Source organism: Ictidomys tridecemlineatus, unplaced genomic scaffold (genome assembly GCF_052094955.1).
Source record: "Ictidomys tridecemlineatus isolate mIctTri1 unplaced genomic scaffold, mIctTri1.hap1 Scaffold_338, whole genome shotgun sequence".
Classification (NCBI taxonomy): domain Eukaryota; kingdom Metazoa; phylum Chordata; class Mammalia; order Rodentia; family Sciuridae; genus Ictidomys; species Ictidomys tridecemlineatus.
The window spans coordinates 116,683-188,771 of record NW_027522400.1 but is presented as its reverse complement, the minus strand read 5'-3'; the positions used below and the strand labels follow the sequence as shown (position 1 = coordinate 188,771).

The 72,089-nt window shown below is 38.5% G+C and overlaps 1 protein-coding gene across 1 annotated transcript; it reads left to right on the top strand.

Moving 5' to 3' along the window:
• The first annotated feature begins 28,465 nt into the window (after window positions 1–28,465).
• LOC144373271 (dual specificity mitogen-activated protein kinase kinase 6-like) lies at window positions 28,466–60,596 on the top strand. Its single transcript, XM_078036374.1, has 9 exons — window positions 28,466–28,874; window positions 31,664–31,730; window positions 38,987–39,035; window positions 39,907–41,916; window positions 42,153–42,269; window positions 42,932–42,983; window positions 45,265–45,392; window positions 48,173–48,312; window positions 60,256–60,596. Exons 4-9 carry the CDS (start codon window positions 41,842–41,844, stop codon window positions 60,311–60,313), a joined length of 570 nt encoding a protein of 189 aa, XP_077892500.1. The 5' UTR covers window positions 28,466–28,874; window positions 31,664–31,730; window positions 38,987–39,035; window positions 39,907–41,841; the 3' UTR covers window positions 60,314–60,596.
• Window positions 60,597–72,089: the final 11,493 nt, after the last annotated feature.

The following is a 72,089-nucleotide window of genomic DNA, read 5'->3' as shown; positions in this document are numbered from 1 at the left end:
TCCAACAATAAGCCACCAATTACTGAGCTTAAACAGTGCTCACTGTCTCCTCAAAGACCACCCCCAGACCCAGCCCAGGGAGGAACAAGACCACAACAGTGAATTCCAACAATAAGCAGGTCCTAGTTATGTCACCCCTGGGACTTTAACCAGCTAGCACTCCCTGAAGTCTCAAACTCCACACCTAGACCTCCACATAAGAAGTGACAGAATCACCAGGTAAGTCAAGTCACTTTGCAGATACCTGTTCTGCCACACTCGAGAGTTAAATCAAGCTCGTTCTCTCTCTCTCTCTCTCTCTCTCTCTCTCTCTCTCTCTCTCTCTCACACACACACACACACACACACACACACACACACACACACAGAGAGAGTTAATCAATGCTTATTTCCACCTCAAAGTCTACTCTCAGATTCTGCCAAAGGAGAAAGGCAAATCTCAACTGAGCATCTCTACCCAGCATAGCAGTTGACCCATCTACCATGATCCACTTAACCACAGGGCCCCTCCCCACATTCCTCTCTAACAGCTAAACTGAAATAGTTGTACTTCTGCCAAGTAACACACCCTATGGCTCAGCCAGATTAGAGACAATTGCAATATCCATAATGCAGCTCAGTCTAATTGCAGAACTCAACCTGTGGTCTTGCCACATGGCAGGAAAAAAAAATCAGCTATTCCACCTGAAATCACAGCAAAGGCAGTAAGTAGTCCAGTCATCTAGAGAATTTAAAGCAAGCTCTTTCTCTCCAGGAGCATTGCCACTGGCTGAGCCAGAATCATAGGCTGGAATAGTGAGTACATCAGTTTTTAAAAATGTCTCCAAAAGCCAGAAAATGTGGTTATCTATGCAAATGTGTAAATACCAACATAATGATACAGGTTTGAAAGGTCTTAGGAAATCACGACTACTCCAAGAGGCTATAATGAGGCTTCACCAATGGACCTCAAAGAAAGGGAACCCCATGAAATATCAGAAAAATAATTTATTTTTTTAAATTTTATTTTATTTTATTTTTATTGGTTATTCACAACATTACAAAGCTCTTGACATATCATATTTCATACATTAGATTCAAGTGGGTTATGAACTCCCATTTTTACCCCAAATGCAGATTGCAGAATCACATCGGTTACACATCCAAAATTTTACATAATGCCCTATTAGTAACTGTTGTATTCTGATACCTTTCCTATCCTCTACTCCCCCCCTCCCCTCCCCTCCCATCTTCTTTCTCTACCTCATCTACTGTAATTCATTTCTCTCCCTTGTATGAGGATAAAAATTACCTCTTTAAAGATAAAAATGAAAAAATAGCATGAATATTCTCCAGAAAAGCTATACTTAAACTGACACACAGTTGGAATGCTGAAAATGATGAGACTCAGAGTTGCCACAAGGGCAATTCAGACCTCCCGAATTTGGTCACATTGGAATTGCTGTTTCTGATGTACCTGGAGTTTGTAAAAGATTTGAAGAACTGGGAGTCAGATTTGTGAAGAAACCTGCTGGTGGTAAAATGAATGGTCTGGCATTTATTCAAGGTCCTGATGGCTACTGGATTTAAATTTTGAATGCAAACAAAATGGCGACTATTTAGTTCATGAGGATGCTCCTTTCAAGATGTCAGTAAAAATGGAGAAAAGAAAGGAGACAATATGACTCAAGATATTCAGATACCAGAAGCATCTAGAATCAATGGATCATTGTTCCAATTCAAATTATTCTTTATTCCCTTTTCTTTTTCAACTGTTTTTCTTTTTTCCACCTAAGTGATGGTTCTAGTTTTAAAGTAGTGCTTTATCTTCTGACCTTGGGTGTAGCTGTATAACTTTACTTTTTAGGCAATAATTATAATAATTTCCTTTAGAGCTGCATTTGCTGCCTTCTGTCTCCTACATATTCATACATACTTCTCTTCAGGTCTGCCTTTGAATCATCATCTTTTTTTTTTCTGGTTTCCATGTTTTACTTTTTTTGTTTTTATTATTTCTTACACACATCACAATAGAGGAGTGCATTACATTCATAATTTTTTTGCATTATAATTCTTAATACACTTTATATCACAATTTATCATATCTCTGCTTGTATATAAGGTATGTTGACACCAAATTCACATCTTCATACATGAATTTTGTATAATGATGACCATCTCCTTCCACTATCCTTGCTATTCCCATTCTCCCTCCCATTCCCACCCACCCCTATTCCATATATAGAGGTAATTTTCCACTCATGCTCTCCCTCCCTAACCCACTTTGAGTCACTCCCCTTATATCAGAGAAAACATTCAGCATTTATTTTTTTGGGATTGGCTAACTTCACTTAGCATAATCTTCTCTAATGCCATCCATTTCCCTGCAAATGCCATGATCTTATTATTTTTTTAATGTTGAGTAATATTCCATTGTGTATAAATGCCACTTTTTTTTAAAAACCATTCATCCACTGAAGGACATCTAGGTTGGTTCCACAGTTTAGCTATTGTGAATTGTGCTGCTGTAAACATTGATGTGGCTGTGTCCCTGAAGTATGCTGTTTTTAGATCCTTTGTGTATAGTCCAAGAAGAGAAATAGCTGGGTCAAATGGTGGTTCCATTCCCAGATTTCCAAGGAATCTCCATACTGCTTTCCATATTGGCTGCACTAATTTGCAGTCCCACTAGCAGTGTATGAGTGTACCTTTTTCCCCACATCCTCGTCAGCACTTGTTATTTGACTTCATAATGGCTGCCATTCTTACTGGGGTGAGATGGTATCTTAAAGTAGTTTTGATTTGCATTTCTCTGATTGCTAGAGATGATGAATCATCATCTTTTGAAAAAAATTTATCCTTTTTTGTTTTGGTTATTTTCTGGGGTTATAATTCCTCAGAAATAAATTTTCACAATGGAAAATAAAGAACATTGAGCAAAAATGAATCTTCATGTGTACTTCAAACAGTATAAAGTGTTTATTTTTACAAAAAGAAAAGTTACTCTTCAGAGCAATTCATAATCATGCTGACAGAGATACTGATAGAAAAACTAATTTCTTTTTTATTTATAAAATACTTTAAAGTTAAAAAAAAGAAAACACATGTAAAAAAAATATTAGATGGAAACTTACTAATCTGAGGAAAGAGGCCAGCATTTAGGTACAGGAAGTGCAGATTCTCCAATCAAATATAGGCCAAAGAGAAATTCAAAGTATCACATAATAATCAAACTGTTAAAGCCAAATAAAAAAAAAACAACAAAGACAAAGGGAAAATTCTAAGGACAGCAAGGGATAAGCAATACATCACAGACAGGGAGTCCCAATACAAATATCAGCAGAATTTTCAACAGAAACCCTCTATGACAGAAGAAAGGGTGATACATTCAAAGTGCTGAAGGAGAAAGAAGTCTGCCAGCCAAAACTACTGTGTCCTGCAAAGTAACACTTCAGAAATGAAAGAGAGATAAAGATTTTCCCTGACAAACAAAAGCTAAAGGGATATAATAACACCAAGCCTGTCTTTCAAGAAATTCTAAAGGGAATTCTTCACACTGTAGGAAAAAAAAATATGTAACACTAAAATATCTAAAGGTATAAAATCCATGGGTAACAGTAAGTGTGCAGACAAATCCTAATGCTATAATCCTGGGGAAGAAAACATTTTCTTAAATAGGAACTAATTATAATCACTTGGTAAGTGATGAGCAATATAAAAAAGATATGAATTGTGACATTAAGAATTAAAAATGTGAGAGAACCAAAGTAAACATTTATTGTCTTGTTTTCTTTTTTCTGCAATCACAAACAAGTTGTTATCAGTTTAAAGTAAACTGTTATAAATAAAAAATATTTTTATTTTTTTAAAAAATAAATGACAGCGGAATGCATTACAATTCTTGTTACACATATACAGCACAATTGTTTATATCTCTGGTTGTATATAAAGTATGAAGCTTCATGGTAACCACAAAGCAAAAACTTGTAAAAATAAAAAGCTAGGAATTGAAGATCATGCTAGCAAAAATTGCTGAATCACAAAAGAAGACAATAAAAGAGGAATAAAGAAATAAAGATCTATACAACAACTAGAAAACAAGAAACAAAATGACAATAGTGAGTTCTTACTTATCAATAATTATTTTTAATGCATATAGATTAAATTCTGTAATTGAGAGTCAGCATGGCTAAACTGATTTGAAAACCAAGACTCAACTATATGCTTCCTATAAGAACCTACTTATTCACTAAGAGTACATATAGACTGAAAGTGATTGGAAGGAAAAAGATATTCCATACAAGTGGAATCCAAAAGAGAATATGTACAGGCACTACCAAAAAATATGAAAACTATGAAACAACGGTGGAAGAAATTGAAGAGCATACAAATAAATAAGGCTTCCTATATTTGTGGATTGCAGGAATTAAAGGTAAAATATCCATACTACCTAGAGTATTCCACAGATTCAATACAATCTCTACCAAAATTTCAATGTCATTCTTCACAGAAATAGAAAAAATCATCTTAAAATTCATATGAACCATAAAAGACCCCCCCAATAGTGAAAGCAACCTTGAACAAAAAGAACAAATTTTATGCATCACAATACCAGTCTTTAAAATATTCTACAAAACCATAGTAACTAAAAAAATTCAAGATTGGGAATGTAGGTCAATGCACAAAGCATTGGATTCAATCCTCAGAAACAAAAAATACAACTATAAATAAAGCCGCATAGTGTTGGCATAAAAACATACACACAAACCAATGAAGCAGAATTGAGAACACAGAAATAATCCTAAGTTTTTACTGCCAACCGATTTTTGCCAAAGGAGCACAGAACATACATTGAAAAAAGGAAGCTCCCTTTAATAAATGGTGCTGGGAATTAAGAATAGAATAGTAGGTATGAGAGGCTGGGGAGAGTAGAAGTGGAAGGTATGGGGAGAGATTGGTCAAGGAGTCAATGTTCCAGTTAGGAGGAATAAATTTTGTTTTTCTATGGCACAGCAGGGTGAATATGGTTAACAGTCATGCATTATATACCTCAAAACGGGTAGAAGAGAGGATTTTGAATGCACTCACCAGAAAGAAATGATTAAGTTTCAAGGTGCTTGATATGCTAATAACCATGATTTGATCATTATACAGGTATATGTGAATCATGAATGGAAATAACATGTTACGTATAATATACATAATTAGTGTGTGGCCACCAAAAATTAACCAATGAAGTTTTTAACATAGCAGCTTTTGGTTGTTGGTAACTCTCATAGATTCTATGCGAGATTCATTGAACAGATACTGATTTTTATAAATATATTGAATAGTTAATTAGAACACTGTAGGTTTGGTTCAATTTTCTGCTCTTCCCTTGGTTTTAGTTTTATTACTAAAGTCTGTGGGACTATCAGGGGTACAACTTCCATTTCGTAATAAACTATTTAGAACTTGACACAGCTTTCATCTATCTGTTAGGGCAACATATTCACACTTTACATAGATCGCTAGGGGATCAATCTGTAGTCTAAAACTTAAAGTCCAGATATAATTGCCAAAGACTCTAATTAGTTATGCAATTCTTATAACCAAACACCATTCCTTTAAATACACCATCTGCCAGTTTTTAGCTACAACATATTACCATTTATGCAGGTTTTTCCACAGACCCTACAAAATCTAGCCTCTCATCCTAGATGTGAGAAATAAATTAGAATCTCTAGGGTAAGATTAAAATTTTTTAAAATACTTACATTTCTGAAGTAAGTTGCTATGCATTGTAACAGCCAATGTAATCATCCACATGAAACTGATTATATTCAGACTCAAAAAAAATGTTGCAATAGATAATATAGAGAATGAAAGGGGAAAAAGAAAACTAATGAGCCATGGCTTAGTAAGACAGCTGTACTCCCTTCTCTGTTTGGATTTTTTCTTTGTCAGTTTGATTAATGGGATGTCTTTAAATGTATCTCCTTTTGGATATCTTATATCTCAACAAGTTCATGTCATGTTCTTACCACCAACATTTCCAGTAGATTTCTTCTAATGTGTCAGAATGACAGATAAGTTTCCATAGTCAGCCTTATAGAGCGCTCCCTATTGTTTCAAACCAGTGCAGTTGTCCTGAAGGTCCTCTAACCAGAGGGTCTTTGGAGTGCCATGTCATTTCCAAACCCATGCTCAGTAATGGTGGCATTGCCTATTAAAATAATGGTATGTCACCAAAGTCAAGTACTGGTTTTTGTGAACATTTAGGATAACCTCCTGAGTTGATAAAAATAAAAAATAATATTTTATATGTATCACATATTTGGACTTTCAACATTTTTTGTAAATGAAGGCTATCTGTAATTTCTTTTTCTATTACTTGGCTAGTAATATTAGAATAATAGATGCTTTAAAATCTACTTAATTTTTTTCCTGATTGAACACTTAAGTGAAATATCACTTCTACAATATATAATCACCAACTTTTATTCCAGAAAATCTTTATAAAATACATACACATATCTGACATTTCTTCCCTAAAGCTACTTGCGTAGATCACCCTAAAAGTATTTTTTCTGTCAAATATTTTTTGTAAAATGAAAACAAGAGTAAAAACAAACAACAACAACAAAAATACAACTGCATATGTGTATTCATAAATAATTCACTGGTGATGTATTAATACATAAACATAGAAATATATAAACACCACCAGTGAAACTCCACATCATCTACAACCACAAGAATGGAATCCTAATTAGAATAAGTTCTATTCCATGTATGTATAATATGTCAAAATACACTCTACTGTCATGCATATCCAAAAATAACAAAGAAAAAGAAAAAGAACAATAGTTCAATGTGTCAGTAGAATGAATTAATATATCATGACATCTCATGAAAACCATGTAAAATATCCATAAATTAATTACACATATTTTAAATATACATAGAAGTTGGATAGTACCAGAAAGAAGAAAGGTCTTAGAATTTCATTAAGTTCTAAAGTTTTTATACTCATTGGAGACATTTACATCTTTTAAGTAAAATGATGTAATAATGTAATAATATGATGTAATAATCCATTAAAGCAAGTGACTTGGATGAAAGTTGCTGACCAATTAAAGAATGGGGTAAGGTGACACTGTAAGTTTTTAGTGTAGAAGATTATGACTCTAAAATGGAGCTCAGTGTGGAAGTGGGACAATGAGGAGGATTTATGGTACTTAAAGCTTTAGGTCTCATACCAGGCCAACATTTCTGGTGGTATATGATTTATCTGCATTGTTCTGTATCCTTTTTTCGTGTGTACGTATCTTTCAACTCTAGAAAGACAACATTAACTGCAGTAAGTTTAAAATAATCAAAACACTAGCATTAATAATTCTGTGCTAAGAAGGAACTTGTTCCTTTTTTGATAGTTTATGTATTTGGCTATATTTTAGATAACTTGGTTTATGAGAATGTTAAATTAGAATTTTCAATATAGCAAAAGGATGACTCACAAAAATACAAAATGAACAAAGATTTTGTTTAACTTACTATTACAGGAACCAGCAATATGGTACAGTTGGTTTGAATAGAAATTGACATACAGAGATTTATATTGTCTATCAGACAAAAGACATTTGTATTGTCATCTACAGGAATCATTTTCCAATTTTTGGTCAGCAAACTTGCATTGTTACTATTTTTTTCTGTTTGCCTTTTGGCTCTGCCACCTTGTAATTTAATCAGCAGTGCATCCCCCACTACAGAACCAGAAAATGCCCAAAAGTCTTACAGACATTGCCCAGAACACCCACACCCAGAACTTTCTTTTGTCTCTTCCAAACACTTGACATTTGATAATTTTTTTTTACTTATAGGGTTAAGGTATCTTCACCTCTAAGTTACAATAAATAATAAAGTAATTTATATTTGCAATTATAAATAAAATATATTCATTTGGGAACATTTAAGAGACTTTAAGCTTGGTTCTATTTAAATTTAATTTATATTAATTATGTAAGTATGCATTTTGTTAATTTAAGAAAACAAACTACTTAAAATGAATATTAAATGTACAATAGTTTAAATATTGAAAAATGTTTAAATAAATTTTTAAATTATACCAAGCACAGTTCAACATCCCACTGAAAATAACTGCTAAATTCCTCCAGAATTACAAAGCAGAATACTATTAGCATGCTGAGTTTCTTAAGTCTAAAAGAGCACTAGGTTTTGAACTACAGCTTTATTTATCTGCATGTTAAAAAAACATAAACATTTATGTGTGGTTTTTTTCTGCATACAGACTCCAACAAAAAAAATACATACATGAAACTACCATATATTGCTTCCCTTCAGTATAATTTTTAAATTTCATGATTGCTTTTTCTTTCATGTTAATGTAGAACCAAATGCTATATATTGAGACTGCAAAACACCAACAATATTTCAATATTTTAAATCACATATTAAACTATCCTCTGATTATTAAAAGGCAAAGGTAGAGGCTGGGGGGGGGGCGTAAATTTTCAATCTGTAATGGTTCCTTCTGTCTGTACATCTCAAATTCAATGTAAACATTTTAACGTTTTCCACTAGATTTCTCATTAACTTTTTTCTGACATTTCAAACTGCTTAATAAGGACACTACTGAAAGCAAATGCAACATGAACAAATGCCCGGTGGCTATGATCACCTGATAAGTTCAAGAGCAGTTTTGCCTCAGTACTGAACCAATGGATGTGATTCCTTATGCTCTAGCTAAGTCCATTCAACTGAATGACTTGAATAATATTTTATGATTAGTTGTAAATTCTAAATTCTAGTACAACTGACCTGTTCACTCATCAGCTTGTTCATTTGGATTTTTTTTTAATTTAGGTAATGCAAAAAATGGGAGGAGGCACTAACAGACCAAATCAACAAATCATTTGTATTAGCTGTATTTTATAGGCAAGTGGAATTATTGTTGAATAGTTATTAACATACATACAAAAAGAAACAAATGCATTTTTAAGGATATTTCATCTGTCTTATAGTCAACTTAAAGTGAACTAGGTGAATGGGTAACTACCTTCAAATTCATAACTCTAATAGAAAAATTTTCTTAAAATTTCATATTTGAGCTTCAGGAATGGCTTAATAGTAGAGCAAGTACCCTGAGTTTGATCCTCAGCACCACCAAAGCATACAGACAAAACAACACAAAAAAGTTAACAATTCATATTTACTTAAGCATTTTATTAAGAAGGTTAATTTCTTCTCAGGAGAAGATTTCAAATTTCATTGTACAAAAAGATTTTATTGCCAAGTTTAAAAGTTGTCTTTGTTTTCCACTGGGTGTGGTACAGAGTCATGTCTTACCACATGGATGTGGATGTGTGTCCCTTGAACTGGAGTCTCCACTAGGTCTTTCCTCTCCACTAGAACATGTGGAATTCATCCCAAAAATTTCCCGGGAGGCTCTTATTTTAGAAATTATTATTGCTACTACTACAAATGGAAATGACTGATATTTAACTTTTAAACAAAATCTGACTGTCTATGAAAAATAACCAAAAAACGATATTAAATCCAATCTTAATAATTAAAAACTAATTAAATAATAGTTGTACTGCTTTCTTATTTGTGCTAATTGCTGCTAAAAAATTCCCAACAAGAAGAGAAAGTGCTTCAGTACATAAATATCAAATATGAGAGGGCAGTCTCAGAATTTTAGGACACCATGACATTCTTTTTCTAGGAAAAAAAATTCTCCATTATTGATAGTATTTTCCATTATGATATCTCATCTGGATTTCACAGTGAAGTGGTTGCTTTGATGAAATAATAATGCAGAGAAACCAAAGAGGAGTGGATTAAAATATTTATTTTTGTTTTAAACTTCAGTGTTACTGCAGGAAAAAAAATACACAAAAATGAATGTGATTGTAACTGTGTGTGTTTCTTACCCCAATAAGAAGTATGAAGTGTTAAAAATTGTGTTTGTGTTGAATTTTGAATTATTCTGGAAATGAACTATTTTAGATTATAATGAAAAGAAATTCTAAAGATAATATATTTGAAGGGGGCAATATTTTTATTTTGCAAGATTTTAAGATAGTAATATTTTATGTAGAATATTTTTATTGATACATGTATATATTCACTTTTGATGGTGGTGTTAACTCAAATGTTTATTTAATTCATGATAGTTTTATCTCACATTCATTGAACTCCCAAGGAATTACTTATTTGTTTCCAAAATATACTGAGGATTTGCAAAAATTTTAGGCATGTTTTATGATATACAATGTAACAAATCCAAAGCCATTGTTCTATCAGGTTGGGGAGTTATAAGTTAAATATTAAGATAATAATGATCATTTTGATCTCAAAGGAATACTTGTCACCATATTTCAAAAATCTTAAAAAGCTAAATAATATTGCTTATAATTATATTATCACAATTTGATTTCAATTAAATGTGTTCAAGTACAGAAATAAAGCACATTATGTTTATCAGTTTTAAGGACAACATATTTATCAGGTTTTTTGCAGTACCCCCTCAAAGGACAAACCTGATATTAAGAAACCTCTAAAATATATTGTGTACAATAATTATATTATGAACAATGTAGACAATTGTAGTGTTTTATTCCTAATCTATAGGAGGTACTCAGAATGCTTCTAACACATGAGATACCCCTCATGTAAAGGAGACAGAATATAAGTGGTGCAGAAGGATCCTTTTCCTCAAGGTTGCTTAATCTAGGATTGGGACACAAGGGTAGACAAGAAAAAGAATAATATTTAACCATCTTGTATTACAAATGCATTTGTTGTTGCTTTTTCTGAAAGTCTATGCCAATTATTGTTGGATGATACTTCTGTTTTGTTCCATGTAAGGCAAAAGTATAACCTTGTTTTTCTCCCCTTTGAGATTATATACTCTCAAAAGTTAGGGGAAATAAAAAGTAGAAATTAATTGTTAAAAGATCAATTTACTGTATCATTTTCTATTGAGCATCCTTTTAAACTTAACAAAATTATTTTATATGAAGCATTTCACAATTCACTTAATATTTTGTATTCACTACTGTGTATAATATATCCTACAATAAGCCTATGATATGGACAAGCTGAATGTGATTTTTGCACTTTTGAAAGGTCACACAGTGGTAAACACAAAAACCAAGGGTATGTATCAAGAGTTTTGAATCAATTTACTGTGCTCTCTTTCATAATAAGTTGCCATGAAAGAACTGCAGTCATTAAGATATAGTGACCTATTAAAGAATATTATTCAGTAGGGATTATACCTACAGCACATATTCAATGTGAGGTCAGGGGCAGCTCTAAGTTCAACAGACAAGTGCTCTTTTTTTAAGTATTTAAATTCTCCATTCCTGAAGAATCATAAAAACAGTTGTAAAAGACATCTAATGATTCGGATAAAAAATAATTCACCTCTCAGTTTTGAACTGAGAAATTCTATCATTGGGGGCTATATTCCTGTGGTGAATTTGTAGTTGCAATTGCTTGAGAACTTCCCACAATTGAATGAGGAAAATGTTGACTTAAAATATGGTACGTGCGCTCCCCTTTCCATCCCTTGATGAAGCCTAAAATATACGAAAAGGATTTTTCTGTTAGATGCAAGCCTCTTGAAGCCAGAAATTAAGATTTAACTGTTATTCAGATTGAAGTGGCTTTAATGATTTGTATGATTTGGGTATATGGTGTCCCCCAAACACTTCTTTGTTAAAGCAGAGATAGTCAGAGGTGGAAAGATTGGATCGCGAGGGCCATAACTGATCAGTGCATCCTAGTTTGAGTGGACTGGGTGGTGACCATAGGAAGGGGGGTGGCTGGAAGAGGTGGGTCACGGGTTGTGTTCTAGAAGGGTGCAACTTCCCTGCGGCCCCTTCCCAACTCCCTTTCCCTGCTCCCAGGCCACCTTGAGCCAAGCAGCTTCCCTCCACTCGGCCCTGTCCCCATGATGCTTTCCCTTACCTTGGGTCGAGAGCAATGGACATGTCCACCTTAGAACTGAGACTTCTGAAACAGGGAACTCCAAATAAACTTTTTTTTCTCTAAGTTATTCTTGTTGAGTATTTTAGTCACAGCAATGAAAAGCTAAAAGAATGATATTAATTTTTATTTTTCCTCCTTGGCTTTTTTAATAACTTTGAGAAATATAAATAGAACAATTAAATGAGAAAAAAATGTGGCAATTTGAATCTTAATTTTCTCTTACATGTTTTCACCAAAATATACTTTAATTTACACTTATTTCATCTTTATTTAATATTTCTAAACACTACTTCAAGTCACTAATAAAACATATCTTTAATCTAGACACGGTCCTGGTTTTAAGAATTGGTTGGTTCAAAATATATCTTCTGTATCAAGGTAGCTACTAGTTTTCTGTTACTAAAATAAATACCTGAGATAACCAACTTACAAAGAGAAAAGGTTTATTTTGACTCACAGTGCTAGAGGCTACAGTCCGTGATCGAGTGGCTCCATGACTTTTGTGTGTGTGGCAAGGCAGCACATCATGGCAGAAATGTGTGATGGATCAAAACAACCATGTCAAGATCAGGAAGCAAAAGTAAGGAAGAGGAATCTCCTTTAAGGATAGTGTCCTGCCACTAGGCCCCACCTCTTAAGGGTTCTGTAACCTCTCAACAGGGCCAACCTGAGGAACAAGCCTTTTGAGGGCCCCTGAGGGACATTTTTATAATAAATAAATTTATATTTATTTAGACATAGATCCAAGCTATAGCACCTTCTTCCTCCCATAGCAAGAACACGATGCACCAATTGGGGATCTAAGAAATAAAGACCCTCAACAAACAGGAACCAAAAGAGTTAGTAAGGAATCATTCATACAGAATAAGTGTGTCTGTGCCATCCATGTGTGTACTTATTCAATAATCTGTTGATGGTCGATTAGGTAATCATATTAATCCATAAGACTAGTTTTTGTCACTAACCTTCAGCAATTAATAATTTGAGGGTCATGCATAAATAAACAAGACTAACACATGCAAGAAAATTATAATGAGATTCAAAACAATGAATATTCAATAATTTTGCAAAGTTGGCACTGCCCTTCCATAATGTCCACCTATTTTTTATTCCATGTAACTAGCAGTGTTACTTATATGAACTGGAATTCCCTCTTTTTAACCCTGCTTATTCCAATTTTACTCCTACTTCAGGTTCCAACATATGTATTTTCTAGTCCATGAAAACTAGAGCTATCCATCCTTTATTTCACTAATAGATATTGCCATACAACTAACATTTTACTTTATAAATTGTTGTATACATTTTAGCTTTTATCTTATGCCTAATTTACAGTTCTTGACTGCAAAGAACTGATGTACTAAAGGTAAACAAATCTATAGAAAAGGACTCATGACATGAGCAAGATTCAAGGGAGCCTAGGAAATAGGACCCAGGTTGTTTCCAGAAAGAGTCTAAATGAGACAGGCTCTGCGTTGCCACTGCCTTAAATAATGTCTTAACTTCCCTACATATTTGGTAGACATTCTCAAAATCCCAAAACTCAGAAAGTTATATCTTCTCACCCCAGCAACTGAGAGAAAGAATATCTGTCTTTCTCAGTTTCAACATGGGATTACTCCATGAGTTCTCCTACTAAATGTTTCCATTGGAGGAAGCTTAATTTCCTAGAAATTTTTAGTACATTGGTTACAATTTATAATAGAAACTCATTGAGGTTGTAGAACCATTCCTATATCTACTTAAATCAATGTTGGCTACAGAGTAGTACCCCCTTACCCGTGGTTTCACATTCTGAGTTTCAATTGTCCGTGGTCAACTGCAGTTCAACAATAGGAAATGGAAAATTCCAGAATAGAATTCAGAGAGAAGTGTCCCATAACATAATATAAAGAAAGCACTCTGAACATAGGATTTGTAATGTGGGAAAAACTCCATAATTTGTCATTTTAAAATCAACGTGACAGTATTTGTTCAAATTTTTAGCTTATGTAGAGTCAAAATTACAAGAAATAATCTTAAAAGTACTGTATGGTTTGACATTTGACTACTGAGAACAAAATGTGCTTTTACCCACCTTTTTTTCTGCATCCTCTTTGTGTCTTAGTTATGATGATTTATCATGTATATTGTCATTTGTTTTCATCCTAAAACATCTGAAATGGTAAAATTAATTTCCAGTTTTAATTGCATTCACAAGACAAGAAAATTAAGCCTTATAATAGGTGTGCATATATGGGGAAAAACAGTATATACAGGATTCAGTAATATCTGCAGTGTCAGGCATCTGCTGGGCGGGCTTGGGGGTGGCCTCAGTATAAGGCAGCACCCCTATATGATACACATTTTACCATTTGCTAGCTGACAGGTATGTGGTAAGTATAAGACAGATCTCTTTCAAAATTAAAATTCCATGTTTCTAAAATTTGATTCAAATAACTATTCTTCGGTCCCCAGGACTATTATAATCAGACAACTCAGCATACGCAACAGAATAGCTTTAATCACTGAAATCTACCAACAAACATTTATAGTGTGTGCAAAACTCTGTAACACAGCTTTAGAGAATACTAAAGAAGTATGCAACACAGTCTAAGGACCAAAGGCAGTCCTAATCCTGATTCAGAGATAAAATTTGTCTCATGAGAGACAACTTGCAAAAAAGTCCAAGACAGCAATAAGCAAGTCCCTGTGATGTATAGAGGCTCTTGCATAGGTGTTAAGAAAATACCAAGTAACCAAAAGATTAATGTGCACTGTGTTTACTTCAAGATCATGAGAATAATTTGATTTATACAGTCCAAACTCAAGGACACATAACATTCTCCAAGTTAAAATCAGATGAATGATAATACTGCAAAGCAGTTGGGTTTATACATTAACAAAAGTCCCTAAAACATGTTGTGAAAATAGGTTTTATAATATTAATCCTCAGTGCTTCAATGGAATGATTTTTTTTGTAATTTTAAGGCAGTAGACCTGATTTTATTTCCCTAGAAATTTCAATGAATTTAGCAATTTCAAGCTGACAGATTTTTTCCATTAATTTAAATGTCTGTGAGCATTTCCCAGTAGAAGATTTTGCATTTTCATGCATGATCATTGCCTTCTTTCTGATAAACCACTTACAGGAAAGAGGGTGGTGGGAAAACTTTTCAATGAATGCAATGAGTGAGAAGAAATTATTTTGTTTTCCCCATCATTTCATTTGAATAAGAAAGATAAGCTTTGTAGAGATGAAAATAAAGATTTAAAGGCATTTTTATTATTTTCTTAAAGGATTTCTTAAAATTATCATGTTGCACTGAAATCTTTTTGAGGAAGTTGATGTGGTGGTGCTAAAGATCATAGAAGTGAGAAAGAAGAACTGTCACTTCAGCTGTGGCCTTGACCATGTGATAGTTACTGCAGAAAAGGCTGTTTGCTTTGGATAGTGGAGGAGAAATCATTGGCACCTCTATGACTAAATTGGAAATAATATCCAGTTAGAAGGTATTAGAATTAAAAACTTATGAAATACTTACCTTAAATGTTAGGACAAAATAAGATATTGTGAAATATTTATTTTAGCAATTGATCTCTTGTGGGGCCTAATGAGAAACAGACTGAATGCTCAAATTATGATTATTCTGGAAGGTACCAGATATCTATGAACAAGTATGCAGATGTGCTGTGGAGATGAAAAGAGTTGAGGCAACTGATTATTTAATTGCTATTCCCACAGCTCCCTCTGTGTCCCCAGTCAATTCTTTTCAAAATTTAGTTTTATGTTTTTATTGATTTTGCTTTTTTAAACAAAATTGTCAGGGATAGAACATAATCATAGATATAACTAATTATGATGCACCTCATTTCATATATTATACTCCATTAAATAAAAATAGACAAGTTTTGCATATGAGCTGGATTAATCAAATACCATATTTACTCTAATATGCTTCTCTGGATCCTGAACCATGAGTCACCACCATGAGTTTAATCTTTCCAAACTGTCGTACAAGCATGATTTCTAATTTTTTTTATGTTTTAAGGTATGTGATGTGAATATATTCCTATGTACATTTATATATACATATATATGATATGTCTATATATCTATGAATTTCAAAGAATTAGTTGTAATAAAATTTTGCAATATTAATGTTTGATACAAAGAATAAAATTTGGGATTTTCAACACAACTTTTTAAAATTGCATATACTTTATTTCACTTAATCCTTGGAACCATATAATTTATCATGTAAAACAAAACTTTATGAAGAGTGAAATCGGACACTGTTAATATATATACTGAGACAGCTGACATGAAACTAGACTCTCCTGGGTAAACAAGGATATGTCTTCACCCTATTAATTTTCACAGTAAGAGGTTTTCATTCATAGAGAAACAAATAAAAGAGTTTGGCCACCACACAATTACATAATTCATGATTGGCAGAGTCAGATTTCCAGCCCAGCTCCTATGTTTTCATTCGTTCCTTCTTGCACAACATCTCACTTGCCTGTTCCCATTCCAAAGGCCAGGGAGTCTCCTTGCTCTTTCAGTGAGTTTGACATAAGACTCTGTGATATTTTTCTTGTGACTTACCTTACTGGACTTTGACTTTGTGTTATCGATGTCTGTGTACTTCTCATCTCCATTTCTAAAGCATGTGTTTCAAATATAACATTGAACCTTTCATTGTATTTTAGTTATCTATTGCTATGTAACAAATTTCCAACAAGTTCAGGACTTTACACATGTATCTATCCTTTCTTCTCTAAGGAAGAGAGCACACATTTGCAGTTGAGAAGCTTCCTAAGCCTGTTTCTTGGGTCTCTGATCTCGTCTTTCATGTTGTACTCTCCTTTTTCCACAATGGCAACTGGTAATATTTCTGCTGATATAAATTTCCCCCAAAACTTTATGAACTTCTGTGAGTCTCACCAACTTCTATTCTATCAGGCAAAGACCACAACCACAAATCCTGATACCAATTCTCCATCATTTAGTGATTATGAAGACTTGTATCTTATCTATAATTGTTTATTCAGTTTTATTTTCCTTTTAGCTCCTGTTCCTGTTAGTTAATGAGCTAAATAAATCCTTAACGTATGTCTACTCAACTTGTATAAGAATCAAGTTTTTAACTGTTCAGAAAATTATACTTGGAGAGTAGGTTCAGTCTGAGAAACACAGGTTTGTTATCCACATAATTTTGTTGGTGATGTTAGTGGTGAGATGTCATGGTTCTTTTTTATTTTAAAACTATGTTTTAATGAAGTTTATAAATCATATGTAGGAATGCATGTGAGGAGAACACAATAGCTATGACTTCTATGATAAATAATTTGACTTAATTAAGCAAATAATTGGCTAGCTAAGCAGGCTTTCTCTTTCTCTTTACAAAATCTTATGAAATTGTCAACGAAAAAGTATTTCTAGACCTTGCTATTAGAAGAGTAGAGCTGGCTGGAACCTTCTACTGGAACCTTTAAATATTTAAATATTACATTTATTGGAGTATATACTGAAAGATTCAAGTCTCCATGTGAAGCATTAAAAATTAATAACTTTTTGTGCTCTTTGTAATTTAAAGTTCACATTAAGGAGAAAGCTTGTCATCTTCCTCTTATTAAACGAAAAAGATCATCAACTGAAGAACAAGTAAATGAAATGGCTAACTTACTTATCTGGAAAGAAGCCATACTAAGAAACAATAAATTGAATTTTATCTCTCCACTACTGACTGAAGCCCCTCTCTGATTTCAAGTATTCCGAGAAGAGAAAACTAGAAGAAACTTTGATTTTATACATTCATTAGGCAATGCCCCAAAGAAAATTACAGATTCCTTTTCATGGCATTTTCTGTGCGTTGGAACAATTGCCACCAAAAAAAAAAAAATCCAGGCTGTCAACCTCGATGACAATTAACAATACTGAGAGAAATCACCTATTATGGGATTCTTTTGACAGATGGTAATGTGATGAAACAGAAACTCAGAAAGGAGAGAACCATTTTCTTATGTTTATTCTAGAATATGGAAATAAAGGGGCCTTCATCAGTAGATTAGGTAGCCCCTGTCAGTTTTGCCTTCTGATTATTTCTCAGAAAAAAAATAGTCTAAAAAGTGTACTTAAGGATTTCAGAAAAAAAAAAACATTAGCATGCCCACTGTTTTGCTATCCTTTATGCCTCAATGCCCTTCAGTCATGTTCTAACTTCCAGAGTGTGTACACCCTTTAATCCAGGGTAATAAATCATGAAATGATTTTTCTCAGTGAGACAAAAGGGACATTACTTGAAATGCTAGCATGATATTGGGATGGTGGGGAAGGCTGTGCAATTATCTAGAAAGTCTATTTATTCCTTATTCATTCCTCTGTACCTGAGGAAAAAAATTATTATGCAGCACGGTTAACTATAACATTGCATCAGGAGTGAGATTAGAAAGTACTGATTTATAACAAGAATTAGAGTTAGAATAAGAAATTCAGATAAGCAAAATGATTTAAAGGCTTTATTTTATTTTCTTTATTTTTAAACACTGCTCCTTGTTCTCAACTTTTAAGTTATATGATAATTAATATTAAGAGTTTGACTATTTATGTCTATCTCTACTTCCACCCCAAGTATATAACTTTGTATTCAGTTGCTGTTTCATCTCCAAAGCAAGAGGATTCTAATACGAAGGCATAGAAATCATGCTGTTGCATGATAAAATGTGCCATAGAACATTAGGTCCCATGTCCTGGGAGGGAAATGAATAGCCTTTGAAGGGTACCTTGTTCTTACAACCTATAGTAGATGGTGGGAGGTGAAGTCCTTACCTAGCTGTTTTTATAGATCCAATTTAAGTAAAGTTTACCTGGATTTCCCTGAAATACACAACTTAATTTTTTGTTTTCATTTTGCTTTTATTTTTTAAGTATACCCGTTAAATACAAAATACTCCAGAATGGAATCCATTCAAGCAGAATGATCCGCAAATCTTGTTGCTACAAAGGAGCACCCTTTTAAACTAATTGCTTTTGGACCTTTCCTGTCTCCCAGGCTACCTGTTTTGAGCTATGCAATAATTTATTAGTTAGTAGAGTGGTGCCATATTGCCAATATGACTTATTGGAATTTGAAAAGTATTTTATATTGTCCTTAATACAGGTGTAGGGTTCATGCAGTGACACACCCAGGCTTCCTCTGCATGCTGATGACCATGAAATGCACCAGTAGTAAAAACATAGGTGGGCAAGGATGGTGTGTATCTGAGAAGCTTGTAGAAATTATAGTATTTAATCATGAGAGGCAGGAAGCAGCAATCAGTGTTTTATATTTTACTTGGGCAAATAATAATTGTTATGAACCATTTGGTTCCAGTCATATCATATTGCTGCTAGTACATCTCTTAATCCTTTTTGGTCAATTTATCCTCAAATTTTTAAAGCTTTATTCTTCTTTTATAAAGAGCTGCATTAGAGTCATGGATCTAGAACCTCAAGTAGGACAACTTTCCACCCACAGAGGAAGAGACAAATTTAAAACATTTTTGTTAAGGTGGATTATAACTAACTTACTTGAGTTATTAAAAAATGTCCAGAACTATATGATTATATATATATAATCGTTTGTAAGAATAGTTTATGTTACAATTTTAAAGTACATCTGTAAAATCTATGGTCATAAAATATTTTTAACCTTCACCATTAAACTTGCCTATCATGAACTGTATAAAAGATCTTGTTTATCTGAGCTGTTTTTGTTAAATAAACTTTGATAACCCGACATTCGAGAAAATGGTACCCCTGTAATAAAAACATAGCAAAATGTCACAAATGTCACCAAAAGTAACATAGATTTAATTTGTATACTATTAATTTTTTTTAAGTTAGATAGTAACAAGAACCCTGGTGCCTATTTTTGAATCTTAATGACAGGCACCCAGCAGTGTGCCAAGGTTATTCTCCAGTAAATATGAATGATGAGATCTGACTATGAAAGCCACTAAATTTAAGATAAATGAAACTTAAAGATCATTGGGTCCAACCCCTTTAATTTTCACAGAAAGTTTAAATTGGCAAAGGCATAGTGTGTTTAAATATCCAAGCATTTTTGGCAGCGTCTTCACTGGAAACAAAGACAATCCCTCACTATCTTAAAACAAGGAATATATGTTGCCAGTCATTTTTATAAGTAAGTGTGCTGACTGATTTTTCCCACTGACTAATCAAAATGACTTTGCCTTAACTACTACTCTAAATAACAGGCATCCTGAGTCACTTCGTTTGCATAGGAAATAACCTGGATTTGAAAAAAGATTTGCAAACATGAGTGAGTGTTTACATTGCTAAATCTAGTACATGGAAAGTCAGGAATGAAGAGCAAAGAGATCTTGTCCCTGCTTTGTAAAGAGTCTGAAATACCAAAGCAGGTGATCACCAGTCTTACTTTCATTAAAGCCAGGAAACTGAGGCAGGGATTTCCCAACTACAGACAGGGACTCAAATTGTGAAGTTTAAGGTTGTGTGATAAAAGGGGTTTAGAACATCCTTAGTTCTTCAAAACGTTGCACTATGGCGGTGGAAAATTTTCCCACAGTTAGGCGGAAAGGCACTAGAGGGATGCAGAAGAAGGAAAAGCCAGTCATACTGAGTTAGGACACACACAATGCTGGACTGTTTACAATAAAATGGTCCCTTGACTAATCACAGCAATCCATTGTGGTGGCTATTTTTATCTGGAAGTGTGAGTTTAAGTTCCTTTGAGAAAGCCACACATGGAATAATAATATATATTCATTAGTGCACAGGGACAATTTCTACTTCAATCCTAATAGAGCCCAAATTAGCTATACCTACAGAACAGTGATGGAATGTGTAATTTCTGGAGCCAGACTGCGTGGGTCCAAGGCTGGTTCTTCAGTTGTGTAACAGAGGAGAATTTCCAGCCTCAAAACATCAGTTTCTCTGCTATAAACTAGGATCAAGAGAGTCAAATGAGGTTGTGTGCATACAAGTCCTAGAAGGTGCCAAGCATTGCAAGATCCTAGCCTCATCCCTTGCGAGCGTTATCCATCTGTCCAGTAGAGGGAGCAATAACCCTACAAAAGCAGGATCCCTGATGGCCCTCAAAGAATGAAACCCCCAAATTCCTCAGGGATGAAAAAGAAATGTGACAATGGAAAAGACTGTTGCCACTTGAAGAAAAAACTACTTTACTAAGGCTCTCAGCAAAGAGCTTGGGTGCTGGGCGGACATCAGAAGACTCAGAAAACCAGAATGAATTCTGGAGTCTACAGAAACCAGGAAGAGGGACGCTGACCCTTGGGTAGCCCAGCTCTGTGCACTGTGGGAGCCAGTTTGGATGAGCTACCTGGGGAATCTCCTCAGCCTTACATAAGCTTCTCAGTATGGAGGGAACTGGAAGCCTGGAGAGGTAGGGAATGCTAACGGTGATGGCTAGCATAAAATTCGCAATCCTCACAACAGTTTTATGAATCACAAGGACCTGAGTGCTTAAGTAACTTTCCCAAGGTCTCAAAGTGAACAGTGGCAAAGCAGTGATTCTTAGGTTTCTGGAAATGTCTCCAACAAACCAAGTTTTCATTCTTTTCTTATGACTAATCTAATTCAGTAACTCCATCTCAGCCCACTGATGCTCTGCCTCTGCCCCAGTGAAAGAACATCTTAGTGCCTCCAAGGGACATGGCTGTGAAGAGTGACATACTGAAAGATCTGGCTTTACAATGTTCTGATTCAAGTTTTCTCAAGCCTCCTCTACACCAGTTTACAGGATGTGATTCTCCATCCACACTCCTGGAAAGTGTCTGTCTGTCTGTCTTTTATATATATATATATCCTGTTCACAAAGTTTTTCAATGTAAACAAGATAAAACATATTATTCAGGTTTAATGAAAGAAACAGCAGAATAAGTGATATAGACATATCTAACGATTTTAACAGAAATTTGACTTCACAGAATGTAGGAACTTAGACACCAAATTTTCCTTAGCCTTGCGTCAATCTCACCATTTAGCCAAAAGAATAGCCAAAGTTGATGAACTGCTGTAAACCAATACTTTTTCAACCACCTTTCCTCCCCAACCCTAACATCTGCCCACAGAAAGCCTGTCCTCTCATCATTCCGCCCAGGGCCTTCCTTCCCACAGTGTGGCTCTACAGCTGATCCAGAAGCATCCATTTGGGGCTGGTTTCTACATTATCCTTCCTCGGGCAGCTGAGCCTAGGGATCTCCCTCTGCTTCCTTAGGTAAAGGTTAAACGAAAGAAGAGAAACCCTTAGGAATGGGGGCCACCGGCATCACAACAACTTTCTTATGTGACTTACTTGTGCTGTCAGGACCTGGATCCGTTTGGTTTGGGAGAGCTAGTGTGCACACCTGACAGTGGCCTGGTGTGTCAGACCACACCCAATTCTTGAAGTGCAGCTTGAGTCACATAGTAAATTGGCAGGCCACAGTTAGGTATCCAGCTTCTCCTAAAATCCAGTAGTAGCAAGTCAAAAGCCATTTGCAAAGGCAGACTTGTGCAAAGAGTAGCCTGATTTTGCTCCAGAATCCCAAGTACAATGTCATATGTCACCTTTAGGGGTCTGAGAAAGCTTTAAATAGCTTCACTGTCTATAACTCATATTTGAGCATCATTGGATTTGCTAGGTCATGTGGTCCAAGAGGCAGAGCAAATTACATGACAGCAGGACACGGTGCAAAGCATTCTTATTAATGGCTTCACCTAATGCTATTGATTATAAATAAATGGGTCAGACTTCCACATACAAATGCCTTAAACCACAAAAATGCCAAAGACACTGTTTTTTTTTTTTTCTTAGTGACAGGATGCATCATGTACAGTAACTTGCCCTTCACCTGGAAAGGCCCATCTTGCATGGCCCATACCACTGGGTAACTGAAGACATCACCAGAAGAGCAAATATCTTAATTTTGGTACAATTTGTTTCTCATTGTCTGACATGTGTCTTGATAATATGTCCAAAGGATTTGCTACTCCCTGCACACTGAGCCCAATCAGAATTATATAATCAGTGTAATTGTTTCAGTCAGCTTTCTTTGCCACTGTGAACAAAAGACCTGACAAAACAATTTTAGAGGAGGAAAAGCTTATTTGGCACTCACCATTTTTGTCCATAGACAGCTAACTCCATTGCTCTGGATCCCACGTGAGGCAAAACATTATGGTAGAAATGTGTGGAGGAGGAAAGCAGATGAGGTCATAGAAATCAGGATGGAGAGATAGAGAAGAGAGAGAGAGAGAGAGAGAGAGAGAGAGAGAGAGAGAGAGAGAGAGAGAGAGAGAGACTCCTGTCAATGGCACATCCCTAGTGACCTAACTTCCTTCCACTAAGTCCAGCCTCCTAAAGCTCTCACCATCTCCCAATGGTGCCTTCTGATGGGAACAAAGCCTTCAACACATGGGGCTTTGGGGGACATCTAATGACCTGGGAAAGAGGCAGAATAGAGCCTGTACTCATAGGTAGCATCTAAGAAGGCTCATAGATGAATTTTCCTGTATTTCATTGTAATCTCTGTCTGAATCAAGAGTTACTCTTCTGTAGTTTTCCTTGCTTAGAAGGGGGGTGGGTAATCACAGTGCTATTAAAATTGTGGTCTTTGTGGTGCTGGAGATAGTGACTTAGTGGTAGATTGCTCGTCTTGTAGGCACGATGCCCTGGGTTCCAACCCTAGCATACACACAAAAAGTGGTCTTGGACCAGAGGGGGAATAAAAAACCTGTTTCTTCCAATAAATAAATTTATCTTTCTCACAAATATTTTCTGCGATTCTATGGCAACTTTAAATCTTAATATTTTGTCCAATTTCAAATATATTCAAAAGCAATAAGGTAAACCACCACACATTCATTACTGATCTTGTTTCAAGTCCTACTAATCTTATTTCCTCTATATCTCCACCTTTCCATTCCTTACTGCCCTCCATATTATTCTGAAGTCAATCCGAGAATCATATTATTTCCTGTGTAAACATTTCCATATTTGTGTCTGAAATATGAGAGCTCCTTTTAAACATCGTCAGTACTTGGTGGGCATTTCGAAAAGACCAACTGCCTCCCTGAATGGGTTTGCAACTTGTTTCCTAGTTTTTTTTCATTTTAAACTGATGTTTCTAACAGCCTTCTGTCCATATTTCCTTTTGATAAAGACGCATGAATGGAGCAGTGTAGAAACAAGGAAGGAGGGTAGACAGACTGGGGATTCCCCGTGTGCCACTGCCCAGTGGGTCTAGACCCCACTAGAAGGCATCGGCAGAGATTCTCCTTTAGGTTCTTCCAAAAGTCCAAAGTCAGCACAGAATTGCTAACATCACAAAACACACTTTATCTCTACCAGGTCTGAAGACAGAGATTTAATCTTGGGAAGCTTCAGGAAAACCCTGAGTGCACATGCTCATTCTCCTTTGACAGGACCAGCGATTCTTTGTGTCCTTCACTTCATGCCCCGCTCTTCAAATGTCCTTCCCCTGGCTGCCTTCTCTTCTTTCATTCCGCTTCCCTGTCTAGTTCACCTCTCTTCTCTCTGTCACTTCCAGATCTATACGTTTCCCCTCATCTCGCTTTTAAGCTTCATTGGCCTACTTGGAATCTGCCATGTGAGCCTCCAGGATCTTCTCCTTAATGCATCTCTACTGACAGTCATTACCTATCCTGTCTCCACCACCCACCTCCGTTGGTCTGACTTTCCTCCTTCAGTGAATTTCATCTCAGTGTGGAAAAACCAGATGAGGATCATGGCGATTTCTTCTGCTAGTTCTTCCTCATTACTACTTTATATGACAGTTTCACTTCTGTCCCTCTGTCCCTCCTAGTCAGTAAGTTACCAGAGCTTGTAGATGTTGCCTGTGCAGAGGTTAAGCAGCTTATTTTTTAGCCAGATCACTGTGGTCTCTGCTCTTATTTCTTGGCGTGGGTGCTTACTCTGCATGTGGGTGAGATGGGGCAGACAGTGCTTCTGGCTTTGAAGAACATGCATTTTGAGTGGAAGAGATGGATGAATGAATGGGTTCAATTAGTCAGTGCAGGAAGAGAGACATTAAAGAGAACATCCGGAGCACTGCGGCTGCATCGAGGAGGGACATTTATTAGACTAGGGCTTTCATGGAAGGCTTCCTGGAGAGAACGTGGTTGAGCTGGGTTGAAGTTGATCAGAGTAGACCGGTAATAAGGACATTCCAGGGATAATATAAACAAAGACTTGGAGGTGGAAAACAGCAATGCGTGTGTGTATGTGGGTTTATGTGTGTATGGACCACTGTCTCAGAACATCTGCAGATATTAGATGAACTAATCTTCATGCAAAAATTTTTTTTCTGAACCATCATTGGGCATGCCATTCTTCTGAAAAACATGGATCATTTTCCCTCTTCAGTCTGAAATTAGAAACTTCTTAGTGACAGTGCTGTAGTCTCTGACTTCAACCTGTTTGTCCAGGCTTCTGTCACCATTTACTTTGTCCAAAGTAGACAGCTCAGAATTCTTTGAATACACCCCAGTGCCTTACCAGTATCGGTAGAGCATCTTCATTTTACATGGAATCCCACTGTTGCCCTTCTGAGCCATGATTGACAAAATCCTAACCATTTATTGAGCTTTTGATTTTGGAAACATTTAAATTTGCACAAAGAAGACACATACAGTATAATGAGCTCTCATGAACCCTGAAATCCTATTAGTTCTCAAAGGACCACCTGAAACACCACATCCACTGTGAGATCATTTTGTTTTTTGTTTTTCCTTGTCTGATTTCCTCTCATCTGCTTTTAGGACACAGTGCTTCTCTCACCCACCACATATATGCACTGTGATTAGAAAAATTAGATTTTCAAATATGCTTGACTCTTTGAAAGTGGAATTTGCATCTTGATGAATTTTGTCCCTAGTAATGTCTACTGTGGTAAATTATTGACAGTTTCAACTCAAAGATAGAAATAGTTCAAGTGCAACTGAATTTGAAATTTAATTCTTATTAGCCAGAAGGAATTGATTGGTTGTAGAGGAAGTATCAGGGGCCTGGGGGAAAGTGATCTGATCATTGGAAAGTGAGAAATGGTGGGAAAGTAAAAATTTTACCAGGACATGCTCTAGACCCTGGTTGGACCCTGGTTGGACTCTTAGTCATGTGTGGAGCTTTCAAAAAAATATGGATCCTGAGACTTATTCCCAGAAGTTCTGAGTCTGTAGAGCTGGAATTGTTCCCCTATTTAGTGGTAACAACAAATGTATGATTCAAGATTGATGACATGTTTGAAAATTTTTTTAAAAATTTGGCATAAATAATACAGTAGAACAACATAGGGCATTTGAAGAAAGATGGGGCCCATACAGGGAACATTTTTCTGAGCTCATATTTTAAACATACAAACACAAATGTGGAAGGAAGGAAAAAAAGGTATTTATTAAGCACTTATATGCTAGGTACTGCTAGAGTTCTTCACCTACTTTGTGCCAACTGAGTCTTTTAGTAGCCTAGTGATATTGTACATCATCTATAGCATCATCTATAGTGCATAGGTGCATTCTTTACCATGAAGAATGTTCCTTAAGGTCACATTGTTAATAGGTGGTATAGCTGGGATTTGAAAGGTCGTATTTGTGGTTACATTTGTGTTATTTCCACTTCAGTTAGTTTTTTTCTTATTCTTTCTTTCTTTTATTTTTGATGGGCTTAATCCAGTTGTTCAAAACAGTCAAGAAAAGGGCAACAAATATTCAGTTAACAGATATTTATGATATTTGCTGGAACAGTGCAATATCATTGTTATATTCTTATATTCTAGAGTTTATATTCTAGTGAAGAATACAGATAATAAATAAATGCAAAAATAATTAAAGATAAAATTACTATAGATTATGAGAAAGAATGAGAGAAAAATAAATGGAAGATGGCCACAGAGATCTAATTTAAAGAGAGTGGGGAAGGTCTGGGAAGTTTTTTGGGCCACATGATGAGTGAGCTGAGTTTGGCTGGCTGTATTCTCATGGACAAGAAGGGCAGGGCCCTCCAGGGAAACAGTATGTGGGTCAGGTAAGCTCCCAAGAGGTTCATTCTGCCTCCTTGAAATCAAGTGTTCCTATGAGCTTTTCAGTTTTTCATCTCTAAACTTTAAGTAATTCCAAGGACATTTGGGATACTCCTTCAGTCCAGGGGTGTATGGGATCTGGTGGTTTTGGGGGATTGGAAGAGTCCCTGTCCACTTTAAAAATGGCTGCTGTAGAGCTTGTTTTCTCTCTGAACTTCTGTCCCTCTGCCTTGCTCCATTAGCGCTTTGCATATGATCGCTGCATCCGAATAACATCTAATGACACTTCTCTGCCAATTTTATTGCCAACTACACTTGGAACTGAAGCCCAGATGCAAGTGGTAAGGAGCGGGAAGCCAAGGCCTCCAGGTTGCCAGTTACTTGGCTAGAAATCCCATTCATATTGGGAAACAGATTTTTAAAATAAATTTGGCACCCGGGCTGGGGATGTGGCTCAAGCGGTAGCGCGCTCGCCTGGCATGTGTAGGGCCCGGGTTCGATCCTCAGCACCACATACAAACAAAGATGTTGTGTCCCCCGAAAACTAAAAAAAAATAAATATTAAAATTCTTAAAAAAAAATAAATAAAAATAAATTTGGCACCGGAAGTGCTGCCATCCTTTTGTGGAGCTGTGTCAATAATCATAAAGCCTCAGAATCATGCTCTCCAACCTTCCGTCAAGCTGACAAATGTTTGGGCATCAGCATATCCTCAGGATGCCACCTTCTGCTGACCGTGGTGTGGGCTTCTCGTGCTGTTGGGGTTGGCACTGGAGCTCAATCTTCTGCTTTATGTAATGAGGCTCATCAGAGAGGCCCTTTGTGCTCACCCTCTCCGAGTGGGTGCTGGGCAAGACCTCTTGTGTACCCCATCATTTTCCATATGGTCAAAGCTAGTGAGCATTTCTGCGGTGTGCTAGGTGTGCTAAATATGTTCTAATGACCGGCAAGATTCACCACCTCCCCCAAGTGCCATCTTGCTCCAAGCCAGGATTATCATGACCCAGCTTTGGTTTAAGATGAATTTTGCAAATATACATGTGTGTCGGGACTGTACTATTTTCGGGGAAAATAGGCATGGGTGTGACACGGGCTGATGTAATGAAGTGTGGCATGTGCCCAATCAGGTTGGCGAGGCTTCCTCTTTGCAGATTGTACCAAGAAGAGGGCAGAAATACACAGAATCCTCTCTCTCTCTCTCTCTCTCTCTCATTCTGAGAAGGCTGGTTGCTAGCTTCTGACATCATATAAAGCCTATTTTCTGACTTCTTTTTTTTTGTTTTGGTTTTGGTCTCCCACGGGAGAAAACTGGCCAATACAGTTGGTCACTTAGCTCCATTATTCGTATGGCTCCCTCCCATTAATATATTTTTTAACAGTGTTCAGTGTTAGTGTCAGGGGTTGCAGCCTTCCTAGCTGGAACAGATTGCTCTGGAATAAACACAGCTGGAAACTGACCACTTATTGTGTTTCTTTCTTTTAAGAAATGAAAGAGGCATTTATAGAAAGGCTGGAGAACATTGTACTGTCTGTAATTACTTTATAGATTTATGTCCCCAGGTCTGCTTAATGATTAATGCCACGCCTGGGTGTCCAAAAGGACCCACTTCCTCTCTCCCTTCCTGAGGCTGCAGTTTCCTGGGAACAATGAGCTCTTGGAGGTTTGTTGTGATCCAGACTTAAGGAGGAGGTGGAGTCTGCTGGGTTGTGTTCCTCCTGGCTGGGGCTGGCCGAAGTGTGTGATCTTTGGAGCTAAAGGAAGCATGGATTCTGTGGGGTTTGCTTCTGTGGGCCTCCCTTGCAGCCTTGCAAACCTCCTCAGGGATGCTTACAGTTTCAGAGATGGGCAAGTAAGTGAATTCCAGAATGTCGGTGTGTGTGTGTGTGTGTGTGTGTGTGTGTGTGTGTGTGTGTGTGTATCTGTGATTTTCATTTTAGGCCATCTACAGAGTGAAGGCAGTGAATTTTCTAATGGTGTGACTCAACTAGGTTTGGTGTCTCCTGGAACGTCTTTGACTTCTTGTTGTCGGGGCGTTGCTCTGTCTTGAAGTATTTGTATTTAAGGAAAACCTTGAGGTCTGTGTAAATATCTAAGATGAATCTGTAGTCAGGGTTTGAGTCAGGAGACCAGAAGCTGGTAATTTCACCCACCAGGGGGCCAATTCAGGGGAAGAGTGGTGTGAATGTGGCCCTGGGAGGTTCTGGGGTGAAAGTGAAGGGAGGGAACCAAGTTTTTTTTTCTTTCCCAGTTGGAAGACTTTACTGTGGTTTAGGTCGTTTATTTCTTTAGTACCCAGAGGCTTCTCTCCTTCTCTCTATTTCCTTAAATAGATGTCTTGATAATTTATGAGTTATGATATGATAATTAAATACTTTTAGGAATTGCTCCTAATTAATGGCTACATGAACCATTAATTAGGTTCCTTAGGAAGGCTTTTCAAAGGAGCTTTTCTTAATGAATGGGACTCTCTACATCAATTTTATAAGAACTGAGATGAAGACAAGGAGGACACATGACTTTCAGAGTAACTTCTGCTTTTGGTTTCTTTAAATGACCAATGGAAGACCTTTTTCACAGACAACTACATGTGTGTGTGTATGTGTGTGTGTGTGTGTGTGTGTATATATAAATTATACATTATATATATTATATATATGTATATATACATTATATATTATATTATATATATATTTGAAAGAGAGAACTATAGGATTATATCTGTTGGGATTACCAGGATTACGTTTCACCTGCATTGGAATGTGTGTGTGAATCTATCATTCAGTCCTCACTGGACCATCTCATTTAATAGCTTTCCCTGTCTGTGTGACTGAAGCCCAGGGATGACACTTGTTGGAACTAGGCCAGGTAGCTATTTGGGTTCTCACACTCAAATCTAGCACAGATACATAGTAAAACTCTGTGTGTTGTCACTTGACATTGCAATGTGTCAACTAATTAAGTCAAACATGCTAATAGCCTTCTGAAGTCTGAGAGCAGGAGAAGGAATGGTGAGTTATGAATCTTATCAAATGCTTAGAGAGAAATGAGTTGAGAACTGAGAAAAAAGTATTTTACTAATTGTGTTCCTAAAAGGGTTTTCTCTGTGCTGATTTCCTGGCTTTATATAAAATGGAAGAATTGATCTAGATATTGGATTTTGAAGGAACAGAAAGAAAAACAACCCTCATTTATGCATTATGTTGGGTTCTAATAATATGACCAGTTTTTTTTCATGAATTTCTTAAATGACTTTTTAGAAAATGGAACCACGCGGCTGTTTCTCTGACTGTAATCAACAGGTACTTATGGGATCTCCGTGTTTTTTCCTCTGCTTTGTCTGATTCGATTCTCACAGTTCACTGATGTGGGTGTTGATGTCACTTTCCTATTTTACAATTGAGGAAATCGAGAGTCAGTTGAAAATGATTCTGGAGGGGTTTTGGTTAAAAAAAAATGGAAGAACCAGATGTAAGCTGGGGATTTTCAAACTCGAAAGCCCTTGTTCTCCACACCCCTCGCTCTCTGGCCGACTCTCTATGCTTCTGCCACTGTGGATAGTGAAGACTGCTCTCCATTGGAGTGTCAATCAACTTAGGTATTCTGATGTCATTGTCCTGCAACGAGTTTACCTTATTTGACTTCGTTTCTTTGCGACTTCGGGATCTACCCAGGACTTTATCCGTGGCTTGTGCCAGCTCTGTGGTGCTCAGTGACAATGCAGAGAAGAGGTGAGAGAGGAAGCAGAGCTCTGAAGACCCAGCTCTGCTTGGGTTCTCCCTGCCAAGCACCAAGAGGCACAGGCTCTCCATAGCTGAGGAAAATCCCAGGCTCTTAGAAGCCTGTTCTCTTTGATCTGCTTCCTGGGCTAGCACTTCTCAGTTTGTTCTTTTTACCTCATGAACAAAAGTATTTGAGCCAAACTCTTTTACAGTTTCAAAGCCCAGGGATGAACAATATCAGAGTCTGTTCCTATCTGGTCCCCAAAGACATGAAATCCTCCTTGCAAGAACCCATCTGTTATCTTAACCCTTCTTGGAGCAAAGCAAATGTAAATAAATATTATTCTAGGCTTAAGGTTTAAAAACCTTCTCTTAGGTTTTTCCAACTTGTGGCAGGTAGCCATGGAATGGGACAGGGCAAAAGAGAAAAAAGAGTTTTTCTTTTACACCCATCATTAAGTCTAGCAATTGTTCACAGATCAACTTAGAAAACTGAAGGATACTGAGATAAGAGTAACTACATTTGACATTAAAAAGAAGCAAAAACCACAACAAACAAAATAAAAAAAACACCCAATCCCCCCCCCCCAAATTCTCCGGTAACCAACGTCATCTGTCATCATGAGTATTCTGTGAAAAAAGAAAAAAAAAATTGGAATGCCATTCTCCGAAAGGAGAAAGGGTACATCTTCCTAGGAACACAGAGTTGTCATTCTTACCTTGACATGTTCTCCTTGTTGGTGAAAACGTCATTCCTGAAGCCAGTTTGCATTTGGGACACGCTGCGGTGGCTGGAGAGCGTGACAGACTGCCTGGATAGGAAACAATACTCAGAATCGGGAGGTGACAGTGTGTTTCTGTGGCTGCTCTCTTGCTACGATGTAGATTTTTAACTTTGTCCTTACATCTTTCCCAATAGGCAAGAAGAGAAACCCTGGCCTTAAAATTCCAAAAGAAGCATTTGAACAACCTCAGACCAGTTCCACGTAAGTTGGCACAATTATCATCTTAACTCAAGCATGAGGACTTAGCCTCCCAATGGGTTCATTTTGGGGGTCATGAGCCAGGCCTTGGCCTTGGATGTAGGTGTTAGAAAGAGGAGTCCATTCAGGGGGAAGTCGTTTCCTGGCTGTTCTGAGACTTGAAATCATCACATTCCATCTACAATCAATGGTTAGCTTTGAAGTCAGTGCCTCAGATTATTGGTGGAGTCAGAATTGTGTGGCACAGGCGTTTGTCAGCCGAGGTCCTACAGAAGACCAGAGAGGTCCCCGGATGTGGACTGTCCTGTTTCCCCCCTGTAGATCTGAAAGAAGAGACACATCCCTGTGAGAGTCACTGCTGTAAAACACGGGTTGAGGCGGAAAGGTGGTATTTGATGAGGACCCACATCCTTGAGACCTAGATCCTGTCCCTTATAAACAGCAGGCAAAATGAGGTAAAGGAACACTTCTTTATTAGCTAAGCCTTTGGCCCAAATCCCCAGGTGAGCTCAAGTCCTGGTGGAGCAGGATGCCCTCTCTGTGAGCCTTCTTTCTTTGTCTCTCTGTGGGGTGGGAAGGGTATGTCTCCTCTGGAAGTACAACCACCTCCATGACATCTGCAAGTCACGAATAGAAATTCCATGGCAAAACAACAACAACAACAAAAAATCATACCAGGGCCACTGGAGAGACAGAGCAACTACAAAGAGAGTGCATCCGGGAGGAATGTTGAGGTTTTAAAGCTTTTGCTCTGGTCTTCAAAGTGCCTCCTCTGTGAATGGTTTGTCCTGCCCTGTGATCCATCCTATTGGAAAGTGCGCCCTCTAGTGTTGGGATGCACTCATAAATGTGATCATGTCCCCTCAGGCGGCCAAGGTCAGGCAGCCACATGCAGAAAAATGTATTGAAGAACCTTTATGGACAGAGTGAAATAAAGAGCTATACTCTTCAGGACCCTTTATGGTAGCCTGAGAGGTTAAGGTCGAGTGAGGAGGTTGGTTTGTGAGGATCTGTAGGAGGAAGTTTTCCCCATAACAATGTCTAGAATTTTTTTTTTTTTTTTTTTTGGAATGGGGTTCCTCTGAGCAGTTGGGCTCTCCCCTGAGGACTTGTAAATTGTGTAATTACTATTTTTTCCCCTCTGACTAGTTTGGAGTCAAATATGTGTTCCATCTTGCCACTGTGGGAAGAACTTGGTGGGATATACTTTAAAAATATTTATTTTAAAATAATTGTAGATACACAGAAGGTTGCAAAGGCATATATATGAAAGTCACATTTAACTTTGACCTAGACTGCACCAAAATCCCCCCATGTGAACATTTTACACAACTACGGTATGATGAAGCCATATTGGTGCAAACCACAGATATATTCACAGATATATTCAGTTCTAATGGCTTTACAAGTGCTCACTTATTTGTGTGTGTGTATACATGCGTAGTTCTATGTAGTTGACTTGCGTAGCTTTGTGATCTTGTTGTCTTTGTCAGTTTTGCTGGAGGTAACCACTGTCATCATCAAGATGCTTAACTGTATGAACAATACAAGACTTGATGTGACCCACTAAAAGTCATGCTTACCTCCTCCCCAGGGCACTTTACCACTGAAGTACATTCTCAGTCTTCTAATTTTATTTTGGACAGGGTCTCACTAAGTTGCTGAGGTGGGCCCCCAACTAGTGACCCTCCTGCCTCAGCCTCTCAAGTCACAGAGATTACAGGTGTGGCTCATTGCACCTGGCTTGAGACTTTATTTCATTCAACTTAATTTCCCTGAGATTGATTCAAGTTGCTGCATGTAGTGTATCAATAACTGTTCCACGGCATAGTTATAGCACCGCTTATTTAACCCTTCAGCCTTTGAAGGAAATATGGATGGCTTCCAGTTTTTGACTATTATGAACAAAGTCATGACATTCCTGTGTAACTCCTTACATGAGAATAAGTCTTCATTTCTCTTTTGGTTTATATGGTAAGGACGTTTTCCATTTTGAAAGACTTGCCCAACTATTTTCCAGAGTGATTGTAACATATTATGTTTTCAACGATAATGTATGAATGATACACTTGCTCTGCAGAATTTGATAATAGCACCGTTTTTCATATCAGCTTTTCTGATGGGTAGTGATGTGTCACTGTAGTTTGTTTTTAACTTTATTTATTTTTATGTTGTGCTGAGGATCGAACCTAGTGCCTCACATGTGCTAGGCAAGTGCTCTACCACTGAGTCACAACCCCAGCTCCACATTGTAGTTTTAATTTGAATTTCTCTAGTAGCTAGTTATATAGAATATGTCTTTAGGTGTTTATTTTCCATCCACATACTTTCTTTGGTGAAATGTCTGGCATCTATCTTTTGCCTACTAACTAATGAGATTGCTTTTTCTTGTTGACTATTGGCAATTACTTATATATTCTAGACATGAGAACTTTTTAAAGTATGTGATATGAAAATATTTTCTCCCCGTTTGTAATTTATCTTTTTATCCTTTCAGCAGGATCAAAGACCAAATTTATTTATTTATTTATTCTAATTAGGTATGTAGGACACTAGAATGCATTTTGATTCATTGCACACAAATGGAGCACAACTTTTTGTTTCTCTGGTTGTACCCGATGTCGCGTCACCCCATATGTGCAGTCATACAAAAAATGTTTTAATTTCGATGAAATCCAGTTTATAAGTTATTCCTCTTTACCAATCATGCTTTTGGTAATAAGCCTAAGAACCTTTACCTTGTCCCAGGTCCTAAAGATTTTTCTCTGTTTTTGTGTAGAAACTGTATAGTTTTACATTTAAGCCCCTGATCCATTTGCAGTTCATTTTTGTAAAAGTTACGAGGGTTAGGTTGAGCTTTATATTTTTGCCAAAGGATTTCCACTCGTTTCAGTGGAAATCCCTCCTCTGTTGAGTTGTGTTTGCTCCTTTGTCTAATACCAATAGGCATGCCTGCTTTGATCTATTTCTGGATCTCTGTTCTGTTCCATTGATTTATGTGTCTGTTCTTCTGCCAGCGTCACACTGTCTTGATTATTGCAGCTATATACTAAGTCCTAATATTGGGAAAAGCGATGCTTGCCACTTTGTTCTGATTTTCAAAGTTATGTTGGCTCTTCAAAGGCCTTTTCTCTTTTCATATAACTTTTAGAATAAACTTGTCTTTGTCCACAAAAGAACTTGCTGACATTTTATTAAGAACTGAGTTTAACCTAGAGATCAAGTTAGGGATAAATGACACTCTTATTACATTGACCCTTCCAATCTATGAACGTGGTTAATTTTTCTCAATATTTAGTTTTTTAACAGTTTCTTTCATCAGAATTTTTGTGATGATCCTCTTCATTATGACTTGTTCAGATTTCTATCTAAGTAGATTTCCTTGGAGCAACTGTAAGTGGCATTTAGTTTTTTAATTTTGGTTTCTATCCTTCGTTGTCAACATATAGAAGTGCAGTTAATTCTTCTGTGTTGATCTTATTTCCTATGACTTTACTGAACTCAGGTATTAGTTCTGGGGTCCCTAAGATTTTCTTTTTTTTTTTTAAATTTGTTTTTAGTTGTAGATGGACACAATACCTTTATTTGTTGATTTTATGTGGTGCCAGGGATCAAACCCAGTGCCTCACACACGCTAGGCAAGTGCTCTACCACTGAGCCACAACCCCAGTCCTGTCCCTAGGATTTTCTATGTAGATAATCATGGCATCTGTGAACAGAGTTTTATGTCCCCCTTCCTAGTCTCTACTTTTAAAACTTTTATTTTCTTGCCTTATCAAAGGGGCAAGGATGTCTAGTACTGTCAAGTACAATCGGTAAGACTCTACAAATAATCTTTGTTGCCCATCTTGGGGAAAAACTTTTAGTCTTTTCTGCTTAAGTCCAGTGTTAACTGTATAGTTCTTCTTGATGCTGTTTATGAGGTAGAAAAAGTCATTTCTAGTCATAATATGCTGAGGATTTTTATTATAAATGGATGTTGAATTTTGTTGGCTACTTTCCCTGTATCAGTTGATATGATCATAAGGTTTTTCCTCTTTGTCATATTGATTTGGGGATTATATTGATTAATTGGTGGCACGTATACTATATTTTTATATATTGTTAGGTTTGATTTGCTAAAATTTTATTGAGGATTTTAAAATCAGCATTTTGAGACATGTTGGTCTCTGGTGATTTATTTATTATTTCTTTTGTGCCTTGTTTTCTGATAAGATAGTAAGGTCCTCATAAAGTGGAATTGGTGAAAAGTATACCCTCTTGTATTTTTCAGTGGTCCTTGGGTAAAACTGGTGTTAAATCTTTGAATGCTAAAATTCTCCAGTGAAATCAGATTGCCTGTATATTTTCCTGGAACTTTTAAATTTCTCAATTTCTTTAATAGATATAGGGCTATTCAGATTATCTGTTTCATCAGGGCTGACTTTTGGTAGAATGTGTTTTTTGAGAAGTTGGTCTACTTCTAAGCAGTCAAATCTGTGAGAGTAAGTCGTAGTATTTTCTGATTGTCCTGTCAATGGTAGCAGGATCTGATGTGATATCCCATTTTTCCCCTGATATTGGTAATTTATGTCTTTTTTTGTCTTTGTCAATTTTGGTTGAGGTTTATTAATTTTGTTGATTTTTTTGAAGAATTTGCTTTGTTTTATTGTTTTTCTGTTTTCAATTTTATTACTTTCTGTTCTTATTTCCAATATTTTCTTTAATATATATTCTTTTATTAGGCTGTGGATGCAGCTCCATAGTAGAGAACTTGCCTAGCATGTGAGAACAATGGGTTCAATCCCCAACACAGCAAACCAAACAAAATAATATATATGTGTGTATTGTGTGTGTATAAAACTATATATAGAAAAATATATAGAAAGCACTATGTATATATATAAAACATATTTTCTTACATCAGTTGTCCAACTTTCTTTTGAGTTTTTATTCTTTGCCCTTTCCTAATGCATATTAATTTTGTATGTTTTATGAATTTTTGAAAGCCTTTCTTTTTCAATGTTTATTTTTTTTAGTTGCAGATGGACACAATATCTTTATTTTATTTATTTATTTTTATGGGGTGCTGAGGATCAAACCCAGGGTCTCCCACTTGTGAGGTGAGCGCTCTACCTCTGAGCCATAACCCCAGCTCCACCCACAAAAGCCTCCCTTGACATAAACAAATGAATAGGAAACTAAACAAGCGTAAATGTGGCCTCTATTTTTTTTAATTGGTAGAATGTATTTTGAATACCCTTTTCTGCTTCACTGTGTGGAGGTCAGCGCATCACTATTGTGGACTACACCATTTAAATTATAGTCTTCTTATTTAGCAGTGAGGTTTATATTTGTGCTTCTAAAGAAGTAGCTTCCGCATTTTGTTACTTTCCTTGGCAATTTCTTGAGGTTGGCCTGGCGATTCTTACCATTCATATCCCATCTCCCTGTCCTAGGACAGAGCTCCACTCTCTATAGTCCAGTGTGTATGGTCTGTGTGCTTGAGCTCTTTCTTTGAGTTGCCAATGCCAATGTGTCTTTGACTTAGGTTTCTGAGCTCTTTGCTCAATTGGTTGATAGTAACTAATCCTAAGTCAATTCTATGCTAGTCAGTATTATTTTATTAAACACTCACAAAAAGATCAGGATTTAAAAAAAAACCCTCATTTGACAAGCAAAACAACAGAACTGTGTGAGGGTCAGGTGTTTGTTTGGAATTGTTCAGCTAGCTTCATTGGGTAAGTATTCAGGCTCTGCAGCCAGAATGCTTATGTTTATATTTGAGATCTAACTTGACTAGTTAGTACCTTATGCAAGGTACCTAACTGCACTGAATTTTAATTTCCCTTTCTTAAAAATAAGAATAAACAATGGTGTGGTTGTCATGAGGATCAGATGTCATACTCCATATTAAATGTCTTGCCAATTGCCTGCTGCATTGTAGTTGCTCAGTGGAAGGTAGCTCCAAGTTGTTCATTGTTATGGTACAACTTCTAAGTGGAATCACTCAGGGATCTCGGATACTCAATCACGTGTGCGTTAGACTGGGTAAAACTAAGGCAAATAATTTGCGGCTAGTGAGTGAGGATCCTTTACTTCTGTAGTTGAGGAGTCATGGAACAGCTCTAAATTCTAATGTCATTATCTCTTTGAAAGACCTTAAATTAATCTCTTTGAATGCCAGTTCTTTTCTTTGTCTTTTTTTTTTAAGTTGGTGCATTATACTCGTACATAATGGTGGGATTTGTTTTTACAGATCTGTACATGCACACAATATCAATGTCATTTCTTCGCATTGAAATAGAGATAAAAATGTCAGAGTTGTAAAAGAGAAACTATTTTATGCAAATGGTTTAGCACAGTGTCTGGGTCAAGTCAATACTTAACAAGTTACATAAATGAATAATGATTGTAATAGTAATCAGTGAACTGATTATACCTATAGAATTACAAATAAATATTATAATAAACCAAAGTTGGTTTTTCATATAAAACACTAATACTGGGTGACCTTTGGAATACCTTTGGTCTTTTAGGGAAAGAATTTTGTAATAAGCTTGATTCTTTACCCAGAAAATTAAAATATGGAATAATTGACAGAGAACATCCATCCACAGTTTACGCCTACAAAATCTTAATGCCCCAGGCAAACTAATATACCAGCCCTGGACAGAAAGAACACAGTGTCAACTAATCCAATCTGAGCTGTCAGTCTTGGCCCCATAGCCTGATGCTTTTGGCAGACTTGATGAACCCTAAGGCCTAAGGCTTGGATGGATTAATCATTTTCATCAGAAGAGGCCTGGGTATTGGGAGCAGGTTCCTTGATTCAATCAGACGGAAATAAACGTTCTTTCTTCTTGTACAACCATTGTGGGAAAAAAAATGGTGAAATGTTGGATACGTTGGTGCCCTTGAATGAAATAAAAGGTTTGAAGCTACTCTAGCTGTGTTTATCGGCTATTTACTGTACGCCAAGCATTCTGCTAAGCATTTGACTTGGAACATTCCCTGTAATACCCAGTCCTACTCCACAAGGTAGGCACGGTAATATCTCCATGTGAAAGGAGACACAGAGGCTCAAAGAGATGAAGTAATTTAAACCCTAATGTATTTTATTTTAAATACCATACATTCACACTCCCGTGCTATTTTTCCTGACTCGTGAACTTCTACCTTCTTCCCAAAGGGAAAAACTCTCCAGTTGCATATAATTTGGAAAGAATGTCTTTGACTAAATATCTCATGTATCTTCTTTTCCCCTTTATCTCTCTCAGGCCACCTGGAGATTTAGACTCTAAGGCTTGCATTTCTATTGGAAATCAGGTGAGAAAAGTCATGCCTGTCAGCTAACACACTGATCATTTTAAGTATATACTTTCTGGATGACCAATGAAAAATTTATTGTTTATAGAATTCTGTCATGGATGCATCAAAAAAGTTGGACATCGGAGAGAAATGGCTTGTTTTGCTTTTGCTATTTTGAATTGTGAATTGCAGTCAGGCTATTGTGGTATCGATGAGGGTATTTTAAAAAAATTATTTATTTGTTCTAATCAGTTGTACGTGACAGCAGAATTCTCTTTGGTTCATTGAACACAAATGGAGCATAAATTTTCACTTCTCTGGTTGTATGCAAAGTAGGGTCACACCATTCATGCAATCATACATGTACCTAGGGTAATGATGTCCGTCTCATTCCACCATCTTTTCTATCCCCATGCCCCCTCCCCTTTGGGCCATCCAGAGTTAATCCACTTATCCTAAGCCCCATCCCCCATTATGGATTAGCATTCACTTTTGTTGAGGGTATTTGAAGAGACTGGATGTTTTTCTTGGAAGGGTCAGTCTCAAAATGGCATAGATCTGGTTGCCATCAGCCAGTAGTAGGTTATAAAGATAATTAAGGGGGTGTGGCTTAAGAGCTGCAGTGTAGACAGCTTCCATAGAGCCACTGGAAAACTGAGTTGGGTGGAGTTGGGTCTCTGTGTTGCCTGTAATGAGTTGCCTGTTGCTTTGGCTTCCTGTAGAGACCTGAGCTTTTCCTGTTGCTCTTGGTGGCTTCTTGCTTTCTGTGGCTTGCTAGAAAAACATGGCCAGGCAATGACCCCTTGAACATTGAGAAAAACCAGATGAGTAAGGACAGCGTGGTCAGTGTCTAGTTCCTTTGTCACCTTCCTATTTTTCTCTCTCGCAGAACTTTGAGGTGAAGGCTGATGACCTGGAGTCTATAGTGGAACTGGGGCGAGGTGCGTACGGGGTGGTGGAGAAGATGGGGCACGTGCCCAGTGAGCAGATCATGGCGGTGAAGGTAGAGTTGATGTTCCCCCAAATGTTTTGTGTCTGCAGTGTGTATGTTTGTTCATCTCCACTGTAAACCAGCCCTTTTCACAGAAACAAAATGGTCTTCAATAGGGTGAAAAAAAAAAGATTCTTTGCAGGAAATAGTATTTTTCTCCAAATGTGTGTAAAATGCTTCTTTGGTATGTGTTGCATAGACATTTATTTTTTTACTAAGCCCCTCCACCACCATTTTAAATTTTTTTTTTTTTACACAATGATGAGGTCACTGTCATACTTAAAGGAATTAGCAAATGCTTTCTTAGCCTCTTCTGATACTGGATCTGAACTAACATTTCTTTGATTATCTTGAAGTGCTGTTGTTGTTCTGTTGGGTTTTCCCGTCAGCATCCAAAGCAAGTTACATAATGCGCTTGGTTGCTATGATGCATGAATCTGTTTTATACTGTTTTGGGTTAAAGAATTGTCCCTGAAAATCAAGAAACTGTATTTGAGAGAGAAAACATCTGTTTGTCGAAAAAAGGAAGGTAAATACATCTAGAGTAAATTTGCATCACTGTTGAGCTATGGACTGCAATCTAGATCAGTTGATGTTTCTGGAAAGATTCTGGCCTTCTTAAGGAATTGCCTTTTCTGCATAGTTAGTCACCGGGCCCTTATTGGGAATGGCAAGAGACATGGAGCCCTTTCCTGTTAGAGAATGGAGGCCACCTCATGAAGACCTAGTATTACGGTAACTCTGCTGTCAGTTAAAGACACAGTCACATTTCTGGAAGGCAATATTTGCAGGTGTGACAGGTTTGTCTTCTTTCAGAAGCACCGGGTTGGGTTAAGTGGTTTCTCTGTTTCTGTTTGGTTCCTCCTCTTCCTGTAGTTGTACCAGTTCTCTGACAGTTGCACTTGATTCCAAATACAGTTGGTTCTCCCTGTGTGTGGGTACCACACCTCTGGATTCAATTAATTATGGATCAAAAACATTTGAAAAAAATTGCACTGAAGATGTACAGGCTTTCCCCCCATCCTTATTCCTTAAACAATACAATGTAACAATTGTTTACATACATTTATTTTGTATGAAATGTTAAAGGCAATCTAGGAATGATTTAAGGTATATGAGATGATATGTAGAGATCATAAACAAATACCACATTGTTTTATGTTAGAGACTTGGGCCTCCTTGGGCTTGGTAATACAAGGGCAGCTGGTCCTGGAACCGATCCCCCGGGGATATGGAGGGCTAACTATAGCTACTGTACTCCTTCTTGTTCCCAAAGAGGGGCTTTTGGCTTTTTACCCCTGAGGATCACACATAAGCAGTAAAGTACCTTCACACTAACCTGATAAGTCCTGTAAACCAGATTACTTTTATACCTTAGAAATACAGTTTTAAACATCTTCCTATTCTCTGAAGTATTCAGTTAGTTTGCTTTTTTTGTTTAAGAAATCAAATGATGAACAATCTTCCTTACTTCTTTTTTTTAAAGAGAGAGAGAGAATTTTTTAATATTTATTTTTTAGTTTTCGGCAGACACAACATCTTTGTTTGTATGTGGTGCTGAGGATGGAACCCGGGCCGCACGAATGCCAGGCGAGTGCGCTACCGCTTGAGCCACATCCCCAGCCCTCTTCCTTACTTCTTATGGATTATAAATGGCCTGTCACTCAGGGTGGATATGTGCTAGCAGTGGTTTCAGCTGGTTTCAGGGATGGGCTCCTCAGCTCCCTGCCTGACTGACTGACTCAGCTCAGAGAAGTCACCCTAAGTTTTCCATGCCTTCCCATCTAATGGATCCGGGCCACTGTAAACAGCCAGGAGCAGAAAAGGCTACTGATGGACCTGGACATTTCCATGAGGACGGTGGACTGCCCATTCACCGTCACCTTTTATGGAGCCCTCTTCCAGGAGGTAGGTGATCCTTTGATTCAAAGTCCGAGAAGAATAATGACTTACAGTTTTTCTCCCCTCGCTCACAGGCCCAGGCTGCCTGTGTTGTCTTTTGGAGCTGATCTTGCTTATTTACAAATCCCTTTGAGATCTTGAAGGGGAACTGTACCTTTTCCTCCTCAGGACAAGGTGTTGACCATTTCTTCTCTCCCCATTTTCCACCCTCCTTGACCTTCCCTGAATGGACTGATCTCCAGGGTGATGTGTGGATCTGCATGGAGCTCATGGACACGTCGCTAGATAAGTTCTACAAACAAGTGATTGATAAAGGCCAAACAATTCCAGAGGACATCTTAGGCAAGATAGCAGTTTCTGTGAGTACATCCTGAACCTTATGGCAAGGAGAACATAAAAAGTCTAGGCTTCAAGGGTCTTTGGGTCCCCAGTAGGAGGAACCGTAACCTTTACCATCATGACCATCCCACACGTGTCTGCTGGATGCATGCCTCCATGGGTGGGTGGGTAAATAAGTGCTTTCCATCCTGAGCCCTGCGTCGAAGACGTTACCATTGATTTGGTTTAGCAAACTCTACACTCAATACTCTGATCAGGGCAGCCATCTGTTATGAGTGCATTCCACCCAGCTCTATATTCTGATACCTATTTTTTATTTCAGTTTTAATTTGTAGATTTTTAAATGTCTTCTTAAAACTACTATTCATAGAAAGAAGCAGCAGAAAAAGATAGAAGAGACTGTTTGTTACCTTAATGGCTACTGAGATTCATGAGGGTAGAGAAAAAAGAAAATGCTTGAGGCCAAACAGAAAAAAGAGATGAGTGAGACAACTCTGATGTTAGCCCTCTCTGGTGAGTGGAGCCCAGTTTGTGTAACTTGCTGTACCTACACATCTTGGGTAGAACCACCTCTATTTGGGAAGATACCTTACCCTGTGACCTTTAGGCAGGGATAATAAACCTGAATTCAGTTTCTTTCCAGTGATGGGGTCAATAGTTCTACTTTGTGTTTCTCTTACAGATTGTAAAAGCTTTAGAACATTTACACAGTAAACTCTCTGTCATTCATCGAGGTAAGCATCCACACAGCTTCCCTGGCTATTCCTTTTAATAAGTTCATTTCTTTGGCTTGCAGTCTTCCTCCTCACTTTCCCCTCCCCTGTAAAAATGGCAGTGGAACTGAGCCAGGTAATTGTTTGGGAATTGCATAACAGTTAGCTTTTTGTGACTGTAACAAGACACCTGATCATAATCAACTTATAGATAGGAAAGGTTTATTTTAGCGCACAGTTTTGGAGGGTTTAGTCCATGGTCAATTGGCCCCATTACTTTTTGGCTAATAGTGCAGCCACATATCATGGTGAGAATGTGTGGCAGAGGAAGCCCATTCACACTGTGTCTGGGAATGAAAGAGAGGAAGAGACCGAGGTCTCATGTCCCCTTTGAGAGCACACTCCCAAAGACCTAAAACTTACCATGAGGTCCCATTTCTTAAAGTTTCTACCACTTCACAGTAGTGCCAAGCTGAACATAGCCTTCATCACTTGGGAGATGCTTCAGGTCCAAACTACAACAGTATATATATATGTATTTTTAATCTTGGTTGAGGGGATAAGAAGACCTGGGCTTTATATTACAACTAAATTGAATATAAAATACCTGTTACCAAACTAAAGGATCATGGAGAATTTCAGAGATGATAAAGATTCATCTTGTACTCACCATCATGCAGAAGCTTGTTCCCAAAGCATAATGGACAAATGTATGAAATTCTACATTTCAATAAGATCCCTAGGGGATTCTTGAGCACATCGAAGTGAGGAAACTTCTGGAATAAATCTGAGCCCTTTCCATCTGCAGGAGGCAGGAGAAATGATTTGGTTTTTCTTTTCTCCATTCTTCTCTTCCTTTTTCTTGGCTTATTATCTTTTGATTCATTCATGCACCCACAATATATCCACTCATTTACCTTTATCCATCCATTCATCTATCCATTTAGCTCTTATAATCATATTTAAAGCATTATTTAAATACAACACTATAATAGATGCCCTGAAACGTATCTATGAAAATATATTTTTGTCACAAAATTATCAATAGGAAATTAGAATATATATACACAAATAAAAGAGTTTTGAAAAAGGAAATTGTCTTAGAAAAATGCCAAATATGGAAGTAGATCTGTAGAGTGTAAAATGAGTCATTGATTATTACTGGGAGTTCATGGTGAGGAAAAACTTCTTGGAAGAGGTCCGCTAAGTCACGTCTTTGAGAAAGTTAATGGAAAGTATTGATAGCTAATAGAGCTCTGTGGTTTGGATCATTCTTAAGTCATGTGCCTGGAAAGGACAATGTGCCTATTATTATTACTAAATTGGTAGTATTAAAAATTGAAAAAAAATGGGAGGTTGGAAGACCAGAAGAAGAAATTGGGATAGAGTATAGATAGGAAAAACAATGTGGATTTTTCAGGAATGTGAAATTGATTTTTCAGCTTACTTCCAAATTATGAGATATTTAATTCTTATTCGAGGATAGAAAGGTTTAAAAAATAACAAAATGAAATTTGTGTTGTCAGCCAGTTTAAGAGAAAAAATGATATAGGATAATTTTTAGAGCTTTTAGAATCATTTTTTTTTCCTTCTTATTCTATGTTCTCTGTGAACAATGTCACAAAGGGAAAAAGGAGCTCATTGCTAATTTCATTACCCAGAGACAGCAGTGCTCATCTGCTTGGGTATGTGAGTGGGTGGGTTCCATTTAAATCTGTTTAGGAATGCCCCTTCTGTGACCTGCCCTGCGCTCTGATGTGCCTGGGTTTATTTATTTTATTTTTACTTTTCTTTGTCCTGGGAAATTGAACCCAGGGGTGTTTAACCACTGAGCCCCATCCCCAGCCCTTTTTTGTGTGTTTTATTCAGAGACAGGGTCTCACTGAGTTGCTTAGTGCCTCCCTGTTGCTGAGACTGGCTTTGAACTTGTGATCCTCCAGCCCCAGGCTGCTGAGCTGCTGGGATGAGAGGTGTGTGCCACGGCGCCTGGCTCAGTAATAATTTTTAAAGTGTTTGCCATGTTACTGGAAATGAAGATGATAAATAAATAGAGGAAAACAGTTCTCTCCACCTGGGGTTTTACAAACCTACAGGACAGACAAAACATGCAGAATAAGAATCACCTTGAAAGCCACAAGCAGCATGTAGCCATGAGTCAGGGGTGACATTTGTTTTTGAGTTGGGCAACTCAGGGAACAAAGGAAGGTGAAGGACTAACGGGGATCTCAGGCCCTCTGGTGGCAGAGACGCAGATCTTCCGAGCAGGCTGGGATGATGGTGTGCAGGTTACTCTTGCTTTCAGATGTCAAGCCCTCTAACGTGCTGATTAATGCCCTGGGCCAAGTGAAGATGTGTGACTTCGGAATCAGTGGCTATCTGGTGGACTCTGTTGCTAAAACAATTGACGCCGGTTGCAAGCCATACATGGCCGTAAGTCTGGCGGCGGCAGGGGTGGCATCTGAGAACTGAACAGCCTGCAAAATCAGGCTGGGGGAGTGGGAAATGGATGGCTGCAGGGGTAGGTTGAAATGTGCCTGAGACTCGAGAAGTATTCTGCATCATTTTGTTTTCTAAAATATTTCCTCTCTGAACTCCTTAGTCACTTGCTTCATATAACATCTTTGTTCTTTTGGGCTCCAATAGCAAAATGCCACAAACTAGATAATATTGATAAAATCAGAGACAAGTTCTCAGAGTTTAGGGCACTAAGTCCAAAATCAGTGTGCTGGCAGATTCTGTCTCTGGTGAGGGCTTGCTTCTCTGATTCATAAATGGCACTTTCTGGCTGAGTCCTCACCTGGTGGAAGGGGTGAGGGATCTCTCCTGAGCTTCTTGAATAAGAGTACTAACTCCTTTCATGGAGCCTGCACCCTGAGGACCTCATCACCAATTATTTGTGTCTCACAGGTGATTAGGTTTCAATGTATGGATTTTGCAGGGGCAGGTACAGAAACATTCAGAATGTAGCATATATATTCCTTTTAAAAATCAGGTAAAAGGGATATATTATTTGAAAACACACGTAAGGAATACACACAGCCTGCACGGTTTCCTACCCTGAGTTGCAGGTGAGTGTCTCCTTGTTGGCGAGGACAGATTAGTAAGTAGAACTTAAGTGATACCCACACAGCTGGGTTAGTCGTGAGAGAACCTCACAGCACTGAAGATTCATCACCATTAGCAGAGACATTGGGGCTCCATTTATAATATTGTGTTTGGAATTGAAAAGCTCCCTGTCCGTGTTCAGCTAAAGGTTGCTAGGGTCTACTAGTGCTGGATAGTCGCAGCCTAGTGACTCTTGTGGATTCTTTTTAATCGGTTCTAGACGGTTGTCATTTTTAACAAGGATAATTTTAGATGGGCAGAGTAGCTTGATAATGCATGCCCCGTTTCTTAAGGCAAAATTAAAATTTGTTGTGAAGGTACTTTGATCCAGGACTGTCTCAAAGAAAGGACTAGCAGAAGAAGGGAAACTCCATGGAGACATGGCTATTCGCTGTGGGTGACCGAGTCTTTTGGGCCTGGGAGTCATGTTAAAGCTTAAAGCAACTCACTTGGCAGCTTCGACCATCCCTTGAGTCTTAGTTGAGCTGTGAATGTTGTCTCCAAGGTCTTTCCAGTTTCTCAGTTGTCTGTCTTCTTTGCAGCCTGAAAGAATAAGAGCTCAACCAGAAGGGATACAGTGTGAAGTCTGACATTTGGAGTCTGGGCATCACCATGGTAGCATATGACAATTGTCCTGGGCTGTGGAGGTTCTGAGCCTGCCACTGCTTTGGGACTGAGAAGCAAAAGCCCTGCATGATGATCTTGAGCATCCTTTTTTTGACTGATGTGGCAGGTGGTTTTCGAGTGACAATTATTTGCAGTTTGGTGTACTGGGAATACTTAACTGGGTTTGGGCAAAATGATTTTTCTCTTTGTTCTGCCTCTTCCTAGTTGTATGCCCTTGAGTAACTGGTAGTCCCATGAACTGTCTTTCTGTCCTCATCTGTAAAGCAAGAGGGTCTGACCAGAGTCCTGGTACCTTCAGTCAAATGATTCTAGTCAAAGCAAGATGCTTACGCTACACAGAGTGCTGATGTGTGTGGGCCCTGCTGTAGGAGGTCACGGGCTATAGGAGTCTTGGCTGCTGAGGTCAGGTGTGTCCTAAAGACATGTTAACAAACAGTAAAATGTGCTCAGGCACAGCCCTGCAGTTACGTGATCAGTGTCACATTAGTAACTGGTGATCATAAATTTTCAGTGTTATCACCGAGGCCTGGAATTATCCACTATGGTCCTGGCTCCTTTCCAGGCACAGCAGCTGATTAAATCCTGTAAGTTATTTTATGTCCCTGCCCAGAAACCATGTGATCCTGTAACAGCAAAGTGGCTTTTACCCAAGTCCAAAAAAGATCACTTACTGGGTCCTGGGTTACTTTTTTTTTTTCCCTCTCATTTTGCCAAGGGACCTGCAGGTGGCAGTAGAGTTACAGTTCTGCTCTAGAAAATCCTTGTTTTCGTCAGCTTTTGGGTTGCTGTGACCAAAGACCTGACAAGAACAACAACCTACAGGAAGAAAAGATTTTTTTGTGGCTCACAGTTGCAGAGGTCTCAGTCCACAGGCCCTGTGAGCCCAAATATGAGGCAGAACATCATGGAGACAGGGTATGGAGGAGGAAGGTAGCTCGGAACATGGCAATCAGGAAGCAGAGAGAAAGCTCTGCTCAACAGGGACAAAGAATAAACCCAGTGACCCACCTTCTACAGCTACACCGCACCTGCCCGCAGTTACCACCCAGTGAATCCATGTCAGTGGAAGAATCCGTTGCTTAGGTCACAACTTTCATAATCTAACCCTGTCACCTCTGAATGCTCTTGCCTTGTCTAACACATAACCTTTGAGGGGGATAGCTCATATCTAAACCACAACAGTCCTAAAGTTTAATATTGTGGCTTATAATTGTTATAAAGTAGCCCAGTGGGTTTTGCTGAAGGACTGGTTTTAGGTAGGTTTCAGTGACTTTCTCTAATAAGGTAATATTGAAAAACCTCTAGCTCTAGGAATATGGTGGTGGTGGGGGGAATTGTCAGAAAACAGCTTACTAATTTGTTATTATCCCCAAATTATACATGAACTTCACCTTTGTATTTCCCTCTCACTCTTCTGGAGAGAAACACGGCTGATTCCCGGAGGCATCTCTATTTACACGGCTTCCTCTCCCTTGCAGATTGAACTGGCCATCCTCCGGTTTCCCTACGATTCCTGGGGGACCCCATTTCAGCAGTTCAAACAGGTGGTAGAGGAGCCGTCGCCACAGCTGCCCACAGACAAGTTAACCTCACAGTTTGTCGACTTTACCTCACAGTGGTAAGACAGCCCCGACTCCCCGCTGCCAGGGCTGAGGAAGGTGGTGCGTTCTCATGACTTCCCTCCACTGGGATTGGTCCATTCTGCATACATTCATTCTGGAAGCATCTATGGAGTCTGCCCTTCATGCTTGAGAATAAGATGCCAACATCACAATCCTGGCCCTCCCTAAAGCTCCACCAAGTCAAGTAGGGGAGTCTCATGAGTCAACTGTTGTAGTGCAGTATCACAGTAGGGCAGGTCCAGAGGTGGAGAGATGCTTAGGGTATTCGGAGAAGTCAGAGGGAAGGCATCAGGACAGAGTTTTCTGGAGGAGATGAATCCTGAACTGAGCCCCTGGGAGGTATTCTCCAAGTAGAAGGGGAGTAGGGGAGGGAAGGGATTCTAAAGAGAAGGAATATCACACACCATGTCCACAAGCAAGAAACTCCCTTATGGAAGCTGTGAGCAATTTGATGTTGTTTAGAGCATAAAGAGAAACGTGGTGAGAATTCCTGGAAGCCCAGGGATGGGGAACAGAGGCAGAGATCTCTTTGGAAGAGACAGTGGTGGTTCAAGGGTGTTGCTGAGCTACCTAGAAGTGTGCAGAATCTTTGCTTCTACAGAATGCTTGCTCACTGCAGAAGTGCTCACCCAGGAGGGCGCAGCAGATGATGTTGGGGATCTGGGAATAGAACCCAAAGAAAGCTGGATTCAAAGAAAGTTGTCTTAGAAATAGGGAAAGAACCACATTAAGATGGTCAAGTTTTGTTTTCCATGGAAATTGTCGGTGCCATCAAGGAAAGTAAGAAGGGGGATGGTATTCTCCAGACAATCCAGTGATTCCTATCTGCGGTCTGGCCAGAATTCCCAAGGTCACGTGATAATGACCCCTGTGTAGAGGACATCCAAGGTCAAGCACATAACAGAACCAAGTTAGTTTATCTGGGCATCCTGAGAAAGCGGCTGAGAACTGGGAGAAGGATAGAGTCAGAGCTGGTGGCAGTCGCAGCCGTGCCTCCTGGTGAGGAGCAGTTCTGATCACTCCCTGCCATGGAGGGGCCTGGAGCTCTGTAGATTCCGAAGGGCACAGGGAAGTCGAAGCGACCTCTTCCTCACAGCATTATTCCTCGGCCTTCTTGCTCCTTGGAAGGAGCGTTGTGAATACAGCTTTTATTGGGAAACATGATGACACGAGAAAGGCTCTTGTAGCTTGTGAAACTAAGGCCTGTTGGACTTTTTCTGGTCCCAGGCCACTCTCACCCCAGGTGTTTTCCATAATGATTTATGAGGCTGGCCCACGGTGGTTTGGTTTGGTTTTGATTTGGGCTGAATGGCCAGAGAGGGGCTGGAACTCTTGGATAAGACACGTTGGGTGTCTCTAAAATAAATATTCTCTGGGCTCTTGAGGTCTGTCCCCTGTCTGCCTTCCTCATGTGAACAGGCTGGATATATCTGCCAGTTGAAATGGCGGTCATGATTTCACCTTCTGGATTCAAAGAACTTGATTTTTTTTGTTGTTTTCTTTTGCCTTATCCTCAAATGTTTAAATGTCACATAGGAAAAGGGTGAGTCATCTTTGACATTGAGCCCAGTAGTTCCTAGGAGGAGTGGTGATGGGAAAGGTTCTCATCCAGGGAAACTTCTTCAAGCTTGTCTTCCTGTTCCTCTTCTCCCACCCATCCCCCTTGGCCCAGGATTCTGGATACTTTGGGAAACTTTGGTAAGAAGGATGAGGCTGGTGTGAAAAGTTTGGGAAAGAGAGTTTTCCACTGTGAATCACCCATTCAATTCAGTGGTTCTCAACTCTGGCTTCTCATTTATACATCTCTAGCAAACATTCAAAGCACTGTCCCCAAAGCCTCACCATCACAGATTCCAATTTAATTGGTCTGGGGAAGGACCGATTTCAGTACTTTTCAATGTTCGTAAGTCATCCTAATGGACTTCGAATATACCTGCTGAGAATCCTGGGTTTATATGAAAGATTTATGGACCTGCTATCAATTGCTTCTCATTCAGAATTACACCTCTCTGTAATTTTTTTTTTCCCCAGGGATGGGGATTGAACCCAGGGGTGCTCTACCACTGAACTATAACTCCAACCCTTTTAATTAATTTTTTATTTTTGCTGAGGCTGGCTTGGCACCTGCGATCCTCCTGCCTTAGCTTCCTGAGTTGCTTGAATTAGAACTGCACCCCACCATGCTGGCCTGTAGTTTATTAAAAAATCATTCAATCAATTGATTTTTCTGTATCAAAATACTTTTCTTCTCGAACTTAAAACCTCCTCCAAAAGAAATAAGAATGAGATCATTAAAGCTTCTTACAGTATTTAATACATTGAGAGAGGCCTGTTTTCTAATGTCAGTGTGTGCACACACATGCAGAAACTCCTGAGGCTGTCCTGTTGCTCTTTCTATAGTGACTGCACTGTGTCTATGCTCCTGCTACGATGCTCGTATGTTGTCCATCTGAGATCTCCTTATCTTTCTCTTTTTTTATATATATGTCTTGTTAATCCAGTCATTTTTATTTTCTATCTTTTTCTTTTTCCTCTCAATTTTAGTTCCAGTTACCATAGTTTATTCATTCAGATGTTTCGAGTGGTAGACAAGTTCCTACTTACTTGGAAATTTTACTTTGGTTAATGCTGTGTCACTTCATTTACATTCAGGAAGTCAGCTTGTCTTGCTTATGGGGCTTATTAAAGTAGTAATAATAATAGAAACAAAATTCAAATCATTTCAGTTTACAGTCATCAAGGTACAGATTTTTTTTTAAATTTTTCAAAGCATCAGTACTATATCTCTGGGAAAAGCTGATACTTTGGAATATTAATTTTGTAAAATAATAGGTCATATTTGTTGATGCGGGGAATTTCAAAATAGCAGAGGAGTCTTAATTATGAATTTTAGGAGCATGCTTACTTATCCTCACTTGGACTTTAGGAGAGTGTACCTTCTCCTATTTGTCAATAATTATTTTTCTTTTTGCCTGCCCTCAAGCATTAAGATATTTTCTTTGATACCTCCTCAGGATGTACATCAAACTTTTTAAGGCCTCTGAGTTGAAAATTGCATGGATTTCCCCGCCCCCTAGATCTTAGCACTGGCTTGGGTATTTATGAAAGCAATTTTATTTTTTATGTATAGTAACATCTGAGTCCATGCCTCATTCAGTAACAGCCTCGCTATTGCACCTGTTTTGCTATTGACAGTTTTAAAGTTGGTCTGGAGCAGATTGGAAAGAACGAAGAGGTTTCTGAAGAACATCTATTGCTTTTTGTTTCCCTTTGAATTTATAACTGACATTTTTAGAAATCGTAGATTGGGTCACTTGCAATTAAATAGCAAACAAAGGAATATTTTACAGGCGTTCTGGAAGAATACCCCCTTCCTTGATGAAGAGCAGGACACAGCCTCTGAGCACCTTTTCCTTTATTGCCTCATCTTCCACTTTCCTCTTTATAAAGCTGTAATCTTTATTAATTACCCTTTTTCTGAGTGACTGCCATATTATACTTTTACAACATAATCAGGCTTTGGTCCTGTAAGTGATAAGGGAACTCCAGATTTGGGAAGTAACATTTTGAATCTCAAATTTCAAGATAAATATATCTCTGTATTTATTTCTTCATCCTTATTTGGGATAAGGGTACAAAAAGGGCATGTTACTCAGAGCCTAAGGGATCTGTCAGAGCATTGATGACCTTTAGTGGCTTGCATTTCACCCCAGCATTTGAAGGCATCCCAGTGTGGCATCCAGGGACTCAACTTGGACCGGGACCTCAACCTGTGACCTCCACCCATCAGTACCGAGTGATGCTTGTCAGATAACAAACAGCTAATCACGGTGCATGGGGTGAAGTGGCATCCACAGGTGGCTCTGGAGCCCAGAGATCCAGGTGCTATAATGCTACTGCAATAACTTCAGAGAAACATCTTGAAGAATGAAAGGAAAGTGAAGGCATCATTGCTTATGAACTTGAAGAGAAGCAACGATTCCTTATAGACCCTTCCTTTTTGTACTTATTTGGAAATTGGACTAGTGAATGAGACTTTCCATCCTTTTTCTCACACATGGTTTTACCGTAGAGTATTTAAAAAGTTTCTAAGGTAGACAGTGCTGACCAGATAGGCCTTGTTTGGGGGATTCATAATAAAGTCTAATAGAAAAGCCTTACAGTCCAATCCACAAAAAAGTTCACAAATGAGTTTATATATTAAAAAAAAAGGCATCTAAGCAAGTTTTTACTTTCCACCACAAGCTCTTCCTACAGGTTCATAGAAGGAAGTCTCTGAAAATCAACTCAGAGTAACTAGTACGAAACAGAGACAATCAAACATAGTCTCCGACTTGTTCAGAAAGGACAGCAGAAAGAGGCAGCGGATATTTATTTAGCTTTTGACAAATGGATGGCTTGAGAGGCACAGTGTGTTTTTATTCTGTGGATGCGCCAAATAGCCCTTCTTGGAAACAATCGGTGAGAATTCAAATAGGCAGAAATCCTCTGGTCAGCACAATCTTCAAGCTAGCAATTCTCAAGACAGCACGAAGCTGGTTTTTAGTGTCAGCTACGGTCAGAAGCGTGTGTTGTGGCATTTGGAAGAGGAATTAGGGCAGTTCGCTAGTTGTATGCTTGAAAATGACAAGCCACTTGAAAATTCAAAAGTCTGACTTTCATCCAAGAAGAAATTGGTGTAGCTTTGAACTCTGCAGTTGTTATTTTATACTGAATTTCAAGCACTTCCTATTAAACATGGAAAATTTGCTTTTTTTCCTACCTAACCTTATCCTGGGTATTTGGCTATTCTTAGGGCATGTTTTAAAGTGTTCTCGATTTAAAAGATGGGGAGAAACTCAGAATGGGTTGCACCAGATACAGGAATTCAATAAACAGCGCTGCTCTGCTGTGTAAGTGTTTTCCTTGAGTACTCTGTTGTGGAGCTTGGGGTGAACTTTGACCTTCGCAATCAAGGGCCATAAGCCCAAATGTCACCTATTGGCCAGCAGGCTCGGAGGTTTCAGAAATCTTAAACACTTTATGATGGACCAACTTAGGGGCTTTTGCTACTTTTTTTTTTTTTAATAATGAAGATTTTCAAAGAAGAAATTTTTCTGGGGACGTTTTCCTCACCTGCTCTGAAAGTGAAGATAGGGAAGAAAAGGGTCATTTCATAATCTACCAAATATGAGGTCAAAAATCAGCAGACCCATGAAGATCTCTAGTTGTAAAAGAAGCCCTTGTTTTGACATTTGAGACACAGGCTCTTTCTCTTTGCTAGTCATTCCCTTGGTTCTGTTCCTGACCATGAAAACCACTCATGGAAAGGTGGACAGAGGTGCTCTGTCAGTGTTTCAGATTCAGTGCAGAGTTAGGGTCTCCAGCGAGATTCCAGAACCAACCCCTTGAGTACTGGATGTGGGTTTGATATTGTGTGTGCTTCTTGTTATTGATTTAGCAAGTTAAATTGTTCAGCCTATAGAGAAGAATTTCTGTGTTTTTATTTGCTTTGATGAACAGCTAGAAATTTAGGACTTGTACACATTAGACTTTTTATTTTTTATTTTTTAACTGGGGTCTATATGCAAGTGAGTAATACCCTGGGACCACATTGCTTCTGCTGGGTTTCTTTCTGGATAAACTAGCTCTTGAACTTAAGAAAACTTTTGCTTCTGAGAGTAGCGGGTAGAGAAGGGTAGAAGGCAGGAGGTGGCAGTGAGTGACAAATGAATCAGATGGAGAAGATCCTTCTGGGCAAATTCATCTAAGAGGAGATGAGCAGTAGCAGCCAGGGAGATACCCTAGGAACTAAAGTCCAGTTTCACCTATACTGTGACATTTTAGACATTTAGTAGTGGGGGACTGCTCTGGGCATTATATCATGCTTAACAACATCCCTGGCCTTTACCTAGTAGATGCCAGTGACCCTCTGCACCTAGCTGCGCAAACCAAAATGCCTCCAGATGTTGCCAAATGTCCTTTGGAGGGGAAAATCACCTTCCTTTGGGAACCATTAGTACTGACTCTCAGGATGCAGAGGCAGGCAAAGCCATCAATAGGAGTTCCAAGGCTCATTCATTTCACTCAGGTACACATTCCCATTATCAGTCCAACTGTGACAATTGGTAATTCTATATAATGCACTCTTGTTTTTATCCTCAGTTGAGATGAAACTTTCTCTCATAGGTTGTCTGGTCACTGAGGTCACTAGGTCCTAGGTCTGCCCTCAGTTCCAGATTGAAACTTCTCTCCTCACATCTACCTGTACCCTGTCTCAGGTCCCCTGGCTTCTACCCACAGCACTGCCTGGAATAAACTGGTAGGCTGCTTTTCAGTTGCTTTGGTTCAAAAGCTTCCCTACCCCACCCCCTCTCTATCTTTTTTCATTTCATTTTTTTTTGGAACCCCACAGTTTCTCAGAGCATCTCAATGACTCATCCTCTGTGGTTCTGTACCTGGCTCCCTCATTAGGATGAGTTTGTGTGGCTGGATCAGAGCAGAGCTCATGTCACACACACCAGGTCTCATTGGCTCAAAGATGACACATTAGCGCAAACCCTAGCATCATTATAATCAGTCACATTTCTGTTCCACTCACTCCAGGCACAATTCCTTTCCATTCATGTATGATTGTGTGGCCCAGTGGGTGAGGGAGGGTGTAGGTGGCCTTGCAAAACATTGTTTTCAAAATCATGATTCGCTCCATTCTGTAATCTGCAATTCCAGCTCCAAATACACCATTTCTCTTCTTCCTTTTTCTTTTCTTTCCATTTTAAGGCTAGGGGTTGGTAGAGGATGGGGTGGGTTGAAGATAGGAGTGATGGGTTATTCTCTTCATCCTGTGATTTTATCACTGTGGCCTCTGGTATCCAGGGTCATTCGATGTCTCTGAAAGCTCAACAGATCAAAATGCACTTCACAGTGTTCACAGTAGTGCACGGCCACGAAGTATTTCTGAAAAGAATTGCTAAGTCACGGAGTATGTTTTCCTTTTTATCAGCTAAGATGCATAAGCAAGTAGTTTTAGCCTAGAGACTTTATGGGTTTATTTCTTCTCTCTGAGGCAGGTTTGGCTAGGAATATATTGAAGCAAATTATAAACTCAAGGGAACTGGAAGCTGCAAGAACCAAGTTTCATTGAAGACTGTGAGGGGATAACAGATGCATCATAGGAAACACTTGCCGATTTCTTTGCCAGGGGAGGTGGGATTAAAAGCTTCCTTGAAGGAAAATAGCTATTCATTTTGAAACAGAATGACTGCAGCTCAGAAGGGTTAGTCTCATTGTCACTGGTAAAGTGTCAAAAAATAACACACACACACACACACACACACACTTGTCGTATTAAGGGTGATTTAAAAGCACAATTTATCTTTGTAACAGAACCATCAACATAGAAGGTTCATATTTTCAATACATTTTTTTAAGCTGGTTTGGTTCTAGAGTCCTAGTGTAGTGATAAATAGTTTCTATATTTTAATGTAATTAATTTCTTTTTTCCCTTTAATCTTGAAGAAGAATTCCAAAGAGTGGCCTATGTACCCAGAGCTTATGGTGAGTGTCAGCCCTGTGAATATGCCCAAAGTTATAGCTACCTAAATTATGGTCAGATAACCACATTGGAAGAGATATGATTGATTCATGGGGACACTCGTGACAGGAATTGGACTCAAGAAAAAGAGTGAAGAACCTTTCATTCATCATATGTCCTTTATAAACATAATAAAAGCCTTTCCCCTAGTTGATTAACCTGTAATGATATAGACAAAGGGTGTCTGTGAAATTTATATTTTCAAATTTAAAACCTACCCATGGTCACAAAGTACTATATAAAATGAAGGAAAGCATGCCCTTCAGAGATTTCAATAATGAGAGGAAGAGGTGCTATGTGCCTACTCAAATTTTGATAATATATACAGGATGAATTAGATGAAGTTCTTTTGGCTGGGTGGCTAGGGAGGAAAGAATCACTGTTTTTTTCTCCTCCTCCTGTTTTTCATTTTGATGAAAAGAAGTAGGAGACAGTACTATGAATTGGATTCTACGATCTGGCATTCACAATTTGTCATTTGCTCTACAGTGAAAAGAGGGATGGAATTCAAAGCTCAACCTGGTTTAGAATTGTTTCTCTTCCCTGGTGGTAGCTGCCACTCTAGGTATTACCAGAGGGTCTTTGGTACAGATGGCAAGGACCTAAACTTGGCAATGCTCTAAGTGTCTTTTGAATGTGGGAGGAACACATTAGGTGAAGGGAGTATCACACAATTCAGACTATGTATGAATTGGTGTTAACTCCTCCCTAGACTTCACCTTAAGCAGGGGAAGGAAGAGTTAGGTTCACATGCAATTTCAATAAAGAGAAGAGCACACGCTGACTTCCCTTTTTACTGGAGCACGGTGATGTGGCAAGCATGGGATGCTTCCTCCCATCCTGTCCCACTCACACCTGTCAAAGCCAGCCCAGGGACATCACAGAATGCGTACATTCCTGGCATCTCTTACCAAGTGGTGTGGTGAGGGGGCTGAGATATTTCCTGACTTGGAAATGTCAAGTCAGAAGGTGCTACGGGACTCTGGTTGAGAGGGTGTGTGCTCAACAGGGCCACCCACGTGGATTTTCAATTCTTGTGGATAGGCTTTGGTTTAAGTCTGGACCATTTTCCTAATGGATGAACTTGGGCCTCCATGTCCCCTTTAAAGGGCAGTGCCCTGTGCTTGACACTCTATAGCTGTCTTAACTGAGACCCGCTATTGAGGAAGAAGAGAAGATGAGAAGACAGCATTCTATATGCTTGGGTTAAATATTTTCTCCCTGACTATGTTTCTAACAGCCAGAGGCCTTTTCAGTCCTGGCTACTCTTTTGTGGTAGTGTGACACCTAAGCCCTTTTAAAATTAATTTCACACAAAGTTCAATAAATGTAGAACGATTCCTGTAGGATCTTATGGAATCTGTAATCCTATTTTAAAACCTCCTTGTTTTATAACTAATTTTGGATAAAAGAAGAACTTTCAATATAATTCTCTTTAAAATGTAGGACATTTTTTTTTTCTTCCAGAGAACCTATTATAAGAAAGTTCATTAGAACATATTAGAAAAAATTCAGGCTTAGTGTACATTGGCAGGGAATGTTGACTTCTACCTTTCCAGTATATTCTAACCCTTTGGTATGTTTTGGCATACATATCAATGTTGTAAGATCATGTGGGCTCCCCCCGCCCCTTTCTCCTTATGGCATTAGTCTTTGTGGTCCTGGAAATGAACTTGCCTCTTAAGACCATAACTATTGCCTGCTTTCCTGTGGAATTGAGGTTTTTAAATGAAAAATCTGAGTCCAGACTCCCTGACTTCAGTATTGGGAAACACGTGCTGGGAGGCTATTGTTTAAGATTTTTAGGAGTTTGTGAGGAGGTGGGAGAGAAAGAAATCATTTTTCTTTCATGAAGGACAGTGTAATTAAGGCCTAACCCAGACATGGACCACTTATGGAAATCCCAAATGGCTTTCTCCCTAATTCAGATTGAGGGCTATCTGTGCTTTAAAATCATCTTCTCTGCTTGTTCTCCCAAACTTCAGCTGGGGGCCATGACTCTACAGGAATTGTTCTTCAAGTGTCAGCATTAGCCAACTGGATAGTATTTTAGACTCTGGGGGAGCTACAGCTGCTATTATGACTCTGGAAATCTGCTGTATTCAATATATGGGGGGGAGGGGTGTGTGGTTGTGCTCCGATAAAACTTTATTTAAAAAACAGGAAGTGGGCTAGAGGTGGTCATGAGCTGTCCTTTCCTAACCCTCTCCTAGATGATAACCACCATAAATGGTAACCAGATCATTCAAGTGATTGTCCTGTGGGGTCATTATGTTCTCCAAATATCTTAAAAGTACTAGAGTAGTAAACAAGGATGCCTGGACCACAGAAAACATCATCTTTTTTTTTTAATAGTAACTTTAAAAGAAAAATTTTTTTTTAGTTGTAGGTGGACACAATACTTTTATTTTTATTTATTTATATGTGGTGCTGAGGATTGAACCCAGTGCCTCACACGTACTAGGCGTGAGCTCTACAGCTGAGCCACAACCCCAGTCTCAGAAACCATCATCTCGACAGCTGAGATGTGCATAGGCTCTGGAGACCTATTGGAGATATAGCTTGCCCCTTTGCTCCCGATGGTGTGTCCATGGACGACCTTGCTGACCTCTGGCTCTCACACCCATCTCTAAGCCTGGGAATAAACTGAAACATGCCTGAACATTTGTTTTTAAGACTGTAGGCTGGCTTGTTTAATTCATTCACACATTCAGGCTACAGCCACTGAGCTAATAGCAGCAGGACAGAGGTGTGTATGGGGGTGCTGGCTGGCATTAGAAGTGATCACCAAGACAATCTGAGGTTTGGTGTGTCCTGTTTTGATAGTAAAAAGGCTTTTAAGTACATTAAACCTCTCCGAATGTTAAGAGAATGTGGGAAAGCTAAAAAGCATGATGTGAAGACACTTGGTAAGTGTGCCGTGTTAAGTGGGTTAGGAATGGAAAGTGGTACTGATGCTTGGTAGTTGAGGGAGGCCAGGATGAGAACCTTGTCTCTGGACTCTCACTGAATATTCTGGTGTCAGGCTCAGAGCCGGTATCCAGCCTGTATTCTCCAGCTAAAGCAGGAAATCTCCTTTCCATTTTCTGAGTCACAGTCCTTGCAGGACAACCTGCTTTTTTTTTTTTTTTTTTTTTTTTTTTCATTTTCTTTGTTCCTTCCCCATTGCAATGTTCCCTAAACTCCTATGGGTGGGCATTCAGTTCCCCACAGAGCTGACTCATCCAGCCCTCTACTGTCAGGCTTAAAGAATTATAATTAGAAAGCCAACAGCTCGGCAACATGATGGCTGTAAATGAAGTCTCCATGTCAGGCAAAAAGAGTGAGTCACCCAAATGTCTGCATGCTAAGTGCTCACATTTAGTCCTGACCAGCCATGGCAAATACTACTACCAGACAGTTGGGGATGTGGGGGTGGGGGTGGGGGATGAGGCACTGGCTACCAGAGGGAATTCCCCCTTTGAGTTGGTTTGATTAGGTCTGTCTCTAGGAGGAGTCCTGGTGTATCTCTAATATAAGGTGGACGGTCCCCCCAAGACAGCCAGCCAGTTCAGGAGGATTGTTGTTGTGCCATGGAGAAAATGGGTTGGTGTTCTGAATTGTTCCTGAATGTGTGGCCTCTTGCTATCCCTCACCTTTTCCCGAAGCAAAGTGCAAGACTTCATTTTGTTTTTTACAGTCTGCTTAGTCTGAGCTGCATGCAGACAGACCATGCTTCCCTTTCCCATCTTCAATCTCCAAGTTGAATTTACTCGGCACATACCTGTAGTCGGTAGTTTATTTCCCAGATGGATCAACTCTTGGTCAAGAGGAGACGTAAGTCTAACTCTTGGCTGTAGGTATGGCTTAGAAAATGGCTTTGACTTTGTCCGTCCTGACTAGCCCTCCAAAGTCAAGGGCTGGGATGCTTCCTTGCACAGTCATGGATCAGCAGAGTTGGTGTCTTAATTCTACTACCCATTTCCTGAGACGTGAAAATACTTGGAGTTTCCAATTATTTTATAGCTCTATCAGTCTAAAATGACTTTTTAGGGGACCAAGTTGTAAGTCAGAGTGTTAGATAGATGGTCATTGCCAATCTTTGTATTTGACTATAGATGGGATTTGTATAGCATATTTAATATTTTTTTAAAAAAAGAAAGCAATAGATTCTTGGTGGTGGACACCTAGAGATATCAAAGTGGGAGGAGTGGAAGTAAAGGTATCTATCCCTAGATGTGTACTTATTTTGGAAAGGGTAGGAGGGATCTCCCTTCCTCCTGATAGGGATACATAACTCATTTATTAAACAAACTTGTTCATTTGCTTATCTCATATATTATCAGTGACAAATATTAATCCATGCTTTTTTTCTTTTCTTTCTCAGCAACATCAATTTTTCACCCTACATGAATCCAAAGCAACAGATGTGGCATCTTTTGTGAAACTGATTCTTGGAGACTAGAGAGCATTGGACTTAAATTGATTGACCCTACTGTGGATTGGTGGGTTTATGGGATGAAGCAAGTTCACTACAGCGCCAAGAGAAAGTCATCTTTGAGGTAATTTTGCCCTGCCTCTCTGAGGGTTTTCTCTCTCTCTTTTCTCTTCTTTTTCCCCTCCTAAGGGGGCCTTGGAATCTATAGTATAGAATGAACTCTCTAGATGGATGAAATATGATAAAGGCTTAGGACTTAAAAAGGTGATTAAATATTTAATGATGTGTCATATGAGTCCTTAAGCTTCTCAGATTTCTCTTGTTCTTTATGGAATGAATGCATTGGCCCTGGCAAAAAGGTGCTACAGTAGTGATGAAACTGTAAGTAGATTTGTAGTTTGTCCCATTTATTATTTTAATATTTATGTTTAAGCGCTTGGTTGGAAAGATCCCACTTTACACAAGAAGACAAGGTTGGGTTGGCAATATTTATAGGGCTTTTATTTTTTAAGTTCGATCATGTCTATGGTCCAGAAGAAATTATTTAATATGCATCTTTAAGAATATTATAAAAATCTCAAAAAAAGGAGCTCTTCCTGTGAAATGTCTCTTCCTCTCTCCCAGACTTCAACTCCATCTTGGGTGATGACCATGTGTTTTAAGTGAGGTGTTGAGGTATCCTATTCCTGCTCTTTTTCCAAATTTGTAAAACATAAAAAATCACTTTTATCACAGCTCAAAGAAACAAGTTTGGTTCTCTTGACATTTGTGGTATAGTATTCAGTGGAAAGTGATTTGTGATGTGATTTTATATCTGCCTGTCTATCCATCTGTGTGTGTGTGTGTGTGTGTGTGTGTGTGTGTGTGTGTGTTTGTGTGTGCGCACTTGGTAAATCAAGTTCCACCAAGGGGCCTCTGTGAACATCTGTATTCTGTAGGAAGGTCATTTGTTGGTCATGAGGAGAGATTGCACACCACAGAGAGAATTGCGGTGCCTTCTTCTGCTTTTGGTCCTCTTGCTGTGGAGACGCCCCAAGGATGATCTTTGTAATCAATTTGCTTTTTTCCATTTGTTTGTTTTCCTGTTCAATGAAGAAGCCTTAGTATGAGTGGAAGGGCTACAGTTGTAGAGAATTAAAGGCCGTCAGTTGTTCCATGATACAATGAACAGGTAATGGAAGGCTGAATCAGTTCCTAGGAATAGACTGTTCCATTTCCACACCTTGTTCCTAAGCAGCCGGCAATTTAGCAAGCTCCATCCTGAATTCCAAGCAGGTTGACTTAGCAAAAAAAAAAAAAAAAAAAGAGAGAGAGAGAGTTCTTTGCCATGGCTAAAGATACCACAGATGTCTGATATGGGGCTCTTGATACCTCAAGGAGTGAAATGATTGATGAAGAAAATATAGACCTTATACTAGTAACTAGGAACCAATTCTTTTGGACATTGTGTTTATATAAAATGACTCTTGGAATACAAAGACAAAGGATGTTGATTTAAAAGAAGAAGAAGAAGAAGAAGAAGAAGAAGAAGAAGAAGAAGAAGAAGAAGAAGAAGAAGAAGAAGAAGAAAGGAAGGAATGAAGGAAGGAAACTATGCTTTTTTTCCTTGTCTCAAGTTCTCTGATCTGGAGAGGATTGCTCCTTCAAATCCTCCTTCCCATTTCAGATTTTTGAATTGCAATAGTATATTATCTGTTTGTATTGTTCCGTCTTGTTCTTGACCTCTTGCTCATGGAAGTTGCTCAGAGTGAGTAGGACACTTTCATTCCTTCCTCATATTCTCTTCTGAGACATATCTGTTTGATTCAACATTGGCTTCATCTGCTTCATAGCTACCTCTGCCTTCATTTTTAAAAAATTTTTTCCTAGCCAGAAAAGGTGCATTATCCTTGTAATTAGAGCCATTCAGTTTCCCACCCACCTTTCTAAAGCTGGAAGTTCCTCTTCTTTGAGACTGAGAGAAAAATTGCAACTTTATTCTTGCTCTATTTACCCATTTTATGAAAACAGAAAGTACTAGGAAAGTCATCTAGGGTCACCCCATTATAGCTTTCTTTCTTTTCTTCTTTTTTTTATGGGTGGTAATATTGTAGATTGAACCCAGGGATATTTTACTGTAGAGACACACCCCCACTCCTTTTTCTTTTTTCTTTTAAGACAGGGTCTTGCTAAGTTGCTGAGGCGGGTCTCAATCTTGCAATCCTCCTGCCCCAGCCTCCCTGGTTGTTGGAATTACAGGCATTATGCCACCACGCCTGGCTTTGTTTTAGCTTTTGGTAAAATGTAGAAAGCAAATCATCTCCCTGGCCTGCGTCAGGTTACGCCTGCCTGTTTGTCTCCTTTGAATCATTCTTAACAAACAAACAAACAAAAAATGTTTCTCATTTGTATGTCTCTCTAATCTGTGGGCCCAGGGCCAGAAATGCCAAAACAGTCATAGTTGATAGAGAAGTTGGTCTGTGGTTGTCAACCTGGTACACTTTGGAATTCTGGAGGAGCTTTTGCATACTGTCAATGCTAAAGCCCCACAGCCACCAGAGATCTAGATTTAATTGGTCCATGGTGAGGCCTGGGAATTGGGAGGTTTCTCAAGTCCTTGTGTGATTCTGAAGTGCAGCAGGGTTGGGAATATTGGACTAGTAGTACCTTTGAGGGAGATAACTGACTTCTTTAAGGAGATAATCACCTTCTCTTTAAGGTTTGCAGAGAATTACAAGCGATTATAAAGAGGAAAAAAAGCTGCTGTTTCCTTTCCTGTCCTCCCCTGTTGGAATATCCTTGTCACCACCAGGAAGCCATGTTCCTGGGATATTGCTTTGAAAATTGAAATACCTTTTCCCCAGAAAAAGCAGTATTCTACGTGGTGGTAATTAGGTATCTCATGTACTAAGGAACAATGTCTCCATAGCCCTAGGAGTCTAAATTTTAAAGCCTGGTTTCATTTTTCAAGAACCATGTGTAAATCCTTAACAACCAACTTAAAACAACGACAACAACAACAAGATACACAAGCTGTGTCTGTCAGGAGTTTCTTGTATATACAAGCAGATATGTATATAGAGAGGAAAAAAGATATCTGTATTCAGGAATGAGACTTAGATTATTTAATTGTCTGCCACCACAGGCCATCTCATTATCAGCCCTGTATGTATCTATCAATGCATTGCAGAATCAGTATAGCTCTACACCAGGGGTCATGCTCATTTTTACAGAGGTATTTGATTTGGTATCATATAATTGTCTGTGTATGCATTTCCTTGGTATTTGTGAACATACCAGTCTGTATCCCTCTCTCTGCATGTGTTGTTGATTTAAAAGATGTGCCAAAAACCTAATGTGAATGATTTTTAAGACAATTACTATATGTGTATATCTATTAATGAGTGTTGCTCTTCAGAGAAGCTACCTTGAGAGACTATATATATATATATATATATATATATATATATATATTTATTTATTTATTTATTTATATAAATACTTTTACTAAAATATTTTTGTAATTCTCTTTCCAGAATTTATTTCCTCCTCTCTATCATTACTTTAGAATTACTGCTTTTTTTTACCCCTCCAAAATACTAGGTTGTCTCCAGTTTGACTCACCTGCCTGGTTTATCTGATTTAGCACCAAGTGGTGTTTGTCAATTTCTAGAAATTAAATCTGCTCTCAGAGCTGAAGTTTTTAACATCACCATGGTATAGTTTATTGCTTTTTTAAAAAAACTGGGAATTGAACTCTTGGTGCTTAACTAATGAACCACATATCCAGCTCAGCCCCTTTTTATTTTCCCTGAATTGCTTACGTCCTCACTAAATTGCTGAACCTGATCTTCAACTCAGGATGCTCCTGCCTCATCCCTGATCCACTGAAAATGCAGGCATGTGGCACTGCATCAGGCTATTATATTGCTTTTTGATTGTGGGTATGTAATTGTAACTCTAATCTTTTCAAAATCGGAAGTGAATGTGTTTCTATTTCACTACTGGAACATGCTTTCTGAGACATTAGTTTTAGGTACTTTTGCACGGTATGTCCTTTGTGTTCTATAAGCATGGTGGTTGAAATCATACTATATTGTGAAAGTGTTTTCTTTTCATATAGACCTGTTTTAAGTGAATGGTCTATTTATAGTAGTTCACATTTCATAACATTGCTTATTCTAATAAAGACAGGTAAAACATATTTAAGTAGATGATTTCTACAATTTAAATAGAAGATTATGTAATATTTAAAATATCTAATAACTGTGATTTTATTTTTATTCTTTTCATCCAGCAACAAATTCAGAATTCAAAGTGTGATGTTGAAGTGAGACCTAGTATGGGAGAGAGATAAGTGTTTCTATTGAAACAGTCACTAAGAGATACCTTCATGAGTTCACAGATGATGGTCATTGGGAATGTCAATGTTTCCTTGATGTTTATGAACATTTGCTTCCCTTCTATAGTGTCAGGATATAATTGGCTTTGCTCACATACCATGGACTATGAGCTTTGTTTCTTTAATAAGGAAAATAATCATTCCCAGTCAAAGCAAACACTCTTTCAGAATTGCTCAAGCCTGGAGAGTGGTTATAAAAGAATCTTTTGACTCAGTGTGCAGACCTATATGAAGTAGAGGTTTTTTTTCCTATTTTCTTGATATTTTTATGTGATTATACACTTTTTAATTAATGTCAGACAACTCCCTTTAGAAAGAAAAGAAGTGACAAGATAGCATAGAAAACATTGAGGCAAGGGTGGGAGAGAAATAGTGAGGATCTGAGGGCTACTGGGCTGAATCCAGAGCTACTGTGTAAATTCAAACACAGTCCTTGCAGCAATACCTGCTCTCTTACCAACTTCTTGTCTTACTCCTGTGTTGGTTAAAAATCCTGGCTAGTAGAGAAAGAAGAGGAAAAATGGATGGGAGGCTTTGATCTTTGGCAACATGATTAGATAGACTTGACTAACAAAGAGCTGAAAAGGCATTTGTGAAACACAATAATTAAGAAATGATGGTACCAACAGATTTTGTGATGAAAAGAGGTAGAAGGTACCATGCTTTCAATATGTGCATGTTGAATATACAGAAAGCACAAACTATGTTGGGATTCATTTAACTCACTCATCCTTTCCAGCTAGCCTACTAGGGACTCATTACAAAAAGATGGAGATTCATTTATACAATGAAATATGGGTGCCTAGTAGGTGCCTTGTGTTTTCTGACATGCTAGTGACAGAGATATTCCCTCTATACATAGAAACCTTTTATTTGGATGGAAGGATCAGAAAACTAGAGCAGTTTCCCTGTACTGTTTGCTGTGATTGATGGAAGTATTCAAAAACAGAACAGAAACTCTTTACCCTGTATTGAAGGGCCAGGTGCACAGAGATTGAAAAGGTGAAAAGTGTGTGTGTGTGTGGGGTGGTTGACCATGCCCCAAGAGTGGCATTTAACTCGTTTGCCAACAAACAAGACCAGAGTGTGGATTATTGTCTAGTAAAGTATAATAGAACCAACAGAAATCTTTCAGGTGCCTTTCATCTTGTGTATGTAGTACTAGGAATACAGAGTGCTGTGCATGATGGGGAAGGGCAGGAAGGAGAAGCAGTTACAGTAAGACACAGTCTTCTTGTCAAAGTTTCACAGTATGAGGAGGGAGGAGTCTCTGTAGGCACAGACTCTAAAGCAGAAAATAATGGGAGAATGGCTTGAGAGGGGCTAGAGAAGGGTGGAGGGAGGGTGGGGAGATCAGGAAATAGTGGATCATAGTTGATGGACTTTGCTGCCTTTGTGGCATTAAAGTAGCTCTATATCCTACTTAAACCAATGAGCATGTCTCTGTCCAATCACAGTGTTTGTGAAAATAGAAAATAAGTGACCAGCTGTAGGATGCTTATTCCTGGACTAGAATGTGAATGCCAGGGCACTAGGAATTTGTATTTCCATTTGTTCATCTACTTGATTTGTTCTCAGCTCTGTCCCATCTCCTAGAAGAGTATGTTGTATATACATAATAGTATACATGTCATAATTATGTTGCCTGAATGAAAGTGGAGCTAGCTAGTGTTCCACACAGGAACTGTAGCATTTGTCATTCTATAGCACTGCTGTTTTGAGTAACACTGGGGTTTAACTTCAGAGAAAGCCAAACAGTGGAACCTGTGGAATGCTTTGCCTTAACATATTCACATTTGTTTTCTGGTTGGATCATTCAGGATGGTTTGCTCATTCCTTGAGAAAGTACCTTAAAACTTTGGAAGTTTTCCAGGCATTGAGGACTTAGGGAACAAGAAGGATGTTTGTGATCATTTTAGAAGTAGTTACTGGGTAGATATTAATAAGGGAGATGTATTAAGAACTGTAAAGAAATGCACTTTGAGAATTTACCCAGACATTTTGAATTTGGTAATTGATAATAATTGAATCCAAGACTTCATGCAAGCTAAACCCTCATGCTAGCACTGACCCACACCCCTAGACACCCAGTCATTTCTGTGTCTTTACACTGGGGAAGGAAGGATATCAAATGAATTAAGAGTTTTCTGAGTCACAGCTGGCTCTTGTTTTACCACACTCTCATTATAATAGTCCTGTGTTTGGAGTCTCCTCAGTGAATGAGCAAAGTGAATGGTAATTTTCACCTCAGTCCCTAGAAGCCCTATTTTCATTGTGATAGGTCAGGTGTCACAGGCTATGAATGATGAGGTCCTTGAGGATCTCAATGTTGTGGGGCAGTTGTGCTGGGACTTTCATCACTCAAAACAGCCATGCACTCATAGGATTGACCTCCCTGGATATCAATATGTGAGGATGCATAGCTGTGACCTTTGATCTTGCACTTGGAACAGATACCGACTCCAATGAGAATACATCTGGATGTACCTCAAAATTCTAAAGAGAGACTGGCATAGATACCAGAGTTCTGAATGGGTGAAGTCAGATGGCTGAGTTCACTCCTCTGCACTTGCAGTAGTCCTGCCCTTAGGTCTCCTCCTCCATTTCATTTTCTCAGTAGTTTCAATTCTTATATTTAGGACAATATTTAGCTATTTGACTTCTTGGGTCTTAGCAGAGTCAATGGTGCCATTATCACCTCTACTCCATCTGATTGTTCACTAGCTTCACACATATATTTAATTTGATTGAAGAATACTTTCATCTGTTTTCTGGTTGTGCATGTTGAAAAGACATCCATGCTAGAGAGATGTCTCTCAATACTAAAGCAAGCATTTTCCAGCCAATTTATCAGTCACTTAACAAAGCAATAAATCTTCTATCCTGGTTTTTTAATTGGTAAGATGTTTTTCTTGAGTTTGAAGAACGGGTGATGGTTTCTTATACTCTGGAATGCTTTGTTTCACTCTTTGATTTCTACTGATACATTAATTTTTGTTCTGATTATATTTTAAAAGTGAGAACACTACTGTTGATTAATCTCCAAATCAGTGTGGTTTATTCACTGTGTCTGACTTGACTGAGAAGCAGGTGAAGGGGATTTGAAGAGGCTGATCATCTAACACTACTCAGAAACTATTTCAAGAGGAGTAAGAGTTATGGATATCATTCATGAGAATTTGCTACATATTTTGTGGTCTGCAAGCATTAAATGTGTCATTTCCCAAAAAGGATTAGTGGTTTCAAGATATTTCAGGAATCTCAGATAGTTTTTTTATAGGTCCTGAATAGTAGATGATATCCTATATGTGCTCCACTTCTCTTAATCAATGAGTTATTTTCTTTAAGATTTGGTGGTTGTTATCTGCTTGCAATTTCATCAGCCTTAACTGAACATATTCAGCATAGCCCCTAAACCTATAGAACTCTTTAAAAAGTGAAATATTAAGTCAGTATATTTTTGTGTTTACAGTGGGATCAAGAAACCTGGCCTTAATGCCATCATGGGACTCTCAGGTGCAGGCAAAATTTGTGAATAAAAAGAAAGTGTAAGTAAACATTTTTGTGCTGTTTCAGTGTGATTTTAAAAATCACATTCATGGCTGGGATCGTGGATCAGTGATAGAGTGCTGGCCTAGCATGTGTGAAGCACTGGGTTAAATTCTAAAGAGAGACTGGCATAGATACCAGAGTTGTGGTGCATAAATAACCAGAGTTAGTTAATTAATTAAATAAAGGTTTATTGGCAACTAAAAAAATATTTTTTAAAAAATTGCATTCATTTGTTGTGCATTCCCTGTGTGGTCCTAGATACTACTGAAAAAAAGTGACCTCAACATTTGGCATATAGCTGAGAAACCACCTCTACCTCAAAGCAAAGCTTGTCTAAGGAAGGGGGCATGACCCTTGTCCTTGGAAAGACCCACAGAGCACTCCTAGGCACATACCCACCCTGCTAAGTTGTTCATCACAAATAACAGGAGAGATTTTCGAGCCAGGTGTCCCTGACTCAGTCAGGCTAAGTGCGGACCCATAGCAACCCCCTAGCAGCCACCAATAAGCATGAGACAGTGAAAATACCTGGGATGCCAGACGACCCTCCCAGTAGTTTATGGTAGTTGATAACATGTTGGGAAACCCTGTAGTTCAGCACTACTCCCCTCATGACTTAAACCAATCAGTTCAAATGAATCCCCCTCTTGTACTAACCAATCACCCCTACCCAACTTGTTCTTGCCAGTGAATGTGCTAATCAATTTTAAGAGTTGTTGTTTGATTTTCTCATGGTGTGTTATGATTTGTTAAGAGATGCTCTGATGTATGTGAAGTCCCTGCCTTTTCCAAAGAGTGTATAAAACTGCTCAAACTCTGGGCTCAGGGCCTCTCAGCGTCACCAGTTGCGGTGTGCGTGCAGAGGACCAAGCTAGCTCACAATAAACACCTCTTTGCTGTCTGTATAAATCTTGGTCTCTGGTGGACTTTTGGGGGTCCCTAATTCGAGCATAACAGAGTGACCAAGAGATCTTCATTGTGGGGGTACCTAATTAACAGGGAAAAGGGAGAAAAAGAGAGAGAGAAAGAGAGAAAGCCAGAGAGAGAGAGAGCGGGGAAGGAGAGAAGAAAGAGAGAGAGATTGGGAGACAGCAAAGTGAGAGGGTGTGAGAAGAAAGAGAAACAGAGCAGTAAGAGCAAATCAAGAGAGAGAGTGAAAGTGAGAGAGAAAGTAACAATAGGAGAAGATCTTATATCCCTTTTGCTGTGTTGCTTAAGTCAAACAGGGTCTCTGGGTCTGCAAGCTGCCTTATTGGCACAGAGTGGTTGGATCACACAGTATTTGCTAAGGTATCATCTTCTGCCTTCAGGCAGACCAGGCAGGGGCTAGATGTGAGTTTCCATTGCACCAGACAGGTGAGGGGTGAGTGTTCAGCCTTGAGTGGGATTGAGTGCTCAGACTTGAGGCAAACCAGTGATAAGAAAACAGAAGGGTGAGGGTGAGGGTTGAGTGTTCAGCCCACCCTGCAGCTAACATTTGTTCAGCCTGCCTTGCAGCTAACAAATATGAATACTGCCGCAGTCTGGCCGGGCACAAAACATGAGCCACTCAAGCAGGCACAAACTTTATTTCCGAACTTCCCTGAATGCCACCCACAAGGTCCTTCCAGCGACCACACACCAACCGGAACTCCCTCCACGGGAACTCCACCAACCAACGCGAACTCTTCAGTAATCCCTGCAAGAGCTCAACCAGAACTCAATGGAAACTCCGTGAGAACTCAAAAGTCATCATCTTAATGGCTCCCTGGCGTCACCTCTCAACCACTACTTCTGGCAAAATACCAGGGACTCGGCTGTGGCTCTCAACAGAATACCTTGCATTTAGATTAGTTTTTGGTTTTTAATCCTAGGACAAGCAAGTGTTGTTAAACTCAGCTTTAATAACACATCATGATAAAGTGATTAACCAATAGCAATTGGCCATGTTATGAGCTAATAAGGAAGGAAGATAAGGGAATACTATAAAAAGTGGAGAGAAAGAGCTGAAGTGAGGACATGCATCAGAGATTAAAAAAAAGTCTGAGATTTCTTATAGCTTCTGATGAAAAGGAAAGTAAGAATTTCTGGTGTGTGTGTTTAACACACACACATATTAAACCTTAGAATGTTTTGATTAGTTCATTATTAACAAATAGAATTTGGATTCTAAGTAGGTGAAAGATGTGGCCTTTAAAGGAAGGAATAATCTCACAACAAATCTGTCCTTTTATAGGTTGTTAGATGTCTTAGCTGCAAGAAAAGACCAAAGTGGTTTATCTGGAGATGCCAGAGGTACCCGAGAATGCTAGTTTTCAATGTAATTCAGGGTATGTGGTACAGGTAAGTATTAGAGGGTTTGCCTTTTAGGTGTCTCCTGTTTCTGTATGGGCAAGAGCCTGGGCTTATAGTTTATCATGTTTCCAATTGAACATGCTCAAGAAACCATCTTTCTCTCTACTACATTTACATAGTCTCCTTTAGGATTGAGGGAGGAGTCAAAAGGAGAGGCAGAAAGAATCTGGAAATAAACTTTTAGGCATTTCTAGCTTTTGTGTCATTTCCAACAGTATCTACTGTTGTCCCTTTTGCCCTTCATTCACTTCTCTTTTTCTCCTAAAAAATGACTTTTTTAAAAGTCCTCATTCAGAGCATTCCTTAAGTGTCTAAAAGGCATCATAATCATGTGTGTTACATGTAGGTGTGCAGATGTAGAGTGAAAATGATTCCCTTGGGCTCTGAAGCTGTGTGAAGTTTCTTGAAGTTGAACACTCACAATAACTAGAACTTTCCTTTGAGTTTGTTATTTTTATATATTAAATTACATACACTGAATTGATGGTCTTAGAAAAGATTCAGTGTTTCTCAATGAAATCACATTTGCCTTCAGGATGATGTTGTGATGGACACACTGATGGTTAGAAAAAACATATGGTTTTCAACAGCTCTTTGGCTTACATCAACTATGAAAACCAGGAAAAAAAATGAAAAGATCAACAAGGCCATTAAAGAGTTAGATCTGGAGGAAGGGCAGATTCTAAGGTAATGTAAGAAACCAGATACATAGAGTCATACATAAGCAGGAAAGAAGAGCTCCCTGTGTGAGCAATATGACCTTAATCAGAAGTTTCTCAAGGTGTTTGTTGCTGCTTTCTGTGTATGAAGATTCCTTGGAAAACTCTGAATGGAACCACCATTTGACCCAGCTATCCCTCTCCTTGGTCTATACTCAAAGGACTTTAAAACAGCATACTACAGGGACACAGCCACATCAATGTTTATAACAGCACAATTCACAATAGCTAAACTGTGGAGCCAACTAGATGCCCTTTGGTAAATGAATGAATAAAAAATATGGCATATATGCACAGTGGAATATTATTCAACAATAAAAGAGAATAAAATCATGGCATTTGCAGGTAAATGGATGGCGTTGGAGAAGATAATGCTAAGTGAAGTTAGCCAATCCCCAGAAAACAAATGCCAAAGGTTTTCTCTGATATAAGGAGGCTGATTCCTAGTGGGGTAGGGAGGGGGAGCATGGGAGGAATAGACAAACTCTAGATAGGACAGAGAGATGGGAGGGGCAGGGAGATGGTAGGGGATTAGCAAGGGTGGTGCAATGTGATGGACACCATTATCCAAAGTACAAGTATGAAGACACGAATTGGTTTGAACATACTTTATGAAAGTAGATATGAAAAATTGTGCTATTGTGTATAATAAGAATTGTAATGCATTCTGCTGTCATTTATTTTTAAAAAGTCAATTAAAAATTTATTTTAAAAAACCAAAAAAAAAAACCTGGCTGCTTTCTGTAGTGATGAGAAAAGTGACTATTTATATACTATGAAGAGGGAAATTATGCAGA

What these genes read in the sequence shown, in the direction of transcription:
- LOC144373271 (XM_078036374.1), top strand. Translation starts at nt 41,842, where the DNA reads ATGGACCTGGACATTTCCATGAGGACGGTGGACTGCCCATTCACCGTC. An exon ending in ATGGAGCCCTCTTCCAGGAG is followed by an intron (nt 41,917 to 42,152) that starts GTAGGTGATCCT and finishes ACTGATCTCCAG; the next exon opens with GGTGATGTGTGGATCTGCAT. An exon ending in GTCGACTTTACCTCACAGTG is followed by an intron (nt 48,313 to 60,255) that starts GTAAGACAGCCC and finishes TTTCTTTCTCAG; the next exon opens with CAACATCAATTTTTCACCCT.